The following is a 71912-nucleotide window of genomic DNA, read 5'->3' on the forward strand; positions in this document are numbered from 1 at the left end:
CTGGGTGATGACAAACGGGCTGTATTGCTCTATGGGAATCACATGGAATTTTGTGTGCACTGAAGTTAGAGCAGTGACACTACATGAAGCAATGGATATCCTGTAAACACACGTTAAATTCAAAGCCATTTCTTCTGGAACTGATTAATGTCCAACTAATACTCAGACATGGTACTCACCATGTGCTTGATACCTTCTGATTCTCTGAAGAACCCTGTTCTCCAATGTCTCAGTTGCCACCCTCCCCCTGACCCCTGAAACTCTCAGGATCGCTGTGCACACACTGAAGGAGAAGCAGTAGCCTTTGAGGAAGCTAAGACATGACCATGAGGGTAATGGAATGATGCAGAGTTCACCCCAGACATCCACGCTACCATGGCCACTTTATTACACACCTAATACAAAGATTTGGGTGAATGCTCTCAGTAAAAATTATGCTGCTTCAATGAACAGATCAGAGGTAGGGTTGTGGGGTGAGGTGGAGGTTACCTGTTCAAAAATATTTACCCAGAGGTTATTATGGGTCAAGCACTCTAGTTTGAGTAAAGCAGCTATTTTGCATAGAAGTAAACAAATCTTCTTAAGAGGTAGAAGAATTGTTCTGCGTGTTGGCTGGCAATTCCTGAAAGCTCTTGTAACATCACATCTTTCTCGGGTTTGCACCCACTTTATCTCTTTCCTTGAATGCGGGAGAGGGAAAGAGGGAGGAGAGAGAGAGAGAGGGAGAGGGGTGCGTAAAGGGAATCACCTTCCTATTCAGGAATTCGCTAATGTTTCCAGGTGAGGCCGCAAGAACTCAGGAGATGCACTACTTCTCCAGCTCTGTTATCTTTTCATAAGTTCTGTACAGTTGACTGGGCAGCTGGGTCTAGCACATAAGTCAGGGCTGAAGTACCACTGTAACTTTCTATTATTTATGTTTAAAGAAACAAATAGGTCTGAGTTAGGAAAGAAGCAGAGTCCGGGCGAGGGCGGGTCGGGGTGGGACCTGAACCAGGGCTTTCAGCCCGACCTCCGGCCAGGGCTTGCGCGCGGTCTCAGCCTCGGGACCAGGCCCGCGCCCCTTGCGCCGCCCACCGCTCGCCTCCACTCCCTGCCGGCACCCGCTCCACTCCCTGCCCACCCAGACGTGCCTCCCAGGCTCTACCTGGAGCGCCAGGGCCGGCAGCCGACCCGGGAGTCGACCGCTCAGCCCGGGTTCTCGACCCTGTGGGCTGCGTCTCCTCCTGGAACTGCAGCTGCTCCCACTAACCTTTGGAAGAGGGAAAAAGCTGTTCCAGACCTTTCTGTGCACCTCAAGTGTGAGAGGAAAGGGCACTCGCCTGTGTTAGAAGACCTAAACTTAGGCTACTTAAATAGAAAGGCTGGTCCGAGAACCCCGAACCCTCCCGCCCCCACTGGACCTCAGCCGCCGGCAGCGGTCCTTGGGAAGTGGCCACCAGAAGGGTCGGTGCATCGGGCCGGGGACATGGCTGGGGCGGCTCTAGGCGCAGAGCTCGCTATAGGTCCTCTCTCCCAGGATCGGATAGATGATTCATTTTTATATGTAACGTTTTACCCCACTCTATAGCTCTGGCTGGTTAATGTTCAACCCCGGGGCTTCGAGAGGCAGCTCGAGGGAAGCAGGCAGGGACGACCCGTGCAAGGTATATGGCCGCTCGGGAGCGAAGGCGCAGAAGCCCGAGAGAGGGTGAGGGCGATGTGGCGGCGGGCTCCTCCGGCCTGGGCCTCCCTAGGCCGACTCCGAGAGGGCAGAGAAGCGGGCGGATCCGCGGCCCGGGCCCAGCGCGCGTCCCTGGAGGCGCAGCCGGGAGGCCGCGCCCTGGCCAGGCCCCGACCGCCCACGACGCCGACGCCCAGGCCCGGAGCGGCGCGTGCAGGGGCGGCGGGCGCGCGGGCGCGAGGACCGGCGCTTCGGCCCAGCGGGCTCGGAGGGCGGGCTGCGGCGTCCCGGCCGCCGTGATCCGACGCTCGCCTGGGTCGGCAGGCTGCGGACGCCGCGGGAGGAGGGAGGTGGGCGCGTGGCGGCAGCTGCAGATTCGATTCCTGCTTTGTTGTCCGGAGGGACGTGCAAACACCAGCCCGGGGACCCGACAGGAGTCCCCGGAGTTCCGTAGGTTGCCCTCGGGGCCGCTGCTTCTCCGGGTGTCTCTGAAAATACCGTCAGGGTCATGCGAGGCAGCATGTCTTGCCACCGCCCTTCTCCCACGTCGCCGGCCAAAAATTGAACATTAAGATAAAGCAGCTGTTTTGGTCAATAGAAAGCGGTAGGACACGGTCGTGCCCAAGCCACAGTGCGGGTGGCCAGTGAGGCCCAAGGCGATGCCGCCCTCGGGGGCACGTTCACGTGGAGCGGCGGCACCGCGGGTCCTCCTAAGGGCTGGGCCGCGTGGCCCCGCGGAATCCAGGGGTCCAGAAGGCCCCGGTCCGCAGTCCAGGCTGCCATCCCCTGGCTCTGGGCAGTTGACAGGCCGGCGGGGCTGCACGGGGGGAAGAAGGCTCTGGGCTGGGGAAGGGAGTTTCGTGCCGGGAGCTGCAGCCCAGAATTTGCCGGAGGCTTCCCACCCCCCCGCCCCCGCCCGCCTCCGTCAGAAAAACTGACAAACAAGACCCTGCCTCCTCCGATAAGAGTGGCTCCTACGATTTCACGGATTTTAGGCGGGGGTGGAGGCGTTGAGGTTAGGAGAGCCCTGTGAATGAACATCGCCGGAGGCCCAGGGTCCGCAGAAGAAGGGTTTTATTTTACTTTCTTTTATTTAATATTATCTTATTTTCCAACAAAGTGACCTGTCGTTTGTGTCGCCTTGGGCTCTGCAGGCAAATCCCCTTCTGTGGCGCTGGGGACAGCCTGCAGGGTCTCTGCGTCTGCCCACAACAGCGCTCCCGTGCTCCCGTGCCCACACACAGCGGGGTGAATCAGTCAGACTCGCGGTCCATTCAACACAGGCGGCCGCGTAAAGTGACACTAGAAAAGGCCCTGCCAGTTCATCCGAGAGGACCAAGAAGGATGCCACCAAGCTTCAACTAGGTGCAGTAACCCCGCCCAGAGGAGCAGAGTTGAGGGGGCTGCTGACACTAGCAGAACGGGGGAAAGCACCCAAGAACTGGGTTGCCACCGGTCGGGGTTCCAAGTCACATTCCATATGCTCCTCCACTGACTTCTCGGGGACAGCGGAAACGGCTCTAGGTCTCATCTCCCCGAAGGCACTAGGATAAAGGTTCCTGCCCAGGACTGCGTGCGGGGGGGCGGGGGGGGAGGTGGGTCTGGGAATGGCGGGAGGCGGGGTGAGTAGGGTGGTCCCGCGCTGCTGTAAACTGGTGGCCGAGTCAGAAAGACTTTACTGTTTCTGGACGGAGGAAGCATTGGGAGAGGGACTCGGAGCTCTAAGGAAACCACACCACGCCTTAGTCCTGGTACAACAGGTCACAGCATCAGGGGATCATTTTCTAAGTTGATAGAAGACAAGCAAGCAAGTCAATAAACAAAAACCCCACTTTGGAGTGGATAAAGAAAACAGAAGAGGGAAAAGATAGGGGGAGAAAAAGACAGGGAAACAAGGGGTGGGGCGAACACCCTAAACATTTTTGCAGGAAAAACAGAATAGGAGAACTGGCTCTGGAAAGATCCATCAAAGTCAGGGGATGCAGACACACCCCCTGCTCAGGGAGGGCCCAGTGAGTCTGAACTTCTCTTAGCCCTTTTGAGAGAATTAAAAAAATGCAGTCCTCCACACAACCCCCTGAAAGTAAACACTTTTACCATATATTCATTAAATGTTAAAAATTTTTTTTCTTTTAGAAGTAGATGGTTCTTTTAGTCATTCTTTGGCTGAGTAACTTTGGTTTCCAATATCTCCTGTTTTCTACAACTGCCACTGAACCATTAACAACTCATTGTTACAACAGGAGTAGCAATGATTTTTAAAGGTAATTAAGTAGAATTAAATACATCTTTAATGGGATATTTTATTTCTTGCAGGCCTTCTGTAATCTTCAAACAAAATCTAAAATCAACATTTACATAAAATGCATAAAATAGCACAGAAGTGAATGGGCTTATGCATCCCACACACAATAAATTCTGTTTTCAATCTTTTCAGATAGAAAGTCAACAATGAGAAGGCCTCCTTTTGGGGGGTGGGGTGGGGCCGGTGATAAATAAACTTTTAAGATCAAAGTAAAAACCTGAAAAAGTAAATTAGTAATGTGTCTAAAATCGGGTTGCTACTTAACCCATTAAAAAAAAAATCTCATCTTCAATGATCATTTTCTCAAGTTCAGTTAAAATGCAACTGTCAGATTAGGGAGGCTGGGAGAAGAAGGATAGTTTTAAAAATTTCCTTCTGAAAATCTGCTATAAGAAATTTCTCCCGTTTACTTCCAGACCTCTCTTTCCTCAGACAGCCACGTTTCTGGCTTCCCCGCGTGCTTAGATTAACTGCAGCTTGCAAAGGGGTTTGATAAGACAATCAATCGGGACTCTATATTCATAAAGGCCTCTGATCTGATTACACCTTTTATTTTTCTCATTCCTCTCTCAAAAATTTAAGTCGGCGAGCCTGGAACTCCCAGCGTTGCAGCGCCTGTGAGAGGCCGGAGGCTGCGGAGCCCTGGCGACGGCGGCGAGGGCGCCCGTGGATTAGGATGTGGATTGCAGGACAGACCTTTGTTTGGTCACATTCTCAACGGGGCTTGGGGGGAGGGTCGTCCTCCTTCGAGATCGCGCCAGATTTTTATAGACTCGCCTTAAAAGAACTCGCCGCTCTTCATAGGGTTAATTTATGGGGCTTTCGAGGAATATTGGGACTTTTAAGACGCTCTTTATTTTTTTCCCATTAGTATTTTTTGGTTACACTCCTAAAGGGACTCCCGGGTTTCAGCACCTCGCAGGAAGAGGGTGGGAGTGGGAGAAAGAACGGGGCCAGGAGGAGAAGGGGAGGATTTGCCCCCTAATCAAACCGCCTACAGGGCCCAGGCTGCCCAACATATTTTTAAAAATTAAATTTCTAACCATGTTGTGGGCGGTAAAACTCAGATTTAGGAACTGGGAGGAAATTGAGACAAACGAGGGCTATATCTACCTTTCCCCAGGTTTCCACCCGTTTGAATTCAGTATTAGGGGAAGGAAGAGTTTGGGGCCTTAAGAAGTTTAAGTTTAAAAAACGAGGACAGATTGGAGAAAGGATTAGAGTAACAGGTGAGGGGGGCGGGGAGGAAAAGCCCTTGGACCGCGTATTGTCTGCGCGGGGTTCCAGCCCCCGCCCCGCGCCACCACCCCCCACCCCCAGTCTCTGGGGCACAGAGGTGGGCGGCGAGGGCTCAAGGCCTGGGATGCCTGGGCTCCCGGGGGCCCGACCTCCCGCTCGCCATCTTTGATCCCAAGCGGAGAAGGTTGGTGTTCATGCTATAGATTGCCTTAAAGGTTCCTTTAAGCACTTTAATACACAACTAGCTCAGAAATCATTAAGAGACCTAGAGAAGGAGAAAAAAATACCTCACACTCACCGGTAATAAGTGTTGACATGCAGCAAAAATCGATTGAGTGGAACCGAGGTGGTGGCAGTAGCGATGGCTGGAGGGGAGACCCGCGTGGGAGCGGGAGGGGCGAGGGGACCCACTCCACCGGCTCAGGAACTAGGCTTTTCTCACTTGAAGGGAAAAGGAGGTGCGGAAAGGGGCCGAAGGGCCAGCGAGGATGGGTGTGGGAAGGGGAGGTGAGGAGGGTAATTCTCCCTTCTGAAAGTCCTGGGAAAGAGCTGAGGTGGGAGAAAGGGCCTCTCATCAGCCCCGAGTCTCCGCCCACAGCCAGCACCACTCAAGTCGGGGAAGTGACAACTCTTCCCAAACCTCGACTTCCATTTTTGTTTCCTGCAGATTGATTGATTTCCTTGAAATTGAGTTCTGTTTCAGCAAGCAAACTAGGCCGAGATCCACCTCCTGCACCCAGCGCTCCCAAGTCGTTCTTGGGCCTGCAGACGCAAATCCTCCCAGCAGGTCTCGTTAGCGCTTCCAGGCCCCCATCCCCAAATCCCCTCTCCCACTCCCCTCCCTCGCCGCCCCTCCCCCCAAGCCCGGCCGAGGCTCTGGGAGGCCCGGACTGAAGAGCCCCGCGGCTCCAGAAGCCAAAGTCCGCCCGTGGGGACCGTTTTCCTCTCCACTGCTCTCAAGTGAACAACAAGGACGGAGGTGACCCTCGTCCAAAGGGCTTTTATCTGCCCTCCACAGCCGCGTGATCCCACCGCAGGTCCGAGGCAGAGCTTAAAAAGGAAAGAAAGAAAGTTAATGTGCATTAAGCACTGATCTTAAATAGGGGACATTATCTGCGATCTCTTTAAGTGGCAGCAGCAGTCCCATGCAGAACAAAGACTCAGTGTCTGAGCTCCAAAAGCTTATAGGTAAAGTTTCAGTCCGATAAAAGCAACTTAAGCGCAAAAACACAGGTTTTCTCGGCCCCAGAAAACTGGCGGCTACTTTTTGCTCCCGATTCCCCAGCCAGGGTGATGTTTGTCTTTGCCCACCGCGGGGGGGTGGGGGGGGTGACCCGAAGAGCAAAAGACCTCAGAACTACCCCTCACCCTCACGCCCAACACACCGACCTCCCTTGCGCCACGGTGATGACTTCTTTAGGACAAAGTCGTATTTGCTACTATTTGTTACAAAATTAATTTCACATTAAAAAAAAAAAGCTGAAAACCACCAACAAAGGAAGACTAGGTGCTTAACTTTCTTTTAAACCCTCACACCAAACTCATTCCCCGTTTAGATGTCAGAGGATGGGAGGGAGGGCCAGGGCTGTAACTCATCTTGATTTGCTTCATTCTCCGGCAGTTTGCAAACTATAATCCTGCATAATTTCAGGAACAAGCAGCTTTAGAATTAATGGGTCAATATTATTTAAAACAAAACACGGGGAGCATGACCTTTGCCTCAACTACATATTGCTCGACAAGACTCAGGAAACTCCACTCTAACCTCTCAACCCCTGGCCCTTTGAGAAACTAAAGGGCTGTGGTTATTAGAAATGGTCTTTGTTTCTTTTAATGTCTCAAAAGGATTTGGAAATAGTAATGTAATATAACATGAAGAATCTCTCTACTTAAGCCTGAGAGGTAAACGTGGAGGCCTAAATATTTTGAACTGAAGGTGTTTCCCTGTAAACTTATAGACGTATTCCTCTTGAGAGGAACGTATATAAACTGTAGATGTATACATACACACATACTTCTCCAGAACAATTTACTGGATGTGCAGGTTCCCCCTTCCCCAAAGGAGTAAACTTGAGAGTCATTCCAGCTAACATACTTTCTACATTTCTTTCTCCTTTTTTCTTTCCCTCTTATATTATTTGCTAGCAATAATGGAATCCTCTGGGTGTAAGCCAAAGAAAAATCTGGGAAACAAGACCAGACTCCGCAGCCCCCCCTTTTTTTTTCCTGAGAGTACCTCTTTTTTCTTTTTAGTTTCTGATGAATGACTATAATTTATTTCTACCAAATTTAAATAAGTACTGCTGCCTTGTGTATTTAACTAGGCAGGCAGAGGGAACTGGTTTTTTAAGGAAGCAGTGACTGAGAAACCCTGGCCAGGCAACAGAGGAGGGCAGAAAGAATCCAGACCAATTTGTATGCAGTATATTTTACTCCCATGAAATAAAACACATTTTTTTTCATATTTGCTGAAAAGTAAAACAATAATATTGTACGAAATGTTATACACAGGGTAGGTTGTACATAGCAGTTTCAGGAACATCATTGCATCCACCAGAGAGACTATTCTAAAACTGATATTCACACATTTTTTATAATAATAATATGTTAGAAACATACAGTGTGGCATTTAGTATATACATTCCTTTGCTCGCAAGCAAAAAATCCTAATCGCTTCTGTATAACATGCTTTATTTTAAAGCCTAACCTTTAAAAACACTGTTGTGATATTACTAACAACTGCTTTTTATAAAATTAATTTGACATTTCGATATATATACATCCTTTCAGTCATTTTAATGTTAACAACGCTAAACTTAAAAAATAACAAGCTTATAGTAATGTTAAAATGTCATATCCAGTCAAACATTTGTGTGTGTCCTTGCAACTGTTGGAAATACTTTTTAGTGAAAGATGTCAGACAATGAGGAAATTCCTTTGAAATCAAAGGAGCTCTCTTTAATTCAGTGGTTTCCCTTTTTCTCTATATCTTCTCTCTCTCTCTCTCTCCCTTTCTTTAGTGCCCGCGACCTTCTAGCGTAATTCCCAGTCTTTCAACAAGGGCAGAGCTGCCCTATCCGGCACGGTCCTAGGATCCCGGCGCAGTGCGCGGCTCACACGGGCCGGTCCACGGCGTACTGGCAAGCACTCAGGTTGGACGCCGGGTTTTGCACGCTGGCGTAGCCGAAGCTGGAGTGCTGCTTTGCTTTCAGTCTCAGGCTGGCCAGGCTCGAGTTACACGTGTCCCTATAAACGTACGGAGGAGTCGGCGGCGCGTAAGGACAGGCGGGCGTGGGCACCGCGGAATTCAGCGACGGGCTGCTCAGGTTGTTCAAGTTATTCAGGCTGTTGAGGCTGGAGCCCGGGACGCCGGTCACCGCTGAGGGTACCATGCTGGACGACATGCTCATGGACGAGATGGAGTTGGGTGGGGAGAACATGCTCTGGGATGACAGGGGGTTGACGTTCATAGAGTTGAAGAAAGGGAAGCTCTTGGTGGACAGGGAGGCCGACGTGAGGCCCTTGGCGGCCCAGTTGTTGTACGAATAGCCCGGGTACATGTCGTCGTAGGGCTGCATAAGCCCGTTGAACTGCGGCCCAAAGCCATTCTTGCACAGCTCGGCCTGCTGGTTGCGTTCCCGCTTTCTCCATTTGGCCCGGCGATTTTTGAACCAAACCTGGGGGTGGAGGGCAAGGGAGCAAACAGATGCCACAGATCGGATTAGTAAAACCTAGATCCGGGAAAGCACCAGCGACCACCCCCGCTCCAACACACACCCGCGCACCCTTCCCGCCACAGTTCCCCCCTCCGCCACTGCCCCGCGCCCCAAGCTTCCAGAGCCCCGTCCCAACGCAGGGGGCCAGGCCGGTTCAGGCCTGCGAGCCCGAGCTCTGAGTTGCGCCACAAACCCCAGCACACCGCCTGGCGGCCTGCGAGTGGCTTATTCACTAACCCACGTCCTCCTCAGGGTCCAAAAACACTTACTGCAAAATAAACTCAGAGCAGCGGGCTTTCCGCCCAACCCTTCCCCGGCCACCTTGCAAACTTGCTTGCATTCCAAAGCCACAGACTCAGTGATGAGGACAAGGGGCTGGGAGGCCCGCTCTCTCTCCCACAGCTCCTCCTCCCCTCTCGAATCTCCACCGCCGCCCCCTACTCCACGGAACGTGCGCCCTCAACAGGCGCCAGGCCACGACCCCCTTCCTCGCCTAGCAAAATAACCAAATAAAAAGTAAAAGACCACCTCCCCGACAGTTCATTAAACTCCGCGAGCGTGGCGTGTAAATCTCCGGGAACCCGGGACGAGTCGCTTTGCAGCCTTCCCCTCCCTTCGCTCCGCTCCTTCACACCCTCCGCCCACCCCAGGCCAGACCCGCGCGCCCGGCGCTGCTCCGGCCGGGCCCGGCCTAGTCGCTGGGCTTTGCGGGCGGCCGCCCGGCCCCGCCAGCCCCCACCCGTGTCCGGTGGCCCAGACGCAACCCCATTCTCAATCCACATCGGGTCCGCCCGTCGCCCCAGACGGCGGCTATTGTGTATTGGAGCGAGGCCTGACCCGAGATTTCCGAGCTGACACCGATGATGTTTCACATTACACATCTCAGCCAGGCCCAGCCACCTAATCTGCTTTTTTTTTTTTTCCCCTCCTTTTTCCCTTTCATTCTCGATTTCCTTTTTATCCCCCTTCCTCTTTGCACCCGACAGCTATAAAAAGGACGCCTCACTGCCCACTCGGCTGGACAAGCAGCGGGCCTGGAAGGGCGTAGTCCCAGGCAGCCAGAGCGCAGCGCTGCGGCGGCAGGGGCTTGGAAGGGACTGCTGAGAAGTCGGAGGGGGTGGGGGAGGGTTTTCTGAAGGATTCCGGAGACCCCATAGATTGTGTTTTCATTTTAATTACTTGCCATTTCTACCCTGGGCCGTCTAAACTTTGCCCAGGCGAGAAGAGTACGTGCGAGGCCCGATCCCCAGATGCGCGTGAGAGCTACGAAAAACTGACCTTGTGCAAAAAAACACGCGGTCCGGGCCTGAGCCGTAGCTCTGCGCTGTTAAACTAAAACCATTTCCAACTTCAGCCTGGCTCATTTATCCACTAGCACAGCCTCATTCCCTACACACATGCCACTCAGAGAGTGCCTTCAGTATCTCGGCTTTGGGAGTGCATTTTGGTCTTATTTCATCATTATTGCTATAGTGTTTTCTTCTGTTTTCTCAGCTCTAACTGGGGGCTCTTTTTCTATACAGAGCATTTTTTTTTTTTAAACAGCAAAGCCTCTGGCTCCTGCTATGTGTGTTTTCTGCTTCCAGAATCCTAACAAATTTGGAGTTTTCCACCGACCAGCACAAACCAGGATATTGGGTAATTTATTTAAGTTCATTTTTGCCAATCCATAAAGTACAGATTTGCTACAAAGGTAAGCCCTTTCTTTAATAAAACTATTATAATTGGGAGGAAGGGTGTGAGTAACAGTCTCCTGAGAAAAGATAAATAAACCAAACCGAAAAGTCTTTCTTCTTTTTTCTTTTCTTTCTAAGAGGACTGGCAGGGTAGCAGTTGTGTATTAAAACTGCTTCCACAGATCACAAAACCAGGGGATAGGGTGTGGAAGAGATCTGAATGGCAGAAAAACCGCAAAGACTGTGTAAGGAGGGAGAGCAGAGGAGAGAAAGGGCCGGGCTAGGCCTGGCGCGGAAGTTTTCCAGGGAGGGCAAACCCTTACGTGTCTCAGGCGGGTTTTCCATGTTAAAGGCGCTCAGGTTGGAGCCTGTCCTCGGCTCCTGGCCTGGGAGGGATCTTATTAGCGCTCGTCTGGTGAATACAAGCCGGGAACACAATGCTCTGTGCAGGGGAATGCACGCGGCCGCGTTTGGGAGCGCGCGGTGTGTCGGGGCGTTGAGCCGGAGCCGCTCCCGGCGCCTGCGCTAGGCCCGCGGCCAGTCTCGGAAGAGGGAGCTGTAACCTCGCAACTGGGGCCGCCGTAAGAGGCCATCTGCCTTTGCAAAGGCACCCACCCGAGCCCTCCTGGACAGCCCTGCCTTCCACACTCTCTCCCGGGCTACAGGGCCGGCAAACCCGCAACGCCCTCCCCGCTAGCCCTCCCAGCCTCCGTGCGGGCTCCTACCCGGACTCGGGCTTCCGTAAGGTTGGTCCACACGGCGATTTCTTCGCGCGTGGACATGTCCGGGTAGCGGTTCCTCTGGAAAGTGGCCTCCAGTTCCTGCAGCTGCTGGCTGGTGAAGTGAGTCCGCTGCCGCCGCTGCCTCTTCTTCTTGGACGGGTCTTCGGCGCCCACGTCCTCATTCTTTCCCTGCTGGCTCTTATCTTTCTCTGAAAATGAAACACACAGCGGTCCCCGTCAGCATGCCCACCTGCTACCCGCGAACGCCAACTGGACCAGGCGGCAGAGGCCGGGGAAGAGCTGGGCTGCCTGGCGGGGGAGGAGGGTGTGGAGCGGCCGCTCCGGGCCAGGGAAAGCGCTGCGTCTGCGGGGTGTGCAGACGTGAGTGTGGGTGTGCGCGCCCCACCGCCTCTCCTCCCCCAGCGCCGCACGTTTTATTTACACGTTTATCTCACTGCGACGGCACAGTCATTTTTATAGCCTGTGCTTTCAAGTATATTTATAAGCTTCTGCGTGGACACACCAAATCTCCCGGGACACCCACACGCGCGCGTTTTACAGAACCCCCTCGTAAAAAGCTCAGATTTCGATGCGGTTTCGGAAGGCTAGGAAAAGTAGGCTTCGGGATTCGGCGAGGCACCCAAGTTCCTCTGCCCTTTAGGAAAACCGCCTGTTCTTCTGAGGCGTAGTTTCACAAATATTTTTCTAACAAGTGGAGCTTCTTGGGAGCTGAAAGCCGAGAGCGGAACAGGGGCCGCATGGGGGCTGGGGGAGCGGCCTCTGAAGGTCCTCGAATGGAGATGCTGGGATTTTTGTGACCCAGAAAACAGAAAGGAGGCCAGGGTCGGCATAGGGAGGGTGGCAGAACTGCCCGCGTGAATCGCGCCACCCCAGCCGGGCGGTCCAGGCAGAGCGAAAGGGACGAGGGGTCAACACAACCCTGGCTCCGGAAGTTCTGGGGGGAGAGGGCTACAGGACCACTCCCACCACGCCTCCCCCAGGAGGGGCCGGCTTCCTCGGGGGAGAGAAGGGCCGAGCGGCGCGGGGCCACGCGGCGCCTTACCTGCGGCCTCGGGGCTGGAGGTGTCAGAGATGGTGTGCACCTCCAGCCTGTGCTTGGAAGAGTCCAGGGAGCGGGTCTGACCGGGAGCCAGGACCGAAGCCATGGCCAGCGGCTGGGGATGGTGACAGGAGGAGGACGAGGAGGCGGCCAACAGCTTGGTCCCTGCTGCTCGGGGCTCCAAGTGCAGCGGGCCTTTCATGCAGTTCATGGACGAAGGAGCGCGCCGCCCTACGAGTCCTGGGCTGCCGCCCGGCCGAAGCCCCGTCGCCGCCGCCGCCTGCTTCGCTTCCCGCTCTAGGCGCAGAGTTTCCTCGCGGTGGCCGCCGCGGGCAGAGCAGGGAACACAACCCCGGCAAAGTCCTCGAGCCGAGCCGCCCCCGTCCCCTTCGGAAGGCTCAAGCGAAAGGGTCCGGCGGCCGAAGTCAGAGGGCCAAAGGAGACATGGGGATGTGGGTAGGAGAGCACGGTTCGGAGCGTCTTTGGGGAGCAGGCTTCCAAGCTCCAAAGCGAAACAAGAGTGGGCAAAGACCCCTTTCTTCCCTCCCTCCCTCCCTCCCTCAAGTACCCCTCCAATAAGGAAGGCTAACGCCGCCGTTTGCGCTCTGCCCGCCCCCCGCGCGGCAGCCCTGACAGCGAAGTGTCAAGAGTGACAGGGACAGGTAGCTGATATTAGATCTCCTGCGGCGGCGGCAGCGGCAGCGGCGCGGGCCTCCGGGCGCACCCTCCGCGGTGCGCACACGCACACTCCCTCGGGCGGTCGAGCTCGAGCCCGGCCTCGCCGCAGCTCAGGTCCCAGCACCCAGGCGAGCGACGGACCAGCTCTGCGGCTCCAAGCTTCCCTGTTGGCTTAACATCTTAAAACCAGAGGCGGGCTTCCTGGTGCCGAGACGTCACTCGGCCGCGGCCCTCCCCAACCCTCCCCGCCTCCTCCCAGACCCTTCGCCGGCTGGAGTGACGTGACTCCGCACCAATCAGGAGCCCCCGAGCCGCAACCGAGGGACAGTCCTGTCTGCACCTATCAGCTGTGCGGGGCCGGGCTAATACCTCGCTCTGCCCGCCGAGTCTACACCCGGCGGCTCCCGGGAATTCTGCTCCGGCCCGGCCAAAGACGATCCGGCTTTTAGTTCTGGTGGGGAGGTGGAAAGATGCGGCTGGGAGTAAAAGGCTCGTCAGAAAGAAGCGGAAAGATCGAAGGCTGAGAGGTATAAGGATCAACAAGACACCCAGCCACCCTCCCCTCCTTCCTTTTGTGTCTCACTACATTCATTTCCTACCGAGAGGTGTTTTTCTCCCCCGTATGGAGAGGAGACATGCTACTTAAAACCAGAAAAATTTCAGAACACCAACAAATCATCTCTCCGATCTTAAATTTTCCAAACAGCCTGTCAAGTGAATGCTGCGGAGCTAATCTGAAGAAGCTTTACTTTAATTGCAAAGAAGACAGAGCCAAGAGAGGCTAATAAATTAGAAATCGAGAAGCAAATGGATCCGTCAAAAGAAAATTACCTTGACTTTAAACGAACAACTGTTTGGTGGTTCACTCTGGATTTATACAAGAATAAAAAGTCGACTCAGATCACGTTCTCTGTAATGCTTATTAGTCCCCAGACAGAAAACACACAATAGACTAGAAACCCTAACCCAGCATTTTCAAAATGCTGAAAGCTTATCCATTCTACTTAACGTTGATTAAGACACATATCCTAGAGCTTTCAAATTCCTTATACACTGTATTAAGCTCATCCTAACCCGGGAGAGCCACGCTTTAAATTCAACTGTTTACTTTGTTACCAGATTCAAACCCATAAAGCCTGTAGAACCAACAACCTTGAGCTAATTATATATAAAATATGCTTTAATGAATTTCCATACAATTAAGAATGTTGCCAAATAACCAATTCCAAGGATAATTTTTAAGTCATTTTCTATTCCTAGGAGCTCCAGGCTGTCTTGAATTGTTGGAGTCCAAGCAGGCAGAGGCAGTAGGTTGTGGGCAAACGCCTAGGAGAACGTTCAGCAAGGAAAAGCAAAGCCTTGTTCATTTATTTAAAACAAAAGGAAAAAACACCTTTGGGGACATCTAAATCTTTACAGCTCTATTTCCAAAGAAATTAAAGAAAGAAATTCAAGGATATCATTCAAAATAATTTGTGAAAGTCCTTTTGTCCTCCGGCTTAGGTCAGCTGGAGAGCACAAACTAATCTCCCCTGGGTTTCTGCATTGACGATTGCTTTATTGTGGAGTTAGTGGTATCATCCCTGAATGTGTATTTGTTTGACATTACAGTCAATGATTTGCAACGCCAGTATGAGGTATCTTCAGAAAACTCCCTCCTTGTCCTTGTTCCCAAGATTGGGAAACTTTTCAGTCTGAGGCAGAGTGGACGAAGCAGACTACAAATATGTTTGTAACCTATGTGTCTCTCCTTTGCCCTGCTCCCGCCTCCCCCCCCCACCATATCTGCAACTCCTCCCCCATCTTAAACAAGCTTGAGAACAGTCCAAGAACCAAATGAGAATTCTTCAGTCTCTCCCCAAATTATCATCCCACTTTAAGAAGAATTTAGCTACAAGGAGGAACTTTCTTCATAGGAAGCTTTAAATGAGCATTTCTGGTTTTAACCTTTTATTCCAGTTAACCCCAGTCCATGCATACACACACCTGCTTAGAGCAGAACACATCCTCATGTGACAGGTCTGCATTAGCTGAGGCTCATACATCCACCTATATTAGGTCCTGAAATCTTATCATTAAATTATACATATTACATAAGCAGCCTGTTGGTAAAGAAGGTTAAATTAATTTACATTCTGCTCATTATCTGGTGCTTAAATGATGCATTTTATCCCTGAGATTTGGTGGAGAATCTCCTTCTCAGACCCCCCAGTGTTTCACCGAAGACAATGCTCTTACATTTGTAGTGGTTTTTAATCTGATAAGACCCTAATTTGCTTAAGTCTTTTAAATAAGGGTTTTAAATGTTTCTCACCATTTTCTTATTGAATTTCCTCTAATTCCCCCAAGACCATAAAGTATATGTGTAAAGTAAATATTTCCTCCCATTGCACTGCCAGCTGATGACCTATAAGTAAGTCAATATGAATCCAGCCCTTTTCTGCCCAATGTGTTTACTAATCATATTCTAGTACCTTCTCTTAAACCTCAGCATAGCTGCAATCCCTACAATACCATACGCTCAAGCCTTCATATCACAAAGAAACTCCATCACATCAAAGAATGAAAGATCTCCTCCATAGTGAGCATATTTTTTTCCCTTGTCTCTTCAACATTCAAACCCTGGAGTTGAAATTTTTGGTGGAGGCTCTGAGTCGTTTTCAAAACTCCTTACTCAGGAGAGCTGAGAAGCTCCACAGAGCCATGTAGATTTCTAAGCCCATCTCTCATTAAACCCATGGAATTTTGATTCAAGCTCATTGGCTCTGTTGACTAACAGAACTTTCCTCAAGGCAAATACAGTATGAAGGACCTAAATCAGCCTCCAAAGTGGGTGAAAAATCCAAGGGCAAGTGACAGCTCCTCATAGTGCCAAAGTGTGGAAATGCTGGTGATCAGCCTGAAAGCCTGAAAAGATAAGGAATCTTAAACTATATCGATCCATTGCAAAGTCAAGTGGAGAATAAAGAAAGACAAATTACTTGAAGAACTCTGGTTAAGCAAAAACGAAATCATATATACATATGCATATATCTATCTATAGATAGAAATACACATACATAATATATTTGCCCCCCCCCCAAAAAAAACCCCAACTGAGACAGGGAGGTATTTCTTTGCATTTTTCTAGCCAGAGTTTCAACTCTCTCCTAATCTTCTAGTCACTTCACACACTCTGAGTTTGGGTGATACCCTTTCCAGCCCCAACAGGGTTCACTCCACTGGTGGTAGGAGTGCTCCAACATGAAAAGTCTAGATAAGGAAAAGCAAGTGTGTAGTGGGGAACGAAAAAACATTTTTCAGTTAAAACTCTAGTGGTGGTGGGCAATTTTTAGATTTAATCTACAAAAAACCGGTGGGTGCAAATGTATAGGCAATACAGATGACAAAGGAGCTGGAAGTAAGGGAATCTTAGGTATTCTGTCAGTTCAGAACTATTGCTACCCGCCAGCCCCCCACTCCTCTTTGACTGGTCCTAGAAATTACTATGACTTCGGCCTCCATCACAGAAATTGTCAATTCAGAAAAAAATCAGCATAGTCAGTTCAGGGAAGCTGGAGGTGCTGCACAGCTGCGGTGGGGAAAGGACAGGAAGCCCAGTGCGGGTTTGGGTTTTCCACTCAAAAGAAATCAGGGATCGTCTCAATCGGGTTTTCTTTCTTATTCTTTCAAAGAAAGACCCTTGAGGAGGGAAATGTGTGACACGGGGTCAGGCGTGTTTTGAGCTGGTATTTGCCACCGATTACCAGTCTTAAGGTCTTATTTAATTTCACACTCTTCAGGGTTAGTTGCACAAAGGCCCTCTGGCCATCGCGGCGAGATGGGTTGGGTAGCGCCGCCAAACTCTCGGCTGCGGCGGCCGGGATATGAACTGGGACCCAACCAAGTGACCCGTGACTTCTGGAAAAAAAAAAAAAAATCTGTCCTCAAAGCTCACCTGGAAGATGGTTCAATTAGATGTCTCCTTGCGCTGTCAGGCCGTAGAGGGGTGGTAGTCTTGTTCCCGTCCAGGTCAGCTCAAGGACGAGACCCGCCCGGACTCAGGTCGGAGGCACGTGACAGGCGTGAGTGTGTGTATGCGCGAGCGTGCGGTGTTAGGCGCAGAGGTCAGAGGGAGACCTTGCACCTTGCCCGGAGAAGCGGCTCTGCCTCCCCTCCTTCCCCTGCCTGGCTTTTCTCTGCACGCAAATCCTCCTCCCACCCCAGTCACGAAGCCGAAGCACCCAGAAATTAAAGGCTTTATTGTGGCTGATTTCCACCCACCCCCTCCCCATTCCCTAAATGGAATAAAAAAGTGCAGGTTTGTAAAAAGTGGCGGATTCTTTTCGGAATCAGAAGTCTGTAGAGATACTGAGCAACATCCACCCTCTCTGGGTCCCTGCAAATGGTACCCATATTTCCGTTCCCACACCATGGCTTCAGGTTTGGGATAGCTGGCTGGGTGGTTCTCTTCACTCCACACTGGCGGGTGGAGAGAGGAGCGAGAGATTCGAGGAGGCTCGGGGAGGTGGGAGGACTACTGCAATCACTAAACCCACGCGCTGTAATGCCTTTTCACATCAGCCTGGTAATGCTACAGGTTTATTAGGCGCTCATCTAATCGCCGAACTGCAACTAGTCATGGAAAAGTAAAATAAAGAGAGCGGTATATTTGTGTATAGGGGTAAGAGAGAGATAGAGGAATGAGATAAACATCAACATCTAGGTCCAGAGAGATAGAAATGACAAGGGACTAACTAAAATTACTTTAAAAAAAAAAAAGTGGATTGAAATGCTCCTCTTTCTCTTTTCTCTATTTTCCCTCTTCAGCTCTTGTCCCATCTCCCTTTCTATTTCTCTTGTTCCCCTTCTTTCTGTCTTCCCTCTCCCAGACATGCTGGTAGCTAACATTCAGCATTAGTTGTCATGGTGACCATAAATCACATAAATCCAAAAATACCCACCTATAATCTGAGATGAAGCTTTTATTTCCCTAGTGAAATAATATTTTAAAAGCTGTCAGTTGACAAAAAAAAAAAAAAAAAGGAACCCACCTCATTGTCGTAACCCAAGTAATATATTACTTCTAAAGGTTTAAATTAAAATGTCAGCCTGTTAAAAACATGCTGGGAGAATCTTGGGCACTCTTCATGTCAGATCCTCACAATGAAGTTGACTGCATCACTCCTGATCGCTCTTTAACACATATACTAATTTTGCCTGCTCTCTCTCCTTCTATTCATTTCTTCCCTCCCTTCCCAACTACCTTAGTCCTCACAGACTGTCTGCCTTAGGTTGTAAAAGAAAGGAGCGTCCATCAGGATCAGAAAGGAGCTCAATCCTTTGCCTGAGCCTTCTGAAGACCTTGTATGTTGGTCCTCTGTTATCAATCACTTCCCTAAATGAAAGATGGGTGTCTTGGGGTAAAAGGTGCTGGTCAGGGCCACAATGGGGGAGACTTTCTAGAGGAATGGAGAAGAGAGAAAAGCGGAGGGAAGGACTGGTGGGGGAAAGACGGAGTAGTGGAGAATTGAGCTGGGCGGCCAGGTTCTGTGATTAAGTCTAGCCCAGGAAAGGCATGTATAGTCTCCCACTCTTGCCTTTTTCTCCTGAGAGGAAACTTTCCCATTTGAAGACGCTGAGCGGGGGGTGGGAGAAAGGAGGGTGGCGGCCGCAGTTGGGCCTTTTGTCTTCTACCTTGGGCTTGTTGTCTTTTGCCTATCTTTGGATTACAGGGTATTCGCCTAGATGAAGAGCCATTAATTACCCATTCAGTCAATATTAGGAAGACGACAAAGCTTTTTACATAGGATTAAGAAGACATCAGATTGTTCCATTAGTATATTCCTGCTCACGAATGAGCTTTCGTTATACATTTCCTTCTCCCCCGAGTCGCTCTAACAACTGCTGCATATATTAACAGCGGGCGGTGCGGGATGACAGCCGAGCCAGCCTTGCGAAACTTTGAGCGCGCCCCGCGTCAGTACCGAGGGAAGCGACCTGTAAAGACTACTGTGCGGGCGGGCATCCGCTGGGACTGACTACTTTTGGACAATTTCCCCTCTTGGGAGGAAAAAAACCCCACACAGAAAGGAGAGGCAGCTTCTACCGATAAGCTGCAGATTTGGCGTGGGGTGGGGTGTGGGTAGAAAAAAAATGGAATTCTCCCCTTCCCCAGCTCCGCGCTTCCGGAGACCTCACGCCTCTGCGGCACGCCCCGGTCCCCTGCCCCCTCTTCGCACTAAGAGCCCTCCACCCTTCTAAACACCCCCCTTCTTTCTGACCACGCTCAGGCCCGAGGGCCGCCCCCCGCAGCACCATTCTGCCTTTTGCTAGAGGTGGTCTGGGCTGCTTTCGCGGTGCTCCTTGTGATCACGCATTAAAGTCGCTCTGTAACGGCGAAGGGAAACCAGGTGATTTGTTTTCGGAGGCGGGGGGGGGGGATACATTAGGAATCCACGGTGTATGTGCTCCGCAAGCATTTGGTGATTGAGTGAACAGGGCTCTGCGGCCGCCAAGGCGGGGCGGGGGGGCGGTTATCGCGGGTGCTCTGAAGAAGAGGGGCACCCGGCTGCTGCCGCAGGAGACGGTGTGTGTCGCGGCGGGGCCTTGGAGTCCCTGTCCCTAGGGAAGGAAGTCTGCGCGCACCAGAGGCCCGGGTCGAACACTTTCAGCCCAACTGCTCTGCCAAAACGATTTGAAAATTAATGGCATCGCTGGGGGAGGCCCGGCGAATGTACCCGCCCCAGGTCCGGTCGCGAAGCCAGGCGCGGGGACCGAGAGGCGGCAGCTCGGTCGATTACAGCTGTGAATCCAGAGCCACGGCCCCGAAACTTTAAAGGTATTGACAGGGGAGGATCATTCCATCCTCTTCCCGAAGGCGAAGACAACTTTTTGAGTTCCTCCAAACGGAGCCCCTTTCGGGACACCCAAAGCGAGGAAAAGCCAGGACCTCTGTTCTAGGGGGATGTTCTAAGCGGGCCTCTGCCCCTTCTGTCTGGGGGATGCTGTTTAACTTGTCAACTCTTCCTCTCTTCACCTGCCATACCTAGCCACCCCTCTCTCCACCCTCTCTCAAACCCCTGGCTTTAGGGGTTCTTCAGCCTACTCCCTCCCCCCTCCCGTTTCGGGGTTCTAGCCAGGCTGTGGGTATCAAGGCGATGCGGACTCGCTTGCGATGGGACGCAGAGGCCGGGCCTCCCAGAGGTCGACACTGTCCACTCTGAAAACGTTTTCAGCCTTCAACGAGGACACCGTGTTTTGGGGGGATGAGGAAGAATAGTGCCAATAATAGAATAGCATGGCCCTTTTCTAAAATCGCATGTCATTGTAAACACTTTTCTTTTTAAAAGCAAATAAAAACTATAAAAAAGTTAAGGAGAAAAAAATCATTTCTTTCTTTTTCTTTCTTTCTTTCTTTCCTTCTTTCTTTCTTTTCTTTTCTTTTTCTTTCTTTCGCAGGCTGTCGCTAGGAGTTTGCATATTCCATAAGTTGATTTACTTATATTCAGTAAAGGGGGCTCTGGCAACCTTCCTTCTATGGCTTTGCCCACTCGTGTGTGACATTTTTGGTCTAACCCCATTCCCTAAAAGCCAATAAAATCAAGATTTTCAGCATTTTTCCTATCACGTGTCTCTTCTTAATTAATGGCATTACACATGTTTGGGCAGCAATTTTCCTCTTCGGTCCAAAAAGTAGAAAACAGACTATTAGCTGTGTGGGGAAGAGCCTATCCCTGCACTAAAATAATCCGGGCCTGAACATAATGGTTAAGAAAACAATCGTTTGTTATTTCTAGCTCTTTATTTACCATTTACTAATTACCAAAAGCGAACGCCCAGGAGCGCCTGCCTGGACGGTGAGAGGAGCAGACAGGACTCGCCGGCTCTCCGCCGCCTCTTGCCCACCTAGCAAGCCCCCATCCCACCTCAGGCTTCCCCTCCAAGGGGTCCTAAGCTCTTGTGGAAGCCACCTGTCCTCAGAAACCATTCCTGGGGTCAAGAAAACACTGGGTTGGGGTGGGGGTGGGAGGAGACATTTTGCATCTCTCGGCTCCCAGCGCTGCGAGAAATGTCAACCTCGGCTGGGCCGCGGCCGGCCCGCGCTGTGCGAAGCGAGATTGGGGAGCTCCCCTAGCCTGGCCGGAGCCGGCGCTGAACACGCACAAAGCATTTTCCCCGGGAGTCATCGCTGCTCTTGATTTTTAACCATATCCCAAACATACTCTGGTGTAATAATTTATTTTTACGACCGATTATCAAACAGAAGAAGAATTTAACACAATCTTAATGACAGAAATCACCCGACGTTATCTCTACATGGCCCCATTTAACCCCATGGGGTTAATCCCGGACAAGTGAGCGTTTAACTGGCCCAGCAGGAGGACTTAGCGATATTGCGCAGTGTCGAGGCCGCTGTGCTCCACACCACTTTAGACGTTTTATTCCAACAAATGATGCTTTTCTCTCAGATTCACTGGGAAGCCCAGTGCGGGGCTTTTGTTTTCTTCTCGGTAATACGGTTTGTTTACTTGGCGGGGGTCCCAATTCGCTCCCCTCTAGCACACATTACATTTGTATCCTTACACTTTAATCCGGAAAGAGGGGGTTAGGGGCCGAGGACTGTGAGGGCTTTATCTCCTCACGTTATCAAAGGTCAACAACCTCCTAAGGATAGGCACTTATTTATTAAGGGGCCTGGAAAACACGGAGAAGAGACGAACGGTAAATTTGAGTTTTTCATGTATTCCAAAGGAAAGGTTGTCCTCTCATCCCCTCTCTGTCTCTCTGTCTCTCTCTGTCTCTCTCTCTCACACACACACACACCTAAAAGACACGTTTCAATTCAACAAGATCTGTGCGTAGGAGACGTTTTAAGTTTTACACAAGCCTGCACACTTTGAGCAGCAATATCCCTTGCCTCGTCCAGAATGAAACCAATCAACCACACCACCAAAACCCGAGATCCCGCAACCAGCACAACAGGTAGGTTCGTGTCGACAGGGGCACCCACTCCATTCCACCCTCGGCTGCTGCGCGCAGTTGCTGCCCTCAGGCTCTGCAGGGCTGCTGTCAGCTCCTCCACCTCGCCGCCGGGGCGAACCTACGCCAGCCCGAGCCTCGCGTGCTGGCCTTCCGCGGTAAACCCCGCGCCCACAAGCCTGGGAGGGGCGCGGCCAAGGGCCGTCGGTACGGGGTGGGCCCTGCCGCTGCTGCATGCAGTGGGACGTGGTGAGCGACAGAGGTCGCTGTTGGACCACTTTTCCACGCCAGCTAGCGGCACAGAGAGGTAGGTTGGGGGTGTGCGCAGATCAGGCCACACATCAGGAGATCATCAGGAGAGAGCGAGAGGGAGAGGGAGAGGTGATGGGTCTCAGGAGTGCAGTATAATTTGGGGAAAGGAATTAACGTTCCTTGCACGGATGCTTCCCGTCCCAACCAGAGGCCAAGTTCCGAGCAGGCGCGCCCCGTCTGGCGGCCTCGCCTGCGTGCGCCTCACCCGAGCCCCAGAGGACCGGAGGCTGGTGCCCAGCGCGCGGCCTGCGCCTCGTTCTCGACCTTACCATTGGCGCCGGGATGCTGCCTCGGGAAGAGCTTGCTGCTGGCCGCCTCCTTCCGGCTCTCGGGAGAGTCCGTGAACTCGACCTTTTTGATTTCGGAGTCTTTGGGGAAGAGGCATTCAACGGCCGCCGGCTGCACGCCTGGGCCACGCGCGCCCGCCCCACGTGCCGGGAGAGAGACGGCCCGGATGGCGGCGGAAAGTAGCGGCGGTCGAGGAGGGTGGGAGAGGGAGGCAGGACGGAGGAGAAAGAGGGACAAAGAGCAAAGACCCAGTTAGAGGAAAGAGCGGAGGACACTCCCGTCTCCCGGACCCTCTGGCAACCCGGCGCAGGGCGGCGTTCTCTCTCCGCGCCTCCCCGGCTGCCAGCAGCTCCCGCCGGGAGGCGGAGGCCCGGGGCTTCGACACGCGGCGACAGGCTCCCTCCCTATCCACAGCCCCCCACTGGGAGAGGCCACCGGCGTCCTGGTTCTGATTTCCTTCCTGCTCTGGCCGGCCCCTCCGGGAAGCGCCCCTCGCGCGGCCTCGCCACGGGATCAGTGCCCTCTCGCCGCCCTCGCGTGTCGCGGTCTCCCGTCGGGTGACCCTGGCGGAAGAAACGACTCTTACCTAATTGCACACACGCCGACACTAGTTTTCGGCAGTTGGTCTCCATTCCCCGTTATCTGCAAAACGGAAGAGAAGGAGGGCTGTGAGAAGCGGCGGCGGGCGAGCGCGCAGGGCTCAAAGCAGGCTACCTGTGGGGCAGACGACTTCGACACTAGCTATTAGGCGCCTAGTCTGTGCTAGGTTTCAGGCGTTTTTCTGGAACCTGACAGCCTCTGGCAGCCCAGCCTCATTCCCACCCTTGCCCCCGGTCCAGGACATCTGAATGTTTACCAAAGAGGGGCGGGGGAATGTCCCTCCAGAGTTGCAGCGAATGGGTCCAGGGGCTCTTGGCCGATCAAGTCACCGTGTTCTGGGAACCTAGGCTGTGGAACTACTCACAGGGGAGTCTGTGTCAGGGGTTAAAAGCCCGTCTGAACACGAGGACAACCTTAGCAGATACAAAATTTGGGGATGAGTGAAGAGGACTTTCTCCTTGGGGAGCTGTGCGTGAAGGCCAACACAGTGCTTGTCCGTTAGTTGAAGCCTAGTAAACATTTATAGAGTGCCAGAGTCAACTTGTTTCTGTCCTAGACAACAGTTCCCCTCGATTTTCTGTAATTCTGAAACGAACAGGACTCCCTAGGCCTAGGGTGCTCCAGGAGCGAGCTGGCTTCGGGCCTCTCATCCATCAGGAGCCACTTTTCCATATTTAGCCACACTTTCCCCGGGAGATACTCACCCGGCCATTTATTTACCCTAAAGTATGATTTAAGATCGCAGAGCAGGGGAACGGGGTGGAGTGACTGAGATTGAGGAGAGCGTGGCAAACGTCCCCGGAGGGTTTACTGCCCGCCAAGGACAGAGAAATAGCTCTGAGAGACCGGCTCCTCCAGTTCTCCCCCTTCGCCCCGGCAAACCAGATCTTCTCCAAATTTCCAACCACAACGCAGCGAGCCAAGCGTTTAACGTGCGCCCCCTTCTCCGCCACGAGCAAACCGGGAGAGGTGGGTGGCGAGGGGCTCTGTCGGGGTGGGTGGAAGACCCGCGGCTGCTTTAAAGACGGAAGAAAAGAAAGCTCCTCAGGCCCCTTGGATCTCGGCGCCTGCCTCGCTCCACGCAACCCAGGGTACGCCGGCGGCGGGAGGGCCCACCTCACTCAGGTCCAGGGCTGGGGCTGGGGGGCGGGCGATACCCGGCTGCGCAAGGGGCGGAGGCTGGGCAGGGAGCTGGGGGGTCTGGCTCTGGCGGAGTCGCATTTCCCGGCTCCTCGGCCTCTCCTGGAAGGAGCCGGGGCCCAGGGGCCTCCGGCCAAGGTCGCTGCCTAGAGGAGGGGCTGCCCCGCGCGGCGGCGTGGGGCTCCAGGGGTGGGGACCGCCAGGCGGTTCCCCCACCCGCTAGTGTGGACGCGGGCGGGGGCGCTGCCGATGCTTGCGGGCCCGGGGGCCCAGAAGTGGCAGTTTGGCGGCTCCAGATTTAGTGATTCTGCAGTAAAATCACAGGATTAGTCCCTGATTGAGATGTCTGTTCATGAGATATTACAAAATTCATTATCACAGCTTTCTACTAACTCGATATGAAGTAACACAGATGGGATTTTATTAGTCCAGACTTCAAATGTTTACTTATGATAATTTCAGGGGAAATTTGCATGTCATCATCATTTCGATAATCTTTTTTTTTTTTTTTTTAACTTCTGAATTGGCTGCATTATTAGCCGGTAGCCAGAGCTTTGCAGATGGTAACTGCAAATAGTTTTTATTTTTTTAAATAGTAAAATATACAAGAGAAAAAGATCGGGTAGCTCAGTGTAAAGTCAGTCAATTATTACACATTCTCTCCCCACTCCCAAGCTTCAGTGCTGAAGACCAAACAAAGCAATACAAAACAAATCTTCAAGAACTCCTCTCTAAAGACTGAAAAGAAGGTCAAGGCATGTTCCTTAGCTCACTCCTACATGTCCTTATGACTTGGGGATTTATTTTGCAGTCAAAATGAGTCTTGAAACCTGCTTTTTTTTTTTTTTTTCCTGCATATAATGACCAGGCTTACTAGATGAATTGAGTCTAAATAACTGGGGAAGGTAATTTTTAGAAAGAGACCTCCAATTCCTGCCTGCTGATCCTTAAACTTGCCCTGTCAAGGCAAGTCTTAGAAGACAAATTTGGCTGCCGGATTTACAGACTGGCTTCAATGGCTAATCTCACAAATTAAGATGAGCAACTTTTCCCGTTGGGAAGTTGTTCTCACCCCAAAAGTTCATGTCCTGCTTGGAATGTATATGCCAGGCAATCTTGTTTTGGCCAACTTGAGTTTTCTATTGTGAGCTCACTAAAAAGCACGACACAGCTAATGGGAGCACCCTGAACCACACTGGCTAAGGCAGGCAGGCAAGCCCTAAGGAATAAAACAATTTACTTAAAAATAATTTCTGCTGATTGCCATAAGATGAAATTGCAGGAATGAAATATAGTCCTTATAATTCCACATCCTTTCACATTTCCCCCCTTTCCATTCAAGTTGTTACCCTATAACGAAGTCTTTAATGGAAAGTTTAAAAATAAACATGGCAAGAACATATGTTTTCAATGAACTAAATTAGTGAGATTAGTCAGTAAATTAATTTGCAGTGGGTAATCATTTAAGGAAATTAAAATACTGCTTAACACAGTTCTGTATTTTAGCAGTTTAAGCCTTCTTTTAAACCAATTAATATCGATGCTTCAGGAACACTTGAGGACAAACATGCTCAACTTGAGGAACAAAGCACCTGAATAATTTAAGTGTAGTTTTTCTGAGGTAGAGCAAAACATTCCATAAATGAAGTAGCTATTTCATTTTTAGGGAAGGTTTGATTATTGAAACCTTGTATGCTTATTTTGTTACATCAACAAAAATCCTCAATCTATATTGCTTAAGTGCTTTGTTTCCTTGACATAACTGGTATTTGAATTTTTAGATGGATTTCCTCCAAAATGATATTAAAAGCATCTTTAATTCTTATTAATAGCCTAAAAAGAATGCAAGGAAATCTCTCAAAATCAAATTTTTCATAAAATATTTTAGAATGTATGAATTCCTATATTATTTTAATCCATGATAGCAAATTTCTTAAAAAATTTAGTTTAGTAAGACATGCTACTTGCACAAAAAAAAAAGAGTAAAAATCACACTACCCTATGATGGTTTGATTTCTAAATTGCTTAGGAAAGTAAAATCATTAAATTGTAATAAAAAGAGATACATACTTCTCAGATTTAGAATCATAATTTTTTTCTTGCTGGACGGTTGGAAAACAGTCCTCTCCCCTGCACCCATTTAAAATGTATCTCCCGAAGTGCAAGATTGGAATTGACTGGTAATCAATTTAAAGGATTTATAATCCGAAGTAATTGTGTGAGCTTGGCATTCAGGCCTGGCTCCCAGGTAATTCGCTTGGGCCTGAGAGGTCACTAACTGCCAGTTAAGATGGAATCTTTTTCCAATTGGTAACAATGGGAAGGGGGCTAATCTTCCAGTAGCTGAAACTTTGTACAGAGCCCTTTATCTTGAGAATGCTAATCCTCAGTTTGAGGATTTGTCCCTGTAGTGTTGGCACCAAGATTTAAGGGAAGATACCTCCTTTTAAATGCCAGCCATGGTCTCGCTTCCCACTCGACTTCAGCACCCCGTAGATTGTTAGCGTCTGTGACCGGGGACCAAAGGAACAGGGCTTTGCGAGGTCTGTTTGCCAACTGCGTTACCTCGGGGGAAAGGCAGCCCCAAGAGCCACAAATCACCTACGGTGAAGATTCTCCAAAGTGGAACAAATTTCCAAACTCGCATTATCTCACATCCCTGCGGGAGAGACGGCCTCCACTTACCGGCTACCGGGAGAGAGCTGCTGTCTCCGCGTCCCGCCGCGTCCCGGAGAGATTCCCAGCGAACCGAGGCACGGGCTGCACCGCAAACGCCCGAAAGCCGGGCCGAGAGGGCTGCGAGGCTCCGGAGGGCGCCGAGTTCCGAGGGGGTCCAAGGGCGCGCAGTGGCTTCCGGAATCTAGCCGTCACTGGCCGTTTCTTTCTGCTCTTCTCCAGCTTTCTCGCTTGCTCTCGCACTCTCTCTCCCCTCCCTCGCTCTCATCCCTCTCTCTTCCCTCAGCTCCGACTCCGTGTGGGGAGTGACGTGACGTCAGCAGAGATTCCACCAAACTCCACTGCACAGTGGCGGGCTGGCGGGCGGGCGGGCAGCCGAGCCGGCAGCGCGGCGGGCGATCAAGGGGCGAGCGCAGCGCTTGGGCGAGCGCGGGGGGAGCCAACAGGGGCGACGGGAAACGGGGCAGGGGAGGGAGGTGGAGGCCGGCGGGCCTCGGAGTCGGGAGCTGGAGAAGGAGCCGGGAGAGCGAAACAAGGAGAGGGAGCCGGGCAGGGCGCTTAGACAGGAGCAGACAGAGCCGCAGGCGCAAGCACTCCCACTGTGGAAAGGAGCACGAGAAGGGAGGATGGGAAGGAGGAGAAGAAAAAGGGATCTGCGCCAAAGCGGGAGCTCTAATAAATCAGAGGGGGAGGGCAAGGGCGTCGGGGAGACGGAAACGTACTCCTGAGGGGGGGCAAACCCAGACGGCTAGGGAGGAAGGGATGGAGAAAGTGGCCCAAAGAATGGAACAAAGGACAGTGTACATGGGTTTGTCTGGGGGCAAGGCTTGTGGGGTGTGAGTTTGAATGTGCCTCTGTGTGACCTTCTTTCAGGCCTGCAGGGTTGAGGAAAGAGGTCCTAGAAACCAGGGATTGCGGGGGAGACAGGAGGCTGGAGAGAAGGCAGGCGGGGTGGAGTGAGAGAGGATGACTGAGGAGAAATCTGGAAAAGTGGGGATGAGCGGGGGGTCGGTGGGGTGACTGGGTTTGGGAAGAGGGTGGGAGAGAGACAGCGAGAAGGGAGCGAGCAAGGCTAGTCAGCCGGGGAAGGCCGGGATGCCCGGCCCAGCACCGCCGGCCGGGACACCGGGCCCGAGGTCAAGGCGGGTGGACCAGGAGCGCAGCACCCGCTGTCGGCGCGCAGGTGGGCATGGCCGCGCACTGACCAGTGTGCACGAAGGGATTGCGCTGGACGAGGCTCGGGTGTTCACTGGGTCTAGAATTTCCTCTGCTGTACCTACACTCAACAAGTTCACTCCGGGTCACGGCTATCTCATTTTTTAAAATGACGAGGTTAAGGTTCCTGGCGAGCATGGTATTAAATTGCAAGGGATGATGGTGGGGGGGGGGGGAGGAAGCTCCCCTCAAATCAACATTTGCTCCTAAAAATCGAAGAACATGTGAAGTTAGAGGGGTCATCCCCCCGCCCAACCCCGAAAAGTGTGCCCTACTTTTAAACCCTGATTTTCCGATTTCCAGCAAGAGCTTGTGTTTTGGTAGTGAGAGGATATTTTTGCTCTGTCCTGCCTTTGAGTAGAAGGACTTTTAAATACGATTCGCCTGGAAGACCAGGTGCGAAGGCTTCTGCCAGGCATATTGGACAAAGTTCTTTTAATCTCAAGGGTGTCCTGTTAATGTATGTTTTTGGAAAGTGTTGGAAAACAGCCATAACTCCCAGTTCCGTATTCCCACCAATATTATTTCCCGCATAGGAGCAAAACTCAGCCAGGCCTGCCATTAGAGAGTCCCCCCTTTTGGTCCTCAAGAGAGGATAAAATGCCCTCTAAAAGTTGTATTGCTCTTCCTAAATCAGTATACCAAATCTCATAATTTTAAGAAAATATAATGACATTGAGGGAACGTGTGTGAAATGTATACATTTTTGAAAGCCTGGCATTTAAAATAACCCAGGTCACCATATAGGTGCTGGGCTTTTCCTACATTTGGGGGCTGTCTGGAACATGTTATGTGTTTTCTTGAATTACTCCGTGTTTTGAATTCATTTGAGTTAGCAGTAAAAACAGGCAAACAAACTTGCTCAATTTGTTTTGAGTGCTAAATCCCTTCACTTTGAAATAGCTAACAGTCGACAGATGGACTCATTTTATGGAACGGGTTAGCCTCTTCAGCCACGAAGAAAACTGACGAGAGGTCTACATTTTTAAGCCATTTCTAACCTCCACGTAACATCCGTGAAAACTCAAACTTTCTCTCTTTACCGGTGGAAATTCAAGACAGTTTTATTTAAGGGGAGAGAAATGAGGGGGAAATGCCCACGTGCTGTTTTTACTTTTATTTCTCCTCTGTCTCTGAGAATTTCTATTTCTGGTTTCTGAAATCTTGCTGAGGCAAGAAAATCAAATTTCTTCAAGTCCCACGACTGAAGTCTAAGGTCACAGCATACCACATAATGTGGTCCAAGAAAAACATTTTTGTCTCTGCCCATCAAAGATTTTTGCTGCCTCCTTAGCCCCCTGAGTTATGGGTTAAATGTCTCCCTCCTTTTCTTTTCATTTTATAGAGATTAAGAGACGCTCGGAGCAGAACAGCCTCGCCTGCATCTGGAGGCGAGGATGGGGCATCTCACGGAAAAGTGGGAAAAGAGTGAGAAAACCGGAGACGGGAAGATTCAGAGACGCACAGAGAGACAAGGGAAAGAGAAAGGGACTGCGCTGCAGAGACGCGCAGATAAGCGCGTGCCTCCTCCTCACCCGTTTCAGGATTCAGAGGTTTGCAAACCAGGGCTGGGATGGAGGGGCTCCGGGAAGCTCACATTCCCCTCGTCCCCCTTCTGTCTGGAGTCTCGCCCGCCAGGGGCTGGCTAACCCCAGTCCCGGCCGCCGCAGACACCGCGCGGAGCTTTTGGGTCCTCGCCTCGCCCAGCGCCAGTGCAGCTGAAGTGAGCAGCTGGTGGGAAATGCAAATGGCTCCTGGAGAAATAGAAGATACAGAATGATTCTCATTCCCTCCTCGAGTGTGTGGAAGGAGCTGGACATACGTTTCACGCTCCTAATCCTTCTTTTACATTTTTAGTCATACTCCTATTAAACAACTAATTAATGCCCAGAACCACCAGGGAATACATTAGGCATGCAGCGGAGAGGCAGGGTGCTGGGGGGGGCTACAAACCACCGAGCTGATTTAAGACGTGGATTTCAGGTTTTTCCCTCGTCAGAACAGAAATGGAAGAGTGGGCCGTGGCGATTGTATTTAGATTCCGATTACTTCAAATTAGAAGGGGGTGGAGGGAGCGTCCAACCAAAGCAAGCAATTCCCTGCCTTGCAGATGTAAACAAGATTGTAGCATCAAAGGTACCAGCTCCTTAAGGGCCAGATCTCCTGGCTGGGAGCCGGGTGTGGGGAGACACTGGCCTTATGTATCAGTGAATTTCAAGGATGTTACACTTTTACATAAACAACTCCGGAGCCGATCGCCTGGTGAGACTCACTGTTGTAGAATATCTTAAAAAAATTTTTTTCCCAGAAGTATATATTCTTTTTACTTTTCCAAAATTTTGAACTATGTCTAAAGATAATAACCTTCCAGTAAACCAGTGCACTGGCCCATTTCCCCCAGCCATTCCTTCTGTCTTTTTGATTATTGGATTTAATGTGTGTGGGACACAGAGAATTAAACATAGCACACCGCCCCTCCAAATACATTAGCATAGGAAGAGTGGTGCTGGCTACATGGGTTCAGAAGATTTTTGTGAGATTCTGAATTATGCCCCTCCCTCTAATGTTTTGAAGCCAGTGACAGAACTGTTAGAATAGAATCGAATTGTGAAGCTCAGAGAGGACATAGCAGTTTGTGATCAAAGCTTGGCAAAACCGAGGACAAATGCGGGGCGGCGACATCTGCTACCTCACTCTCACCCAAGAGTTAGGATTTGGGAAAGGTACAGTATTATTTTCAAGCCCGCCTGTGACTGGCTGCGTGCTACCATTTACTTTCTTCCCTCTGGATTATGATTTCAACCCTGGCAAGCAATTTCCCCAGCTCCTTATCTGACAACAAGAGAGTATGTAAATACCAATGGCTAGAGATGTTTAACTGCCTCAGACATTATTGATTTGTTGGCTGTTCTAAATTTTCTTCCCAGTCCAGGTCTTGTTTCCGAATTGTCTATTGAGGAGGTTTGAGGCGTCCCTCCGATGCTACAATACAATAATTTTTTAAAAAGGCATTTAAGATGAACCAATTGATTTGCATATAAATTAAAATTACTATGCGTTGCCTATTCTGGTGTTTTATAATCATTTCGAAATTAGTACTTAACCACTTGAGCTAAAAGAATATATAAATGTCTGTATTGACTCACTAATGAATTACCTAATTAAAACGTCGCCTCGTGATGTTGGGCTCTGGAAAGCTTGTTAAATCAAGACATATTAGGGAGAGATGAATATTGGAAGGGTAACAGACCAAGGTCTGGAACTCAGAACGGAGTTTCCGGTGATCCCAAGCTTTAATTTTGGAGGACTGGCCCTTTGCTGTTGTTAATGATTTTGTGCTTGTTTGTAAATAAACGAAGTGGAAGAAGCGCTCCGGAGGCCGCGATCTCTCTGGCCCTTTGCTCTGGCAGGACCTTCCAGCTCTGACCTAGAAGCGCTCAATCCTGGGAGAAGCTGGGCCAGCCCGGGAGGTGTGTGGCCCCGCGGGCGGCCTGGCCAGCCTGCTCTTCTCCTCCTGCCTCGCCGGCTGGCTGGTGAACCGAAGCAGCGCTCTCTCCGCCTGATCCGAGAGCTGGAAGTAGAGCCGACATTTAATAGATATGCTAACTGAGCACTTACCTTCATCCTGAGAATAGGAATAAAAGGTAGCTCTTCTTAAGAGAGGCGGTGCAAAGGCACGCTAGGAGTTCAGAAAAGGCTAGCAGCGGGAAATCTGTAGCCTGGGGGCTCGCCAACATCCCCTTTCATTTCAAGCACTTATTGATTTGCTGTTGTCATCTTTGGCGATGCAGAAGGACACTTGAAAGAATTTCTGATGGGGCTCTGATCTGAGGAAGGAGGTGACCTGCCCAGGCTCTCACCAAATTCTTAATTACTACATCAACTGCTTTTTTTTTTTTTTTAAATCCCCCATCCCACCTCCTTCCCCCGTGGCAACTGAGTTTGCTTATTCTGAACTTCTTAATTATTCAGGAACTTCCTTACCTCTCATTGGCTTCCCTTCTGCAGCGGTTTTCTATTCGAATCTTCCCCCCCGCCCCCCATGGTAGGGTCTGTATATTGATCCCTCTGACCTTTGGCACATCTGGGCCTTCCACAATCTCTCAATCTTTTTAGATTTGAGGTTGGAAGGCTCCACCCTCTCCACTATGTGCACACACTCAGAGATACGAAAACTTACACAGACTGTCCTCAAACCCAGGGGATCTAACAGATGTTCCCTTTTCAGTTGTCTCTTGAAATCTGAAATGCCTGCCTGATTTGAACTTGGATACCACTCTCTCTCTCTCTCTTACTCATTCCTCTTTCAAAGCTGTTTGAACAATTGTGCACATGTGCTGGCAACATCTCCACCTACAATCTTTACCAAACTGTAAATAAAGAGGAACTCATGCAGTAGATTGGTAGACAGATTGCCTTAGGAATCAGAATCCCCGATTTCAGGATTCCTCAATCAACTCTGGTTATCACCTACATTGAATCATTCCAAGCAGGAGACCCACAGGAACCTGCACTGTGGAGCAGCCGGTAAAGCCACAGTAAAAAGAATAATTTTAGGATCATTTCATTAGAATGCAAATTATGTTTCTGGGTTCTGTTTGTAACCACCTAGTTTCAGTATATGCAGAATTAGGAAAAATATGTCAACATGGTTATTGGCAATAAAGAGGAGGAATACCTTGGGCTCATCAGTGAAAAGAAGACCCAGAAAGTCTACAACTTTCAGTCGTTAATTTCATTTATAATAGTGGGAATAAATAAGACACAAACTCCCTTGTACATTTTATGTACATTAGTCAATCTGAGTTCCCATTAAAAGTAGCTATACAGAATTTCTTTTAATTTCTGATAGCAACTTTAGAAAGTAAAGCCATAGCAACATGGTGAACTGGGGGTAAATCCCTTGAGTTGACTGTTTCTGTAAGCTCAGGGGTATAATATTGTTTGAGTGTGGTCTTTCTAGACTATCTACTACGGTTTATTAGTTCTTACCAGACTTCACATCATTGTTTGAATCTACCTTCATTGTAGGGCAAGTTCAGTTACTATGCTGATTTTGAAATAGACTTTTCTGCCAGTATAATCTTGATTTTCAAATAACAGAAATCTTTAGTTTAATATACAGAGCTCTCAGTTTTCACTTCCTTCAGAACTTCCATTTTGATTGTTGCAAGTAATAATAATTTGTATGACTATATGTACTCCTTTTGCTTTTTTTGTGGAGTGGGTTGTGTCCACTATCACCAACACCACCACAGACAACAAAATATAAAAAGTAAGATCTTTTTTGTATAATAAATCGTACTTGAAATGCATCTGACTTAATATCATCCTACAACTGTAACTTGTAAACTTTCTTGGACTTTCTAGCAAGTGTTTGCAGCAATAGGAACAGCTTTTCTCACAGACGACATTCTCTTTGATGGGTTCTCATTTCTGGAGGAGGGGCCTTTAGAGCAATGAAGGAGGAAGGGGACATTGGAGGTTGTCAGCCATTTCAGCAGAAACATGCCTGAGTTCAGTGAAGTGACTGATGCAGTGGTCAGATCTCCCACGCTGACTTTCTCTTAAATTGGAACACTGAGTTCCTCACTGTGGGCTCCTGAAGCACTTGGTGTATGTGTAGATTCCTACCCCTCATCGTGGTCTTCACCATGTTGCTTTATAGGTCTCTGGTTCAATGATGTTTTGTGGTTGTAGCTCTCGTACTTATTATCACAATCTCAACATTTAGGCTCTGATGCGTTTATGTGAAAGCTGCTCTGTTAGTAAGCTCTAGCATACAGAAGAGATGGGACAAGTGAGGACTCACCAGAACTCAAATTCAGATATGTTTAAATAGCATTGACTGTGTAGAAAGTCTGGCAATGCTTCTGGCTCCCCAGCTCTCTGCTCTAAACTTCACGTGGACCCTGAGAAAAAGCCTCTGGCTAATGAGGCCTGATAAATTCTGAGTTTAAGAAATAATAGCATTTGTATTGAGAACAAAGTGAAGTCAGGAAACCTGTTACATACCAAATGGGCCTGATCATTTGAATTGGTAATAATGGTAATAGCTAATATTTATAGAGTGATTAGTTTATTTTGCCATTGTATTGATCATCACATTTATTTTTCATACTAATATTGTAAGGTAGGTACTGCCATTTTGCAAATGAAGACAGTGAGGTTTGGAGTGATTGTGTCATTGGCCCAAGGTCACCCACCTGGTAATAGCAAGAGCTTCTAAGCACTGGAGTGCAGAGTGAGTAGGAAACTACTTCAGATCGTGTAGGCAGTAAGTGGCACAGTGGGAATTTGAATCTAGATTTTGTCTATCTACAGAGTCCCCAATATTAGCTAGTACACTGAACTGGTGGCAACCATACTGGAGGGTCAGAAGCCTCTGAGGGAAAGAAATATAGAACTTCCATGTAGAACATGTCAAAAAACAAAAGGAAACTGCAGAGACAAGAAAAGCAAATATATCACCCGCGGGATGGAGAAAGTCAGAAATGTCTGAAGTTCTAGAGAGAAGGAAAAGAGAATTGACTGAATAAGAGACAGTAGGAAAGCCAAGCTCCAGTATTTGTCCTGGGCAGGTCATTCCAGGAAAGAGAAAGAGAAGTTCAGGAATATCTGTGAACAGTAGGAAAATTAATGCTCAGATGGTCAGGTTGGCCTGAGCCTAATAAGATCTAGAAATCTAGTTTATAAGAACCCTTTCCCAGAGATTCCAAGGGAGGATAAAATAACTAAATTGAGGTTTGAGTAGTTTTATCCTAGAACCAAAGACAGATGCAAGTAAGGACTGAGTAATAAGAACATCCATGTTGCAGGAACATGCAAGTTGAGTGGGGAATGAAATCTAGAAAAACCTGTTAGGAATCTGGTTATTGGGCTAAACCTTGCCAGGCTCAAAGGAGAAATGAGATTTTACCTATCATCACCTACCTCTGTCTAGTTTACACCCTAGTATCTCCATTACTATAGTGAAGTCATTTGAAATTTTAAGTGAGATGACTTCCTGTGCTGAAGAAGAAACCTTGTGTGGAGGGGTGTCAGGAGACAAATGAAGGGGAGAGATAATGATCCCAAGGACACAGTTTGTGAGAACAATGCTGGACTAGTTGTTGGTAGAATGTTAACCAGGAGAAAAAGCCAGGGAGCCTTCCACCAGGTCCATTTCATCACTTCAGGCCAGTTACTGATCCCAAAGGTTATTCCCAATTCAAGCTTGTCCCTTTGTCAAAAATGAGCCAACATTGGCTCCATTTGGGCCTTTTCCAGATGGGATAGATAAATATAAGTGTATGTATGAATTCCCAATTTTATGAAGCACAGGAGAAGAAAAAATAGAAGAATCAACCCAGTTCCCTGTTTTCTGGCAAAAATTCTCTTACTCCTTTGTGATATGTGTAGAGTAAGGAAACATGAAGAGAATGTTCATACAAAGAAAAGTGGTATGAGTTCATTTCAAGGGGGATCTCAACTTGTGCTGTTACAGGAATCCAGACCATCTCCTGTAAATGCCATGGTATTTTTGAAAGAAAAGTTTGAGGGCACACAGTCTTATTTTCCATCTCTATCCTGTGGGTCTCAGTATTTTTTTTTCCTAAACAGGGAAGAGAAATTAGGATCCAAAGAAAGTAAGAACTAGAAAGGATCTAGAGGATGCCCTCCTCCCTCAGTCTATGTTTAAATTACTCCCAGAAAGATAGCCAGTTATCCTTTTCAGCAAAGAGCCCCTTAAGGTCCCTTGGTAATGCATTTGGATGCTTCATAATTTCACGTATACACTGTATATCTGTCTGAAGGAATGATGTCATGTCAAATAGCTCCAATGAATAGAGGGCATTTTCCCCATACTCTTCCAAATTTTCCTATGTCTTTTACCCTCAAAAAACTATATGAAACTATATGAAAATATTATTAGCTTCATTTAACAGTTGGATAACTGTGTTATAGGGACTTTTAGAGAGGTACCCCTGGTTATGCAGCATGGTGTTGGAAGAATGAAATTAAAGTCAGAAAATTCTACGTTCAAGTCTTTCCTAGCAGACACGTCACTTCTTGGGGCTAGTTATGATTTTTCTGTCTGAGTAATGTACACGTTTGATTGTAACTCTATTTGTCCTTCTGTTTGTCTGCCTGTGAGTAATTTGTCTTTTAATCCATCAATTTATCTATCTCCTTGCTGTTTTTTTAATTCACCATAAGTTAACCAATGTTGATAAAATTTCACCCTTACCATGAGTGCTACTTGAGCGGATTGAGATGGTTGTCATATTTTTCAAATATCACATGTAATTAACAGTGCTGCCACTGTTTAAGTGCCATGATTTTGTTCTTATCTGGGAATTGTACACATACCACACTTTCTGTCACGAGGGGCCCGCCTACACTTATTAGCATGTTTGATATTTATGCTGTCCCTTGGGAAGATGTTGATCATTTTGTTCATGTCACTCGTGACGTTATAACAACTGCCTTTTTGTTTAGATGTGTGTTTTCTCACAACTATATTTAGTTTTCTTTCCCAAGCCTGACTTCAAGATATTGAAATCACTGATTCACTTAAAAATGTTTAAATTTCCTGAAAGAAAGTGTTGGAGTAATCGTGGGATGAGTATGATTTTCGATGCATTGTCCTTATCTGGATATAAATGTTCTTTCTTTTTTGAAATCCACATATTCCAAAATTTGGGGAGAAGTTCTTTTTCCTGAATGTAATTTATAAATCAAAAGCAATAAGATTCTTATTCATTTTCTTTTTTGATATTTGCTCTCCTTATTCTCCCCTGAATTATTTCTTCTTTACTCTCAGATCTGCATTCACTGAAAGCATTTTGTATTATCTTCCTCTCACAGGAGAGCAGCTGTGAATTGTACAGGTTAAAGCTGCATCCTGTCAGTTCTTTATTCTTTTTGCCACAGTTGAAAACTCATACTTCTTTTCCCAAAGCATTAATGTCATTCTACTGGTTTCTGATTTACAGAAATCAAGTAGGGTCTACAAAGGTCAATGAAAATGAAAATAATGCTTTTTGTCTTGACACGTTTATTTATTGCTTTCTTATATTTTAGAAAGAGTATGTAAATCATATACCCTTTCCTCCTCCTCCACCATTTCCAAATCCACAAGAATATGTGGAATGGAGAGAAGAAAATCAAGAAAGGAAAAGGAATGACTTGACTCAACTAAAATGAGAAGAAAGCAGAGGCAGAATCTAGGATTGCGGTTCAACAAGATGATTCAGTTAATTTGGTAGATTCATTTTGCGGTAATTTGTTAAACTGAGTTCTGGATGATGGAAATGTGTTTCTCGATCTCTAATGGGCATAAACTGAGTTTAAAAAGGCTAACCAAATCTTTTAATTATATGCAAATAATCACAGAAAAAGGAAAAAAGGAGAGATGGTTAAACAGATGTGGTAGGGGGCCGGGTTGGGGGGATGATGAGAGAATATTAGAGCCGACTGGTTTGCAGATTGACTTTAGGAGACTGTTTTTTGAGTATTTTGTTTCCCATATTAAATTTAAATAGTATTGCATTTTTTAATCGAAAATTTACTTCTAATTGCAGATGAAGGTAACTTCTCACTTCCTTAACCATTTTGTTACACATTATTTGTGTTGTAAGGAATATTATGATTTAGTTTAAATGTTGTTATCTTAGTTTTTTTCCTTTAAACATATGTTTTGGAGGTTTGAAAAAAGTAGGAAAGTACATTATTTCCAGGCCCTTCCAAAGATTATTTCACTGAAAGGCTATAGTCCAATCGCTGAGCTAGTCCCAACCTCAGAGACCAGCTTCAAGGCTGCTCTCACTTTGCTTTACTACCAAACCAGCAAACCTGAATCTTACACTGGTAGGGATATTTAGGACAGTTCTTCAAAGGAGCATATGTCCCAGAAGTTCCAAGTTTGAAGGTCACATAGCCCATGTAGAATGAAGAGTCTTCTAGGATAGAGGAGCTTGAGGAGGGATGCTGGGATAGAAGCAGTGGAGCCCTTCAAGGTTCCTTCTCCTCTGTTATCATGTGCGGGAATCTTTGCTGCCCCCCTAGGAATGTGCTTCTGTATTCTGTTTATTATTGATTGGGTCATTGGCCTATGTGGGCCTGGCTATGGCCCATAGAGAGTGAAAGGCAAAGACATGATATGTGGAGTCAAAGAGTTGGCAGAAAACAACCAAAACCAACATTTCTTTGTAAAATTTTAAAAAATATATTAATTATCTCTAAAATAGGATGAATTACTGATCTGGATAAAATTCTTGGATTTTAATTGATTCATGGTGTCTGATTTCCTACCTCAGGTGATAAGCAGATATCTGAAAACTGTGAAACTGACGTTATTCTGGATCTTCAAAACAACTGATAACCAAGGTGACTGTGTTATAATAGCCACATTTTTTTTTCCCAGTACTATTAGGTTTTAGTTGATAAGCATTACTGTTGAGCTGAAAAATATCTCACTGTTTTGGAAGTCATTGACTGTGGTTTTCATTACTATTCTGAACTATGCATTTTTTTGAGTTTTCTTATTCTTGCCAGAATTTTTTCCCTTTATGTTTGAGTTCATACGTATGTTAAAAAACACTAATGACAAATAAGCTGTCATAAAACACTTAAGAAAGCTAAATCAGATCTCTCTATCCTACTTAGAAGTAAAACAATTAAACTTTATGATAAAGTTTTGTTTCATTTAATTTTTAACCCTTTTAAATTAAAAAACAGTTTAAAATAGTCACATAATTATGAACATATTCTCCCTGTCTGTACTCTGTATTCTATATATAGAGAAATGAATATGTGTTTAAATATTCCCAATAGGAGGTCCATGTAAAGCATTATGATTTTAAATAGGCCACCATGTATAAATGTGTGTATAAATATTTATGCACATATATACATACATTATATGTCAACATTTCCTGTAAGTCCTATCTGCTTATAATTTTGACAACAAAAACAAAGAATAAGATGAATAATAATCAAAATGGGAAAATGCTTTGACTCAGTTAAAGAACTCAAATATAAATTCTTTTATATCACTTAAAATTTATTTGTAAAAGATGTTACCTCATTCCTTAACGAGCTCATGTAGTCCTTGTTTAAGATCTAGCACAAAATTTAACTGCATACTCATTCAGTATAGGATAATGCTTTATATTTTAGCAAAGCATTGTGATGTATTGATGAATTGTCAAAGAACAAGCAATCCAGTTTATACTCTCCCTGCCACTCCTACCCCTAATCTCTTCATTCATAGAGGTAATTTTCCAATAATAGTAATAGCTATTTAGAATATATTTAATAAAGGATTGACTCTTAGTTTAAATAAGAGTAAAGTCCCCATGGTAAGATTCTTATAAGGGAGCTTTTATTTTTCTTCCCCAAGAACACCTTGGCACAGTTACACATAATTAAAAAAGTATATGACTTTAATCTGAAGCTGGCTTTTCTTTGGAATACTGTTGGTGAGAGTTAATGAAAACCTCCTTGTCTCAGGCCAATTAAAAAAAATAAGTGACATGGTCTTAGTAGCATAAAATGATATGTTGAAATATTTTTAGATGATGTATCATGTGGTAGGTTCAATCACTAGAGTGTTTTGGGCCCTGGGAAGGTAAAAATAATCCCCTTTCATTCATCCTAATACTCAGTGTCAAAAGAGCTGGCTAATTATTGTATTGTATTGAAACTACAAGAAATTTGGAACTTATAAAAATTTTTATTTCTCCCTAAGAACATTAACTGTTCTGGATTATATTCAGTATCTTTTGCTACTTGCTTTTAAATTTTATTTATATGAAAAGAAATTGGAAATCGGATTTGTTGTCCTCTGTCATAATGAAGAGAAGATTCCCAAGTGATTTGGCTACAGCTTGCTAAGCAGGTTATCTTGTAAAAACCAGAACGACAACAACAAAAAACACCAGGTAGAATGACAGGGCCCATTAGTGAAAGTCAAAATTAAAGAATATTTTAAAAGAAAGGCTGTTTTATTTTTTTTCAAGTATAAATGTAGTAACCTGGGTCAGGCTCCTAAGTGCTGCCTACTTGAGCTACTCGTGCTGCTTCAGCTTAATTTTTGCAATAAGGAAGAAATAAATAGGTAGATAAGCAGGTAGAGACAAATGAGTGAATCCAATTGATAGCTCTGAGAGCTCACTCAAATTAGTCAAAATTTCTATATTCCTATCAATTGTTTATATTTTTATTGTCTTAAAAATAGCTTTAATATTAATGCAGTGTCGAGGGAGGAGACCTTCAAGATGGCGAAGGAGTAAGACGTGGATATCACCTTCCTCCCCACAAATGCATCAGAAATGCATCTACATGTGGAACAACTCCTACAGAACACCTACTGAAAGCTGGCAGAAGACCTCAGACTTTCCAAAATGCAAGAAACTCCCCACGTACCGGGCCATGTGGCTGACAGAGTATTGGTGTCAGGCCTGTGCCTCTGAGGTGGGAGAGCTGAGTTCAGGACATTCATCCACTAGAGACCTTCTGGCTCCACGTAATATCAAACTGCAAAAGCTCTCCCAGAGATCTCCAACTCCAATGATAAGACCCAGCTCCACTCAACGACCAGCAAGCTACAGTGCTGGATACCTTATGCCAAACAGCTAGCAAGACAGGAACACAAACCCACCCATTAGCAGAGAGGCTGCCTAAAATAATAATAAGGTCACAGATATCCCAAAACATACTACTGGATGTAGTCCTGCACATCAGAAAGACAAGATCCAGTCTCATCCACCAGAACACAGGCACCAGTCCCCTCCACCAGGAAGCCTACACAACCCACTGAACCATCCTTAGCCACTGAGGGCAGACACCAAAAACAACGGGAACTATGAACCTGCAGCCTGTGAAAAGGAGACCCCAAACACAGTAAGTTAAGCAAAATGAGAAGACAGAAAAACACAGCAGATTAAGGAGCAAGGTAAAAACCCACCAGACCAAACAAATGAAGAGGAAATAGGAAGTCTACCTGAAAAAGAATTCAGTGTAATGATAGTAAAGATGATCCAAAATCTTGGAAATAGAATGGAGAAAATACAAGAAACGTTTAACAGGAACTAGAAGACCTAAAGAGCAAACAAACAGTGATGAACAACACAATAAATGAAATTAAAAATTCTCTAGAAGGAATCAATAGCAGAATAACCAAGGCAGAAGAACGGAAGTGACCTGGAAGATAGAAGAGTGGAAGTAACTACTGCAGAGCAGAATAAAGAAAAAAGAATGAACTAACAAACCATTGTAAAGCAATTATACTCCAATAAAGATGTTAAAAAAAAAAAGAAAAAAGAATGAAAAGAATTGAGGACAGTCTCAGAGACTTCTGGGACAACATTAAATGCACCAACATTTGAATTATAGGGGTCCCAGAAGAAGAAAAGAGAACGAAAGGGGCTGAGAACATACTTGAAGAGATTATAGTTGAAAACTTCCCTAATATGGGAAAGGAAATATTCAGTCAAGTCCAGGAAGCACAGAGAGTCCCATTCAGGATAAATCCAAGGAGAAACATGCCAAGACACATATTAAGCAAACTATCAAAAATTAAATACAAAGAAAAAATATTAAAAGCAGCAAGGGAAAAACAACAAATAACATACAAGGGAATCCCCCTAAGGTTAACAGCTGATCTTTCAGCAGAAACTCTGCAAGCCAGAAGGGAGTGGCACGACATATTTAAAGTGATGAAAGGGAAAAACCTACAACCAAGATTACTCTACCCAGCAAGGATCTCATTCAGATTCGACAGAGAAACTAAAAACTTTACAGACAAGCAAAAGCTAAGAGAATTCAACACCACCAAACCAGCTTTACAACAAATGCTAAAGGAACTTCTCTAGGCAGGAAACACAAGAGAAGGAAAAGACCTACAATAACAAACCCAAAACATTAAGAAAATGGTAATAGGAACATACATATCGATAACTACTTAAAATGTAAATGGATTAAATGCTCCAACCAAAAGACATAGACCAGTTGAATGGATACAAAAACAAGACCCGTATATATGCTGTCTACAAGAGACCCACTTCAGACCTGGGGACACATACAGACTGAAAGTGAGGGGATGGAAAAAGATATTCCGTGAAAAGAGAAATCAAAAGAAAGCTGGAGTAGCAATTCTCATATCAGACAAAACAGACTTTAAAATAAAGACTATTATAAGAGACAAAGGACACTACATAATGATCAAGGGATCAATCCAAGAAGAAGATATAACAATTGTAAATATTTATGCAGGGACTTCCCTGGTGGTGCAGTGGTTAAGAATCTGCCTGCCAATGCAGGGGACATGGGTTCGAGCCCTGGTCTGGGAAGATCCCACATGCTGCGGAGCAACTAAGCCCATGCACCATAATTACTGAGCCTGCACTCTAGAGCCCGTGAGCCACAACTACTGAAGCCCGCACACCTAGCGCCTGTGCTCCGCAACAAGAGAAACCACTGCAATGAGAAGCCCGCACACCGCAACGAAGAGTAGCCCCCGCTCGCCGCAACTAGAGAAAGCCCGTGTGCAGCAACGAAGACCCAACACAGCCAAAAATAAATAAATAAAATAAATTAAAAAAAAAATTATGCACCCAACATAGGAGCACCTCAATACATAAGGCAAATGCTAACAGCCATAAAAGGGGAAATCGACAGTAACATAATAATAGTAGGGAACTTTAACACCCCACTTCACCAATGGACAGATCATCCAAAATGAAAATAAATAAGGAAACACAAGCTTTAAATGACACATTAAACAAGATGGACTTAATTGATATTTATAGGACATTCCATCTAAAAACAACAGAATACACTTTCTTCTCAAGTGCTCATGGAACTTTCTCCAAGATAGATCATATCTTGGGTCACAAATCAAGCCTTGGTAAATTTAAGAATATTGAAATCATATCAGGTATCTTTTCTGATCACAATGCTATGAGACTAGATATCAATTACAGGAAAAATCTGTAAAAAATACAAACACATGGAGACTAAACAATACACTACTAAATAACCAAGCGATCACTGAAGAAATCAAAGAGGAAATCAAAAAATACCTAGAAACAAATGACAATGAAAACACGATGACACAAACCTATGGGATGCAGCAAAAGCAGTTCTAAGAGGGAAGTTTATAGCAATACAAGCCTACCTCAAGAAACAAGAAAAATCTCATATAAACAATCTAACCTTACACCTGAAGGAACTAGAGAAAGAAGAACAAACAACACCCAAAGTTAGTAGAAGGAAAGAAATCATCAAGATCAGAGCAGAAATAAGTGAAAGAGAAACAAAGAAAACAATAGCAAAGATCAATAAAACTAAAAGCTGGTTCTTAGAGAAGATAAAGAAAATTGATAAACCATTAGCCAGACTCATCAAGAAAAAAAAGGGAGAAGACTCAAATCAATAGAATTAGAAATGAAAAAGGAGAAGTAACAACTGACATGGCAGAAATACAAAGGATTATGAGAAATTACTACAAGCAACTATATGCCAATAAAATGGACAACCTGGAAGAAATGGACAAATTCTTAGAAGAGCACAACCTTCCAAGATAGACCAATCACAAGCACTGAAATTGAGACTGTGATTAAAAATCTTCCAAAAACAAAAACCCAGGACCAGATGGCTTCATAGGCGAATTCTATCAAACATTTAGAGAAGAGCTAACACCTATCCTTCTCAAAATCTTCCAAAATATAGCCGAGGGAGGAACACTCCCCAACTCATTCTACGAGGCCACCATCACCCTGATACCAAAACCAGACAAAGACGTCACAAAGAAAGAAAAGTACAGACCAATATCACTGATGAACATAGATGCAAAAATCCTCAACAAAATACTAGCAAACAGCACATTAAAAGGATTCTACACCATGATCAAGTGAGGTTTATCCCAGGAATGCAAGGATTCTTCAATATACACAAATCAATCAATGTGATACACCATATTAACAAATCGAAGGAGAAAAACCATATGATCATCTCAATAGATGCAGAGAAAGCATTCAACAAAATTCAACACCCATTTATGATAAAAACCCTCAAGAAGATGGGCATAGAGGGAACTTACCACAACATAGTAAAGGCCACATATGACAAACCCACAGCCAACATCGTTCTCGATGGTGAAAAACTGAAACCATTTCCTCCAAAATCCGGAACAAGACAAGGTTGTCTACTCTCACCACTATTATTCAGCTTAGTTTTGGGAGTTTTAGCCACAGCAATCAGGGAAGAAAAAGAAATAAAAGTAATACAAATCAGAAACGAAGAAGTAAAACTGTCACTGTTTGCAGATGACATGATACTATACATAGAGAGTCCTAAGGATGCCACCAGAAAACTACTAGAGCTAATCAATGAATTTGGTAAAGTAGCAGGATACAATATTAATGCACAGAAATCTCTTGCATTCCTATACATTAATGATGAAAAATCTGAAAGAGAAATTAAGGAAACACTCCCATTCACCATTGTAACAAAAAGTATAAAATACCTAGGAATAAACCTACCTAAGGACACAAAAAACCTATATGCAGAAAACTATAAGACACTGATGAAGGAAATTAAAGATGATACAAACAGATGGAGAGATATACGATGTTCTTGGATTGGAAGAATCAACATTGTGAAAATGACTATACTACCCAAAGCAATCTACAGATTCAAGGCAATCCCTATGAAATTACCAATGGCATTTTTCACAGAACTAGAACAAAAAATTTCACAATTTGTATGGAAACACAAAAGACCCCGAATAGCCAAAGCAATCTGGAGAAAGAAAAATGGAGCTGGAGGAATCAGGCTCCCTGACTTCAGACTATACTACAAAGCTACAGTAATCAAGACAATATGGTACTGGCACAAAAACAGAAATATAGATCAATGGAACAGGATAGAAAGCCCAGAGATAAACCCACACACATATGGTCGCCTTATTTTTGATAAAGGAGGCAAAAATATACAATGGAGAAAAGGCAGCCTCTTCGATAAGTGGTGCTGGGAAAACTGGACAGCTACATGTAAAAGAATGAAATTAGAACACTCCCTAACACCACACACAAAAATAAACTCAAAATGGATTAAAGACCTAAATGTAAGGCCAGACACTATCAAACTCTTAGAGGAAAACCTAGGCAGAACACTCTATGACATAAATAACAGCAAGATCCTTTTTGACCCACCTCCTAGAGAAATGGAAATAAAAACAAAAATAAACAAATGGGACCTAATGAAACTTAAAAGCTTTTGCACAATAAAGGAAACCATAAACAAGACGAAAAGACAACCCTCAGAATGGGAGAAAATATTTGCAAATGAAGCAAATGACAAAGGATTAATCTCCAAAATTTACAAGCAGCACATGAAGCTCAATATCAAAAAAACAAACAACCCAATCCATAAATGGGCAGAAGACCTAAATAGACATTTCTCCAAAGAAGATATACAGATTGCCAACAAACACATGAAAGGATACTCAACATCACTAATCATTAGAGAAATGCAAATCAAAACTACAATGAGGTATCACCTCATACCAGTCAGAATGGCCATCATCAAAAATTCTACAAACAAGAAATGCTGGAAAGGGTGTGGAGAAAAGGGAACCCTCTCGCACTGTTGGTGGGAATGTAAATTGATACAGCCACTATGGAGAACAGTATGGAGGTTTATTAAAATACTAAAAATAGAACTACCATATGACCCAGCAATTCCACTACAGGTATATACCCTGAGAAAACCATAATTCAAAAAGAGTCATGTACCCTAATGTTCATTTCAACTCTATTTACAAGAGCAAGGACATGGAAGCAACCTAAGGATCCATCGTCGGATGAACAGATAAAGAAGATGTGGTATATATATACAGTGGAATATTACTCAGCCATAAAAAGAAATGAAATTGAGTTATTTGTAGTGAGGTGGATGGACCTAGAATCTGTCATACAGAGTGAAGTAAGTCAGAAAGAGAAAAACAAATACCATATGCTAACACATATATATAGAATCTAAAGAAAAAAAATGGTTCTGAAGAACCTAGGGGCAGGACAGGAATAAAGATTCATACGTAGAGAATGGACTTGAGGATATGGGGAGGGGGAAGGGCAAACTGGGCCAAAGTGAGAGAGTGGCATGGACATGTATCCAGTACCAAATGTAAAATAGATAGCTAGTGGGAAGCAGCCGCATAGCACAGGGAGATCAGCTTGGTGCTTTGTGACCCCCTAGAGGGGTGGGATAGGAAAGGTGGGAGGGAGACGCAAGAGGGAGGAGATATGGGGATATATGCATATGTATAGCTGATTCACTTTGTTATAAAGCAGAAACCAACACACCATTGTAAAGCAATTATACTCTAATAAACGTGTTAAAAAAAATAAATAATAGAAAAAAAATGAATGCAATGTCAAAATAAAAAATAATCAAAATAAACCACATACTTCCCTGGCTGTTTAGTCAAAGCTTTAAAGATCTTATTCAACACATTCTTTAATTTTACCAATAATCTTGAGGAATAAGCAATGAATGTAACTATTTCCATTATAAAGATGAAAAACCATGAAATTAGCTAAATTTCTAAATGATTACCTAGACTACTTGCATGATTATTGCTGCACAGTTCATGTATATAAGCTTTGGGAGGCCATGGGCTACATATTATTAATCTCTGTGTTCCTAGCACAATTCCTTGATAACAACAATTGCTATTGTGGAATGGAAGAGTAAACGAATCAAACTAACAATCTGTCCTTGTGATGAAAATAATCAAGACTGAAAAGGACCTATCTGGCACTTTCGATAATAATAACTGAATTGGACCAAATTGTTGGCAGCCTTGTTCATTTAAAAAATTTTTTTTAATTTAAGTTTTATGTTTCACTCAAGTCAAATTGCCCATCTTGGGTCTGTTATATGGATACACAAATACGTCTTATCTATTGGTTAACGGGACAAGCAGCTCTTTACCAGGCAATAGTGTGAGACTCTTTTGTGCTCTTTTCTTTAACATTATTTTGCAGTTAAATATTTCATTAATTTAGACTAACACTTCTCTCATTCTCAAGACTGAAGTAATAAGCTTTCTTTTTCATATATGTATGTTTTGGATGATGATCATAGCTCATATGTAATGAGTATATTATACTCAGTAATTTATTATGTTGGTACCATTATTGTTCCCATTTTGAACATGAGAAAATTAAGACAAAGAAGGACAGTAACTTTCCCAAGTTCTCACAAAAACGGAGAGTGAGCAAATAGTTATAAGCTGGGATGCAAACCCAGACCTGCCTGACTCCAGAGTTCAAATGTAAACACTCACTTCAACTGCCTCTGTCAATGAAGAGTATGATTTTAGCACGTGTACTTTTTGGAAACTTCATAATTATAGTTAGGAGCCATAGGAGTATTTTCTTGGATGACAGCTGTGGGGAAGGCTTGGGCATGAAAAAAATCATCAAATATTAACAAAACACAAATTATTTCAGAAAACATTCATTATGCATCTTGATATCTTGGGGGCATAGGAAGTGGTCACAATACGTAAATTAGGGGAAGGTGAATGTGACAATGGAATAGGTTTCTCATTCTTAAGAATATGCCCTGTCATTATTTTATTTAAACCACCCCTAGTAGCAGATTAGAATGAGAGTCCAGCTTTCAGCCTGGCTTTGGTGAGAAACAGAAGAGTCTATGTACCTTTGCTTCAGTCTTTCCACGCATGTCCCAAATGTCTAATGAGATTCCTCTCCTGAGTCTGGAGAGGGGGCCCAGTTTCATTTCAAGGGACTTCAGAATCAACTTCTCTGCTCCCACTCTGATCTTCTGTCATCTTTTTGTTTATATCCAAATATTCTTTGACATACATTCTACAGTTAGTGACAAAATGATTGCAAATCTGCCTCAGGCAACATTTTGGTATGAATAAATTCAGTTTAACCAGTAAACAACTGTAAATGATAAGTTCCTTGCCTGGAAGGGTTACCAACAAGAGGGAAAAGAAAAGTACAGGAAAGCAGGTGAAAAGTGAACTTCAAACACTTTACAACTTTGTTTAAGGTCCGACCTGTTTACTTTCTCCTGGGCAGGGCAAACAGAAGGAAACAACACATGCGAGGCAGCTGCCACAAAATGTCTTCCATACCTTCTCTAGTTGGGGCCTCACCATTTTCCAGTGGAATATGCGTTCTTATGGTTTTTCCCATTTTCCCCATGAGCAAACAGGTTCTGGAAGGTTAAGTGAATTGTTCAAGATCTCACGGAGTTGGGATCAATCTCAAATTGAACTGAATGAAGAACTCATACACTTTCTTTTCCAGCACAATGTTCCCCTAGCACAGAACAAAATCAGGTGTCCCTAGTGGCAACTAGGCAGTTCTGCTTCAGTTTAGTTAAGCCGGGTTTCTTTCTTCTTTTCCTCCTCTTTCTTTTTCTTCTTTTCCACAGGACAGACTTTGTATGAAACAGTTTAATTTTGTGGGGGCTTGTTAATTTTAGCATCACAGAGAGATTCTGGGGATTGTTTTAGTTAACGTAATAGTTTATTTATCGATGTACTTATTTATCAATATACCCTTCCTTTTCCTGGCAGAAAGAAGGCATTCAACAGCATTTGTTGACTGGAAGACTAGCTGTGATAACATTACTTTTGTCTGTTTTCTAACTGTAGGCATGCTGGGCTTTAAGATATGCGTGGAATTTTCTGTAGAATCATAAGATATTGAGGTTGGAAGAGTGCTCGAAGAACATTTGAGCAATGCCTCATTTATAGATAAGAAAACTGAGGCCCTGAAAGGATAAGAGAATCATCCAAGATCACATGCATGCTTATCAACATTGTTGGGACAGGTACCCAGTGCTCTTTTCTGGCATGCTCCCTAAAGCATCACTATACAACCTCTCATTTTAGCATTTTTCTTGATGAGGTGAGTTCTAAAACAGTGTACAACTCCATTATATTTTTCCACTTACCCTTCAGATGGAGTATAGTTGAATGGTGGTCCCCTAAAATATATATCCACATCCTAATCTCTGGAATCTGTGAATGTCAATTGATTTGGAAAAATGGTCTTTGAAGCTGTAATTAAGTTAAAGATCTTGAGATGATGAAATCATCCTGGATTAGCTCGATAGACCCTAAGGCAGAAGGAGACTTGAGACTGGCTGAAGAGAAGACAGAGGAGAAGACAAGGTGAAGATGGAGACAGAGATTGGGGTGGTGTGGCCACAAGCCAAGGAAGCCAGGAAGTGCAGACAACCACTAGAAGCTGGTAGAGGCAAGGAAAGATTCTTCCTAAAGTCTCTGGAGAAGATGCAGCCCTGCCAACACCTTGATATCTGACTTCTGGCCTCCCAAACTATGAGAGAATAAATTTCTGTGTTCCGCCACCCAGTCTGTGAGAATTTCTTATAGCAGCCACAGGAAATACATGGGGGGAAGAACTGATATTCTAGCACTGATGTTAGATAAATAACATCATAGAATGGATGTCTTTTCTATCATTCCTGACTTCACACACACTAAGGGAGGTGGATGTCTGCTAATGGGAGTGGACAGTTGAAGAGCTTCAGGGACAGATGATTGTTTCTGTGTGATACAGACAGGCAATAACAACCTTTTGGCAAATAACAGGGATTTTATTTAAAAAAAAAAAATCCCCCAAAGAAAGGCTGGGAACATCAGGTCAAATAAAGTAATGGAGTGAGCGAGGGAGAGACCATTCCCTGTTTTGTGCTCACCCTCTTTCAGACCTTGGTGCCCTCACACCGCTTCCTGGATACCTGCGAGCTCTTCTCACCAGGCCACTCCCCTTGCCTTGTGCTAATCCTTCTCCAACCTCTGTCTCATTTCCTCAGGGCTCTGTTCTTAGGCCTAACTCCCACCTCCAAATTAATTTGTTGCAAGGAGATAAGACTGATTATAACTCATTGTTACTCTGTTTTAATAACATTTCCCTATTACCACTGATCTTGGATCTTTATCTGAGGAGAAAAGTCCATGGGGATTTCTTGCAGGTTCCACACCAGCTTAAGGGGGAGACATTTGGAGAAAGAGGAACGTTCCTCCTGTCCTTCCTGTCATACTTCATCAAGGCCAGCTGGTTCACGAGCAGCACTATGTGTAGGTATTTTCCTACAGCCCCAGATGTATTGGGAGAAGAAACCCTAAATATAGAAGAAAAGAAACTCTTCCATCGTGGCTGGACTTTCTCATGAATTCGCTAAGTTATATAATGTGGCTTTGCTTCCTGTCAAACCTTCTACTTGGACATGATTTTCTTTTCTTTCGTTCAATTACTTAATCTTTCTGTGCCTCGGTTTCCTCATCTGGAAAGTGGAGATAATAATGGTACTTTCCTCATAAGCTTGTTGTGAGGATGAACTGAGTTAATCTGGGTAAAGCTTGTAGAGCAGTGCCTGCCACACAGTGAGAACTCAATAAATGTCAGCCATTATTATTTATTAGAGAGAAATGCCTCTGGTTCCTGACTTCTATGAGGAAGGATCACACCTATGTACTCCCAACCTTTTGACCAGTTTCTTACTTCTCTTGGTGATGTGTTTGCCTAGTGACAACCATTATTCCAATTTCCTTGATTGTGGGGAGCTAGTCTATTAAAGTCCATGAGCATGAGGGGATGTGGTGTCTTTCTTTTTCACTCTCCACTCAGAGAAGTGGAGAGTGACTTGGGTAAGCGGGTCTGCCTCATGGTCTCAAACTTTTCCTCAGGCGGGCTTTTCTGAAGGCTAGGCTGAGGGTCAGGAGTGAACAAGTCAGTTTTGGTTCTCACAGTAAGCTAAGTCCTCTAACCTAGTCTGTATCGGTAATAAAGTTGATATTTTTGTTTATTAGTTGACTCTTTTGTCTTCTTATTTGTTGAAGTCCCTTGAAAACACCAACATGGCTATTGTTAGGGAAAACTTAAGCCAGAATGGATGGAATCTTGCTTAAGGAAAAAAAAAATCTGTGTCTAAGTAGGTGCCTCAAATGCTTCCCAGTGTTTGAAGGCAGAGTGCAAGGTTGAGGACCCATGCTCCCCTCTACCTCCAATTCACCCACTGAACTAACTTGTTCTCTTGTCTTTCTAAAGCTTTATAAATCAATCAGCAACGAAAGAACATCAGAAGTCACTTCTTCAAACCCACGTGCTCCCCTGACAGATGCCTTTAAGGATGCACCAACAACTCCATACTGCAGAATGAGAAAAATCCTGCAGTGGAGGGATCATAAACAGAAGATTTTTATTCTTGAGCAAGCAAAATGAAAATTCAGCAAACAAATTGAAGAATCAAGATAAAGACCTCAAAGATGAAATGGGGACGCGAACTAGATAAAAATGAACATAAAACAAAATCCTCTCAACACTCAGGCAATTACACTGGTCCTGTGGTGAGTCAGAGTGAGCAAAATACTCCTTTAGAGGAAAGTGTTCCTGCTTGTAGGAATACGAACATCTTGCATCTACATATTACTTTATACTGCACAAAGTGCCCTCACATCTGTTTCCTTATATGAGTTTTATACAAACTCTATGGTGTTTGTAGAGGATTACAACAGATGTGAAAAAAAAAAGGACACTCTGGGAGGTAAAAAAAATCATCTGACTTACAGCTGATCAGATGACGGGTGTCTGATCCAGTAACAGATGACAGTTCTCTGTCTTTTATCACATTACCGTTTCTACCACTTCGGGTAATAGTTGGAGTAATACTTAAGCTACTTGTTTTTTTTTAGTGTTTTGGAGACTATGATTCTGCCAACTCTTATGACATTGAAAAAAAATATTTCTTTGTTTACACATGAATTCTGGAAACACATGAATTTTTCCACCAGTGCCTGAATTCAGAGGACTTCCCTTTATTGGTTTATAAATGGGAGATTTGGATTTGCTCATTTTTAAATAGTGGTTCAGAATAAGAGGACTGTCTGTTTAATTATACTCAAGGGTGTTATAAAGAATGGTTCCACTGTTAAGGGTAGAAGATGTATGACTAGAAAGAGAAAAATTGAAGGCCGAAAATGAGTTAGCTGTGAGTTTTGTCACAGAAACAATCTTGTTTTTAGGATTAACTAGAGTCCTCAGATGTAGGTTAATAAAGAAATTAACGTGGTACTTAAATCACAAATATACATGTATTTTAGAAAGTAGTGGTCAATTCTTACCATGATGGGACTTGTCCTTACTGTTGGTAAATGGATGTCACCAGCAGGTTGTGCTGGAACTTCACCTATCAAGGTATCAAGACATGTTTCCCCCACTTACTATTTGACAAATATCTTCCGCTTGCTTGCTCCTGAGGGCGAAGTTCCAGAGGATACTGTATTCCGTGCTTGTGGCAGTATCTGACAGAGTTTTCAGAATCTATGCTTGGTAAAGCCATCTGACAGTCTATCGCCCTTCTCCCCAGGTCTTTCTTCATTTCTGGATTTCTTTTTCTTAGCTTTCTGGTCTCCAGTAGGGAGTTCTGCCCACCTACTACTGTAGCTGGCTTTGGGGGCTTGTTTCCTGGTCTCATTCCTATAAGCTCTATTTCCTAGAGCTGAGTTCCCTTCCCTACCTCCTTCATATTGCATTTGGATATCTCCTCTAGTCAATGATATGGTATGTAATTGACTCTGAAAATTAACATTATAGCAACTCCTGAAGCATTTCTTTGTTCCATCAGCTCAGCTGAGATGCCTCCTGATCACTACTTTTCTGGCCTTAAGTTTTTGTTGCTTTTGGATGGTTGCTCTTTTGCCACATTTGGTGAAATGAACTGCTCATTTTCTGCTGAAATGGAAGTTGCTGTTCCTTCTCTGGGTCATCCCCTGCCCAAGTCTACTTGTTTCCTTCTTCTAGATGCAATCACCTATACTCAAACATGCTCCTTTGCTTTTGTGGTATCTTTCATTTAGGTCATTTTTTAGAGTAACCTCAATGATAAGAAATAGTGGGATATTACCTTAATAATAGCTTGCAATCAAGGGTATTGATAAGACTTTGTAATAGTGAATAAATATAGTAACTGTTTTTTTTGAATTTTTGAATTTTACTTTATTTTTTTATACAGCAGGTTCTCATTAGTTATCTATTTTATACATATTAGTGTATATATGTGAATTCCAATCTCCCAATTCATCCCACCACCACCACCGCCACCCCCCCGTCACTTCCCCCCTTGGTGTCCATACATTTTTTATCTACATCTGTGTCTCAATTTCTACCCTGAAAACCAGTTCATCTGTACCATCTTTCTAGGTTCCACATTTATGCGTTAATATACGATACTTGTTTTTCTCTTTCTGACTTACTTCATTTGGTATGACAGTCTCTAGATCCATCCACATCTCTACAAGTGACCCAATTTTGTTCCTTTTTATGGCTGAGTAATATTCCATTGTATATATGTGCCACATCTTCTTTATCCATTCGTCTGTCGATGGGCATTTACGTTGTTTCCATAACCTAGCTATTGTAAATAGTGCTGCAATGAACATTGGGGTGCATGTGTCTTTTTGAATTATGGTTTTCTCTGGGTATATGTCCAGTAGTGGGATTGCTGGGTCATATGGTAGCTCTATTTTTAGTTTTTTAAGGAACCTCCATACTGTTCTCTGTAGTGACTGTATCAATTTATATTCCCACCAACAGTGCAAGGGGGGGGGCAGTTCCCTTTTCTCCACACCCCCTCCAGCATTTGTTGTTTGTAGATTTTCTGATGATGCCCATTCTAACTGGTGTGAGGTGATACCTTGTTGTAGTTTTGATTTGCATTTCTCTAATAATTAGTGATGTTGAGCAGCTTTTCATGTGCTTCTTGGCTATCTGTATGTCTTCTTTGGAGAAATGTCTATTTAGGTCTTCTGCCCATTTTTGGATTGGGTTTTTTTTTTTTAATATTGAGCTGCATGAGCTGTTTATATATTTTGGAGATTAATCCCTTGTCCATTGATTTGTTTGCAAATATTTTCTCCCATTCTGAGGGTTGTCTTTTCATCTTGTTTGTAGTTTCCTTTGCTGTGCAAAAGCTTTTAAGTTTCATTAGGTCCCATTTGTTTATTATTGTTTTTATTTCCATTATGCTAGGAGGTGGATCAAAAATCTCTTGCTGTGATTTATGTCAAAGAATGTTCTTCCTATGTTTTCCAGTAAGAGTTTTATAATGTCTGGCCTTACAATTAGCTCTCTAATCCATTTTGAGTTTATTTATGTGTATGGTGTTAGGGAGTGTTCTAATTTCATTCTTTTACGTGTAGCTGTACAGTTTCCCCAACACCACTTATTGAAGAGACTCTTTTTTCTCCATTGTATATCCTTGCCTTCTTTGTCATAGATTAGTTGACCATAGGTGCATGGGTCTATCTCTGGCTTTCTATCCTGTTCCATTGATCTATGTTTCTGTTTTTGTGCCAGTACCATACTGTCTTGATTACTGTAGCTTTGTAGTATAGTCTGAAGTCAGGGAGTCTGATTCCTCCAGCTCCATTTTTTCTCCTCAGGACTGCTTTGGCTATTCGGGGTCTTTTGTGTCTCCATACAAATTTTAAGATTTTTTTGTTCTAGTTCTGTAAAAAATGCCATTGGTAATTTCATAGGGATTGCATTGAATCTGTAGATTACTTTGGGTAGTATAGTCATTTTCACAATATTGATTCTTCCAATCCAAGAACATGGTATATCTCTCCATCTGTTTGTATCATCTTTAATTTCCTTCATCAGTGTCTTATGGTTTTCTGCATACAGGTCCTTTGTCTCCCTAGGTAGGTTTATTCCTAGGTATTTTATTCTTTTTGTTGCAATGGTAAATGGGAGTGTTTCCTTAATTTCTCTTTCGGATCTTTCATCATTAATGTATAGGAATGCAAGAGATTTCTGTGCATTAATTTTGTATCCTGCTACTTTACCAAATTCATTGATTAGCTCTAGTAGTTTTCTGGTGACATCTTTAGGATTCTCTATGTATAGTATCATGTCATCTGCAAACAGTGACAGTTTTACTTCTTCTTTTCCAATTTGTATTCCTTTTATTTCTTTTTCTTCTGTGATTGCTGTGGCTAGGACTTCCAAAACTATGTTGAATAATAGTGGTGAGAGTGGACATCCTTGTCTTGTTCCTGATCTTAGAGGAAATGCTTTCAGTTTTTCACCATTGAGAATGATGTTTGCTGTGCATTTGTCATATATGGCCTTTATTATGTTGAGGTAGCTTCCCTCTATGCCCACTTTCTGGAGAGTTTTTATCATAAATGGGTGTTGAATTTTGTCAAAAGCTTTTTTGCATCTACTGAGATGATCATATGGTTTTTATTTTTCAATTTGTTAATATGGTGTATCACATGGATTGATTTGCTTATATTGAAAAATCCTTGCATCCCTGGGATAAAGCCCACTTGATCATGGTGTATGATCCTTTTAAAGTGTTATTGGATTCTCTTTGCTAGTATTTTGTTGAAGGTTTTTGCATCTATATTCATCAGTGATATTGGTGTGTAATTTTCTTTTTTTTTTTAGTATCTTTGTCTGGTTTTGGTATCAGGGTGATGGTGGCCTCGTTGAATGAGTTTGGGAGTGTTCCTTCCTCTGCAATTGTTTGGAAGATTTTGAGAAGGATGGGTGTTAGCGCTTCTCTAAATGTTTGATAGAATTTGCCTGTGAAGCCATCTGGTCCTGGACTTTGGTTTGTTGGAAGATTTTTAATCACAGTTTCAATTTGATTACTTGTGATTGGTCTGTTCATATTTTCTATTTCTTCCTGGTTCAGTCTTGGAAGGTTATACCTTTCTAAGAATTTGTCCATTTCTTCTAGGTTGTCCCTCTTATTGACATAGAGTTGCTTGTAGTAACCTCTTAGGATGTTTTGTATTTCTGTGGTGTGTGTTGTAACTTTTCCTTTTTCATTTCTAATTTTATTGATTTGAGTCTGCTCCCTCTTTTTCTTGATGAGTCTGGCTAATGGTTTATCAATTTTGTTTATCTTCTCTAAGAACCAGCTTTTACTTTTATTGATCTTTGCTATTGTTTTCTTTGTTTCTCTTTCATTTATTTCTGCTCTGATCTTGATGATTTCTTTCCTTCTACTAACCTTGGGTTTTGTTTGTTCTTCTTTCTCTAGTTCCTTTAAGGTGAGATTGTTTATATGAGATTTTTCTTGTTTCTTGAGGTAGGCTTGTATTGCTATAAACTTCCCTCTTAGAACTGCTTTTGCTGCATCCCATAGGTTTTGGATCATGGTGTTTTCATTGTCATTTGTCTCTAGGTATTTTTTGATTTCCCCTTCTATTTCTTCAGTGATCTCTTGGTTATTTAGTAACGTATTGTTTAGCCTCCATGTGTTTGTGTTTTTTACGGTTTTTTCCCTGTAATTGATTTCTAATCTCATAGCATTGTGGTCAGAAAAGATGCTTGATATGATTTCAATTTTCTTAAATTTACTGAGGCTTGATTTGTGACCCAAGATGTGATCTATCCTGGAGAACGTTCCGTGTGCACTTGAGAAGAAAGTGGAATCTGCTATTTTCGGATGGAATCTCCTATAAATATCAATTAAATCTATCTGGTCTATTGTGTCATTTAAAGCTTGTGTTTCCTTATTAATTTTGTTTGGATGATCTGCCCATTGGTGTAAGTGAGGTGTTAAAGTCCCCCACTATTACTGTGTTACTATCGATTTCCTCTTTTAGAGCTGTTAGCAGTTGCCTTATGTATATAGCTGGTGCTCCTATGTTGGGTGCATATATATTTATCATTGTTATATCTTCTTTTTGGATTGATCCCTTGATCATTACATAGTGTCCTTCCTTGTCTCTTGTAACATTCCTTATTTTAAAGTCTATTTTATCTGATATGAGTATTGCTACTCCAGCTTTCTTTTGATTTCCATTTGCACAGAATATCCTTTTCCATCCCCTCACTTTCAGTCTGTGTGTGTCCCTAGGTCTGAAGTGGGTCTCTTGTAGACAGCATATATATGGGTCTTCTTTTTGTATACATTCAGTGAGCCTCTGTCTTTTGGTTGGAGCATTTAATCCTTTCACGTTTAAGGTGATTATCGATATGTATATTCCTATGACCATTTTCTTACTTGTTATGTGTTTGTTTTTGTAGGTCCTTTTCTTCTCTTGTGTTTCCCACTTAGAGAAGTTCCTTTAGCATTTGTTGTAGAGCTGGTTTGATGGTGCTGAATTCTCTTAGCTTATGCTTGTCTGTAAAGCTTTTGATTTCTCCATCGAATCTGAATGAGATCATTGCCGGGTAGAGTAATCTTGGTTGTAGGTTTTTCCCTTTCATCACTTTAAATATGTCATGCCACTCCCTTCTGGCTTTAGAGTTTCTGCTGAGAAATCAGCTGTTAACCTTATGGGAGTTCCCTTGTATATTATTTGTTGTTTTCCCCTTGTTGCTTTCAATAATTTTTCTTTGTCTTTAATTTTTTGTCAGTTTGATTACAATGTGTCTTAGCATGTTTCTCCTTGGGTTTATCCTGCCTGGGACTCTCTGCGCTTCCTGGACTTGGGTGGCTATTTCGTTTCCCATGTTAGGGAAGTTTTCGACTATAATCTCTTCAAAAATTTTCTCAAGTCCTTTCTCTCTCTCTTCTCCTTCTGGGATCCGTATAATGTGAATGTTGTTGCACTTAATGTTGTCCCAGAGGTCTCTTAGGCTGTCTTCATTTCTTTTCATTCTTTTTTCTTTATTCTGTTCTGGAGAAGTGAATTTCACCATTCTGTCTTCCAGGTCACTTATCCGTTCTTCTGCCTCAGTTATTCTGCTATTGATTCCTTCTAGTGTAGTTTTCATTTCAGTTATTGTATTGTTCATCTCTGTTTTTTTGTCCTTTAATTCTTCTAGGTGTTTGTTCTTTAATTCTTCTAGGTCTTTGTTAAACATTTCTTGCATCTTCTTGATCTTTGCCTCTATTCTTTTCCTGAGGTCCTGGATCATCTTCACTATCATTATTCTGAATTCTTTTTCTGGAAGGTTGCCTATCTCCACTTCATTTAGTTGTTTTTCTGGGGTTTTTTCTTCTTCCTTCATCTGGTACATAGCCCTCTGCCTTTTCATCTTGTGTATCTTTCTGTGAATGTGGTTTTTGTTCCACAGGCTGCAGGATTATAGTTCTTCTTCCTTCTGCTGTCTGCCCTCTGGTGGATGAGGCTATCTAAGAGGCTTGTGGAAGTTTCCTGATGGGAGGGAGTGGTGGCGGGTAGAGCTCGCTGTTGCTCTGGTGGTCAGAGCTCAGTAAAATTTTAATCCACTTGTCTGCTGATAGGTGGGGCTGGGTTCCCTCCCTGTTGATTGTTTGGCCTGAGGCGACCAAACGCTGGACCCTACCCAGGCTGTTTGTTGGGGCTAATGGCGGACTCTGGGAGGGCTCACGCCAAGGAGTATTTCCCAGAACTTCTGCTGCCAGTGTCCTTGTCCTCATGGTGAGCCACACCCTCCCCCCCTCCGCCTCTGCAGGAGACCCTCCAACACTAGCAGGTAGGTCTGGTTCAGTCTCCTATGGGGTCACTGCTCCTTCCCCTGGGTCCCGATGGGCACACTACTTTGTTTGTGTCCTCCAAGAGTGGAGTCTCTGTTTCCCCCAGTCCTTTTGAAGTCCTGCAATCAAATCCCGCTAGCCTTCAAAGTCGGATTCTCTGGGAATTCCTCCTCCCATTGCCGGACCCTCAGGTTGGGAAGCCTGATGTGGGGCTCAGAACCTTCACTCCAGTGGGTGGACTTCTGTGGTATAAGTGTTCTCCAGTTTGTGAGTCACCCACCCAGCAGGTATGGGATTTGATTTTACTCTGATTGCGCCCCTCCTACCATCTCACTGTGACTTCTCCTTTGTCTTTGGACGTGGGGTATCCTTTTTGGTGAGTTCCAGTGTCTTCCTGTCAATGATTGTTCGGCAGTTAGTTGTGAGTCTGGCACTCTCGCAAGAGAAAGTGAGAGCACGTCCTTCTACTCCACCATCTTCCCCCAAAATATAGTAACTTCTTAACTGGTGCATTTGGTAGAGACATCACAGTTGTATATGGAGACCAAATAAACAAATAGTACTAAAGAAAGAAAAATCAGTGAAGGGAAACTACTGTAAAAGTGTGGTTATTTCAGAGATTAAACTCAAGTTCTATGCAAGCATTGATTCTTTGGAACTTAGCAATTCAGTTCTTGAAAACAATCTTGGAAGATGATTTTGCTATTGGAGCTGAGATGTTTAGGTGTCCTTCAGTATTATTTTCCACTTCTTCTTCAGTAATAGAATTCTTGAATTTTAGCTGGGCAAATGGCTGCCCAAAATAAAAACTATAATTCCCAGCTTCTCTTGAAGTTAGGTTTGCCACATGACTAAATTCTGGTCAATGGGATGTAAATGTTAGTAATGTGAATCATTTCTGGGAAGTTTTGCTAAAGGAAGAGGATATATTGTTCTCCTTATGTTTTTACCTTCCAGATGGCTGGGATACAGAAGTGATGGCTGAGATAGAGCAGTTATCTTGGTCCATGAGGTAAGGTTAGGGCTTGAGGCCATTCTCTTCCTAGTAAGATAAAAGCAGTTTGGTTCCTTGAGAACTTAGGGAGCTATATCAACATTGTCCTCTGTACTTGAGATTTGCCTTGATAGAAAAATAAACTTTTCTTGTTTAAGCTACTATTATTTTGAGATTTCTCTCATTTGCAGCCAGTCATAATATTAACTATGATGCTTACAAATGTGTAGTGGGTTGAATTGTATCCCCTCAAAAATATACCCTAGTCCTATCCCCAGTTCCTGTGAATGTGACCTTCTTTGTAAATAGGGTTTTTGTAGATATAATTAAGGATCTTGAGATGAGATCATTTTGGATTAGATTGAGCCCTAAATCCCATGATGTGTCCTTATAAGAGAAAGGAGAGAGAGACTTGAGACACAGAGAGACACAGGGAAGAGGGCTAGGTACAGAGAGAGGCAGAGAATGGGGTTATTATGCTGCCACAAGACAAGGAAAGCCAGGAGCCACTGGAAGCTGGAAGAGGCAAGGAAGAATTTTCCCCTAGAGTTTGCTGACAGGGTGAGAAGATGCATTTCTGTTGTTTTAAGTTGCCAAGTTTGTAAGATTTGTTATGACAACCCTGAGAAATTAATACAAAGGATAACGATTTTTAAAAAAAATTTAAATTAAATTTTATTTTTTTGAGGGACCACTGGTTTATAACATTATATGTTTCATGTAACACTTATTTTTTTTAAATGAACAAATTGGAGATTCATCTAAGTCATAAAAAGAAATTTAAACACAGACCTGATGATTTCTTCTTGGACATTGTGTTTATGCCAGACTTGAAAGATTAAAACCATTACTCTGTCATTTAGAAAAAAGTCATTTTCTCCCAGAGTATGTTTATCTTACTGGGATTCTTCTTATTCGCACATGAGAAATCCATTGTACTTAAATATAGGTATAAGTGTCTCTTTGAAGATTTATCAGCTGGCTAATGTTCATCAATGAAAATCAAATTAACAACTTTTGATTAAAATGATACTGCCTTTCCTGAGCAAATGGATGAAGTGTGTCACTCTCTTCAGAAGGAACTCAGGTTCTATAGCAACAAAAAATAGCAGTTAGGATTGGTAGTAAAACAGAATGGCTACAAACACCATTTATCAGTTTTGTAGGATGGCAAACACTATATTAAGAATCAGTTATTAAAAGAAACAGGATAGCTGAATATTGGCATGCCAATAAGTATATTGAACTGATTTCCCACTGGTAGGGATGAACTTTAGGTGCTTTGTGTGTGTGTGATTTATGTGCTTTATTTTCATAAACACTTTATTATTTCACCAACTAGAGACCCACTAGTTTGTGAGCATTCTACTCTCAAAATGTCACCTGGAGAGTAAGGGAAGAGGATCTGTTCCCTTGTTAACTGGGATGCATTGGATCTCGTGCATCTCCCTCTTCTCCTTTCCCACTACCTGAATGACTTCCTATGATATTTAGTACCTATGAGAATATAATACATATTTTTTTCAGGTGTACAGCAAATTGATTCAGTTATAAGTATATATATATATATATATATATATGTATATATATATATATATATATACACACACACACTCATATATATATATATGTTCTTTTTCAGATTCTTTTCCCTTATAGGTTATTACAAAACATTGAGTAGAGTTCCCTGTGCTAGGTCCTTGTTGGTTATCTTTTTTATGTATAGTAGTGTGTATATGTTAATCCCAAACTCCTAATTTATCCCTCCCCTTCTTTCCCCTTTGGTAACACAACATTGTAAATCAACTATACTTCAACAAAAAAATAAAACTGCAAACAAACAAAAAGTTGTACAAGAACAGCAGCACTATAGGAAATATCCCCAGACTGGAAATTACCCAAATGCCCATTAACAGTAGATTGGATAAACAAATTGCACATTCACATAACAAAACGATGTGGCAATGGGAATAAATGATCTATAACTACATATAACAACGTATGTGAAAACAGTTGAAAAACATGATGCCTAATAAATGGAGATAGTCACACTCACACACACAAAGAATACAATACACATTTTTTAACATAACCTTAAGGATCTAATGATATGGCCCCTGCCTCTCAGCTTGGCCCCTCTCTCCCACCGCAGGTTGCACCATCCACAGGCATGTTTTTTCAGTTCCCTGAACGAGGCTGACTCTCTCACGTGCTGTTCCCTCTGCCTGGAACACTCTTTCCCCAGATCTTTGTCTGGTGAACTCCTATTTATCCTTCAAGTCTCAGCTTATGTATAATGCCCTCAGATAGGCTTTTACTTTGTTGCAATTATCATAATTTTTAATAGTTTGGTTTACTTTTTAAATAGTCTGTTTCCTTGTTAAATGTTTGCTTTTTGCTTCATAATCTCCTTAAAGGAAGGGATTGTAGCTCTTGTTCTGTACTCTTTACCTCACCTCTGTAATGTAGCCCAGTACTTGGGACAGAGCAGGCACTTAGCAAATGTTTGTTGAATGAATGAATGAAAACAACATTTTTAGTGAGGTTACTGGATATACCTTAATAGCTCAAATTGCAACTTTAGACAAATGAAGGAAATAAATACAGTTATAATAAGAAAAAAAAAAATCTAGGTTGATGGTAAAAGAAGAACAATGTTTCTCACTTCTGGCTGGTCATTAAAATCACCTAAGAAGCTTTTATAAAATGATGATGTCCAGACCTCATTCCAGAAGTTCTGATTTATTTGGTCTGAGATGTGGCCTGAACATTAGTCTTTTTGTAAATTCTGATTCTGATATGTGGCCAAGGACAGAAAAACCACTGGTGCAGATTCTGGGTGGTAACTAATAATAGAATATAATGTTTTCCTCTGATATCTTCTTTCATTTTATTGGTATTAATAATTTCATTCTAAGTATTCTGAACAAAGATGGCAGTGATTGGAAGGAAGAAAGATAAAAATATAAATCATGATATTTGGTAAGTTATCTTGACGTAAATATCCACAGCATATTTTGTGTAGTGAAATATAAATATGCCTTGCCATAAATCGAATTAGATTGAATTAACAGCATTATACATTGGATTAAAAAAGAGTAACTTTGGTGACTGTTCTTGCAAGCAGTGATGTAAGCCTAAACTCTGGGAAAACGGAAAGTGTGTCAGAAAGGTCTACCTTATCTTTTGTCACTTTTTCAAGAGACTGATGTCAATTGGAGACAGAAAATCCACATTTCTATCTTCCCATAAGTAGAGCCTAAGGCATTCCTACACAGTAAGATGTTACCATGCAGGAATGTCCTAGCTCTAACTATACAAATGTTCTGGAGGAACAAACACCACGGTTAAGTAGGACATATGCTGTGCTGAGAAAAGAGCAGTGTGCCCTGGTGGAGAAACACGAAAAATGAGGACTCTTCTGAACGCTCTTTAGAGTTCAGCCTAAGGGGCCCTTTCTCCCACGTTCCCACTGAAGCTTGTCCACACCTCCACTATAGCAATTAGCTAATTGCATTGTACTTGTTTGTATGTCTTGCCACAGCCTGTAAGCTCTTTGAGGTCAGAATGACACTTTTTATTTACTTTGGTATTTCCAATATTTTCCATCCTTCCTGGCACACAGTGGCCACTCATTTGCAATTTCTGAATAAACGGACTTTTGAGTCTGATAGACTTGACTTGTGTTAGCATCCTGGCTCAGTCATAACTGTGACTTTGGGAAATTTCCTTTATCTCTTGGGATGGTTATTTCTTCATCTGTTAATTAGAGATAACATTTCAAATTTGTTACAAGAGTACTTGTTTTGGCCAGGTAGGGTAGATTGAATCATTGGCCTAATTTCTTCACCTCTCCCTAGACCCACACCCTTTGCTCTGTAATCTTGCAGTTAGTTTCTCTCTACTTGGACTCAGTCATGTGTCTGGCTTTGGTCTATGCGGTATTAGCTGATGTGGCATAAGCAGGGGCTGGAAAGGCGCTTATGCTACTGTGTTGCCATCTTGCACCTGTGCCACTGATATGAAAAGAACTTCCCCTGGGAATCTGCTGCTCCTTCAGTCTGAGTTCCATGATTAATACATGGATCCAGGCAGAGCTGACTGGACCCCAGCCCGCGGCAAGGAGCTAAGCCCAGGCAGACCCACAGCTACAGGCAGAGTCACCTTCACAGCCCCAGCCTGAAGTGAAGCTGCCACCACCACCTGGCAAAGCTTTGAGTCAAAATTAAATGCTACTTGTCATATGCCACTGAGATCCTACAGTTGTGTTATGCAGGAATACTTAACTAATATACCAAGGTTTCCCAGAAAGTAGACAAACTGAGGCAAAAGTTTAAGTGCCGGTCCTTTTAAATAAAGAGACATAAGAAAGGAGCTCAGTCTTAGGGAAACAGGAGTGAGGGGACAGAAGAGGAAAGAAGGAGGAAGCACAAATAACACACTTATAAGAGGTGGCTGATACCATGCTGTAGTTAATGGTAGTTATTATTATTAATATCGTATGGGGAACTGATCGAAATCTTTCAAAGATAATTCATGGAAAAGCAGGTCTTTACGTTTTGCTATTTTCAAAAGTGAAAATTTTGATTTGGGACCTTGGGAAAGTGAGCACTGGCTGCTTTTTCTCACTTCTTTTACTTTTAGGTATTCCAGTTCTTCGCCTTGCAACATCTTTAACACACTCTCTGACTTTGTAGATATATTTCTACATAAGGTCACTGGAGGTTCTGCAAGCATTTCATAAGTGAAATAAAAGCTTGATGTTTAGGGACTTCCCCGGTGGTCCAGTGGTAAAGAATCCGCCTTCCAAGGCAGGGGACGTGGGTTCGATCCCTGGTCGGGGAATTAAGATCCCACATGCCGCGGGGCAACTAAGTCCTTGCTCCACAACTACTGAGCTTGCACGCCTCAATGAGAGAGCCTGCGTGCCGCAAACTACAGAGCCCATGGGCTCTGGAGCCCATGCGCCACAACTAGAGAGAGAAAACCCACACGCCACAACTAGAGAGAAGCCCGAGTGCTGCAACGAGAAAGAGCCTGCGCTCCTCAATGAAGACCCTGAGCGCTGCAACTAAGAACAGAAGCAGGAAAAAAAAAAAAAAAAGCCTGATGTTTACATTGTACTATAACTGTGAAATGAAATAATTGACAAATAAAGAAAATAAGACTTTGGGTGATGTTGGAAACCTAATGCTTTCTTTCTTATCTTTGTACTATAATTTAGGAGAGGTGAGATTTAGGCTAGTGGTCTGAGGTGATGAACTGTATAGACACTAGTTTTGATGAATTTATGACCAGATCTTTAGCAGAGTCATAATAACCAGGAATGTGATAATAAAACTAGGAAGAAGCAAAAAGAAAATATTTGTGGTAAAGAACAAATTGATAAGCACAGCTTTTTAGACTGAATATTCCTGCTGCTAAGGTAGATCTAATTTAGAGTTTCTTTCTCACCATAGGGGATTTGTATAAAGAAGGTACTTGAAATACTAAAATCTGAATACATGTGGTTGAAGACAAAGATGTCTACTTCTGGGAAAAATTAACAGCATTGCTGTGGGGCTAACTAAAAACCAGAAGTTACATAAGACTAGAGTAAATGGGAGAAAATGAAGACATTTAAGAGCCAGATGGATCTTTGACCTGTGTTGCTGGTCACACACCAGTTTCTTAAAAAGCCCCAACACACTAAACTTGCCAGCAGTTATTGAAAAAGAAATGTGGTACAAGAGTGTTACATCTTGTATATCAAAGGATAATGATAATACTTATTTACTGACATTTATGGATAATATAATCCTTAGAGCACTTAAATTAAATGTTAAAGTTAATCCTCTTTACACAGTAAACCTCATCAGAATTTGGATGAGAGGACTCAGGGATAAAGCAAAGTCTTGGACACTAAATATCATTTTCAAGAATTTCTTAAAAATGAATAACCTAAAAAAGGGAAATGAAACTTTCCATAGGACACATGCTTTTGGAGCTTATTTTGAATAGAAATTCTTTATTAGCAGCTACATAAGGAAGGTATATAAAGAGGACTTCTTTTTTCTGCAATCTATAGATATTCACATTTATTTGAATTCTTTTTTTTCCTTCATAGATCTTAAAATGTGTTTTTCTTTTATGTTTATTCTGACTCACCAATAATGTTATTAATAATTTAAGCCCTGGTAAAGCATGGGTTCCAGAGCCCTGAGAAGGTAGCTTGTAAACAGTTGGTACTTAGAGGTAGCTGGCTGATTAAATGTTAGTATAAGGTGGTGGGGAGTGAATGATCCTGAGGTCAGCAATACCCCCCCCCCCCGTGAAAACGTCCTACTGATGGGAACAAAACCCGACCCCTTCTCTCCCCTGCCAGCCCGCAGTGGTCCCGGCGGGGGGCAGGGAGTGGGCAGCGCTGCTGAGGCTGGGCTTCCGGGACCTGCATCTAGGTGTGTGGAGTGACTGTCCCAGGTTGCAGGGCATGACGCCAGGGACACTGGGGTTAAGGGCGGAATGGGAAGTAAAGGAACTGGTAAAGCTGTCAGCTAAGGCAGATGGCAGGGAAGGAAAACGCAGAGCTGGAGAGAACTGGTGGGTGTGGACCTGATAACAGCAAAACTGAATGAGCAGGTTTGAAAGGTAGGGGCCTGAAAAAAGCTTTTAGAGGCTGTGACCTTGGCTGAACCTGCCTCAGACGGTCAAGCAGGAGTGTAGGCGCCGTGCTGGAGCCTTCCTCGAGCCTTCCTCTCTCTTGATTAGCCAAAAGGCTTGAAAGAGAAGGATGATGATGGTCCATCAGGAGGGCTCTCCAGGCTTACGAATCCGCAGCACTGTTCATTTATAGACCATCACACACTTGCCTTGGGAGCAACTTTCTTTCAGTAGAGCAGAAACAAGTGCTTTGAAATAAGGGTGAAAGAAGAGATTGTGAAAGTTTTCACATTCAAAAGCTAAAGTTCGTGATTTTTATGCGTTTTCTTTTTCCCCCAAGCCACCGCACGTGCCTTTAAATGCTTTCTCTGCGGGGAAGAAGAACCTGCAGTCTGGTGGCCCCTGGTTCTTGCTGGTTAGGAGAGGGGCACAACCAGAGAAGCAAGGCTGGAGACGGTCAACGCAACCATGACCGCGACTGTGACCACAGCGACCACTGTGGACACGGCCAAGGCCAGTGCTACTGTTAGAAACACGGCCCTCGTCCGCAGGAATCTACTCCTGCTTTTCAAAATGTATATGTGTTCCAGGGAGTTTCATTTCAGAACAGAAATATACTGATGCGAAGCTAAGATGGTAAATACTTTAGTAATGTGTTACATCACCTGAAATTTATTTCATTCCTTTTGAGTCGTTTTTGAGGCCGAGATGGGTGCAGGGGTGACACTCCAAACACTCAACAGACTGTATGGCGTGGGCCTGGCCGTCGGGAGAGATCGCTGCAGTGTGTCAGCAGGGCCCGGGAGCTAGCTCCCTGCTCTGCCAGGCGCTACCTCTGCAGCTGCAGGATGGGTATGGCAGGGGTGGGGTGGGCAGGAGGGCCTGGGGTCAGTGTCAGGGGCGCCCAGGGCAGGGAGATGACACTGCTGGGGCTCTGGGCATCAACTATTTACCAATCAGTATAGAAGTGTTTCCATTTTGTACCCACGGGTTGGCCCTGTGAGCTGGGTATTAGTCGTTCCTTATGGAGGCTTACTTGCCTCCTTATGGCTTACTTGCTCGTCCTCAGCCTGTGTCACTTTAATGAACTCCGTCAGCTCGCCAGCATTGCGCTCTGCTGGACTGTTTATGTCCCCATTTCCACAACACGGGCTGTGTTTGTTGGCTTCTGATTAGTATTTCCCCCATGCCTGTGCTCAAAACGTGTTCATATGAAGATATTTACTCAAAGGGTGGCCTGCACAGCTCTCGGTTTCTTACTTTGTTCTATGGTTTTGGGCTTGGTCACGTTAACTCCTTGTATTGTACAGAGGATTGAAAATCTAACATACCCCAAATGTTTTGAGATCTTCAGATGGTTGTTAGGAGCCAAACATAAAGAGAAACTTTTTCAAATTCAGATCCTTCTGACAACCTCCAGCTCCCCACAAATGGCTTGTGCGAGGAGCTGAGAGAGTGCTAACTGCCAACATGTGTTTTTGTTGAAACGTATTTGCTAATGTAAACAACTTATGCCTGCCTGTGGCACCCGGCACTGTCACGTGAGGCTTGCATGCTACTTGGAGAATGCTCCTCTCACAAAGATTAATACATGTAAATCTGTGACTCATATTTCTGTGCTCACATGTGTCTCATGCAATTAAAGAGAAAGGCAACTCATTTACATTAGGCCAGCATTCGGAAAACTTCAACATTTGATCGCTAGAAGCAGAAGGAAAAAAAATCAATGAAAAATAGGGGGAAAATTCAGAAAAGGTGAATTAAATGATAGGGTTTTTTTCCCCTACATCTTTTAGTTTGAATTTATTTACTGTGACTTTTTTTTTTTTTTTAATGCAGAGTATGTTTTTCAAGTAGCTTAGCCTTGAATGTTGGGAAATGAAATGGCTTAGGAGCCATTCTGGATGTTTAACTAGATAGATCATAGCTCTTGGACTAACAAAATATTATAAGGCAATGGTTCTCAAACTTGAACATGTGCCAGAATCACCTGGGAGCTTCTTAAGACACAGCTTGCTGGGCCTCCTCTGCAGAGGTTTTGCTTTAGTAGATCTGGGGTAGGGTCTGAGGCTCTGCATCTCTAACTAGTCCCCAGATAATGCTGCTGCTGGTCTCTGGGGCTACGCTTTGACAACCATGGAAAGGCAGAGGTTATCAAGCTCTAATGCATAGCAGAATCACCTGGAGAGATTCGAAGCAAAACTCAAGCTGGGGCTCCATCCCCAGGCCTTCTGATTTGATTAGTCTAGGGCTGGTCCTAGGGAAATGGTAATTTTTAAAAACTCTCCAGGAGATGACAATGTTCAGCTGGTGCTGGAAACCACAGCCTAAAGATTAATCACTAGCATGGGATTTGTTATGGGATGATTTTTGCCTGAATAGTCAATGATTTTGAATCTAGGAATAATGTTTGCACTCTGCTATAACCAGTTAAACTTTTTTTGAGCAACTATAAAATTTGGTGGAAGCCAGACTTATTTAAAAAATAAGAGTTACATTCATATCACAATTAGCAGGTACTTTAAAATAATGACAGTTTCCTCCTAATTCAGGTGTGAGGAGGAGAGAAGGGTTGAGACTGGGGTCTTACCCCCTTTTCTCTACATCACCCCCTTCCACCTCACCCTCATCTCCAGTTTCTGAGCCTTCTTCCTTTTTTTCAAACTTTTGTTCAAAGGTCAGTTGGCTGACTGCTGGACTGTCCTCCATGTAGTAGGTGGTGTAAACAGGAAAAGCTCTAAGAATGGCCACAAGAGAGCTCAATGGCACCCCCTAGGGGTGGGGTGATTTATTTTACAGGGTACTGCTCTGGGAGTCAAATGACCAGAGTTCAGATTCTTACTACTATCTCAGCCTAACGGATCTGTGATCGTAGGAAAATCATTTAATCCTGTTAAACTTCACTTTTCTTAACAACAAAATAGGGATAACATCTACCTCTTGTGAGTTTGTTTCAAGGCTTAAATAAAATGGCAGGGATAGGACGTTGATCTCCTTGTTGGCCACTGACACCAGAGCTCCCAAGACAATTTGAACCCACAGAAGGCACTTGATGAGTGTTGGTCAAATTAAAACAAACTTCGTGAACTGTAAAGTACTGAGTCAAAAGAACTACCCTGAGGGAGCATGCTTTCTAGCCTCAAGCTCTCTCTGTACTTCCCGTGCACTTTGGCTTACATCCTTCTTTGGCCTGTATTCAGCTCAACAGGCATTGAGTGTTTACAATCAGATGATGGAAACAAAAGTTGATTTAAATGCATTCTTTCTCATTGGAGTAAACATCTGATTATTATCACATTTCATTTCTCGAATATTCTTTCAATAAAGAATGCAAAATATAGCCTGTTGACACTGTTCCTTTTCCAGAACTTCAGAGGTAATTCTTTCTTTCGGTTAGGAAAGAGTTGTTAGCGGAGGTTAGGAATCAAAGTCCTGAGTTTGATTTATTCCTCACAGTACTGTGGTACCTCATGCTTTATAAATAACCTTTATTAACTTAACATTGGCACGCCTCAGGTTACTGGTGATAATTAGGCCAACATAACATCTTTCTCTCTTCTAATAATAATTTTTCTGTTTTGTTATAAACTTGGACTGATAGAGTAGAACCAGTCTCACTGAATGAATTGGGGTGGGAGTTAAGCATGTCTCATTTGTCAAATTAGATGATTGTGAGAACGGAAGTGAGCCAGATTTGGCTGTAAGAGCAGTAGACTTCATATGCTTGGCAAAGAACATCATTGACTATTTCGGTTGAATAAGTTTTACCATGGCATATAAAGTTGCTTGGTTAATGAATACTTGTTCAATATTATCAGAGCCAAGAGGATGGACATATGCATACATGTAAAATATAGGAAAAATCTTACTTATAATCTTACTTTATAAATTATTTTGTAGGGTAGGTTATGTGTTGATGCCTTTGTGCAAAGCTGACATGTTGATCCTACCCCTTTATTTTTTCTGAATAGTCAGTATCAAATGAGAAATGATTATACCATAGCTACTTAAATTTTTCACACAAAGTATTTATTTTTGAAAAGACAGAGCATTTCTATTATCATATAGGTAATGTTATGACATGATATTTTCTTGTATTGGTACAAACAAAACCCTCCCAAAACAACTTTGAAAGGAAATCCAAGATTTACAAAATGATTAGAAAGTTCTAGCTTTCCCAAAGCAGGAAGTCTCAGAGAAAGCTCCTTTCCTCTATCCTCACATCCCCCTACCCCTCCTTCCCACCCCCCCTCCTCCCACCCCAGCCTGGATTTCACAGGCAACAGCTTTTTTTGCAGTTGTAAAGTTAGCCTTCAAATATAAACCAAGGTCCTGGGCTCCATTACTGTTTCTGGCCAGAAAACTAGAGTCAGTGTTATCTCTAAGTTTGTGAAATTCAGAAAAAAACAGCTCTGTGGTGGCAGGGCTAGAATTTTATAGCCCGGGTAAGGAATGCCATTGAAGTTGTCAGACTCATAAACTTAAAATGTTTAGATCTTTTGGAGGGAGGCAGCATGGTGTGATGGTGGAAGTAAAGAGAACCAAGTCTACAGGACAATGTTTTGTTCCTAAGACTCTCAAATATTTTTACAGCTTTAGATCGTGTCTTCTGGCCTCAGTTTCTCCACCCACATAATGAAATAATTGTGAGAATTAGCATACCTTTGCTTAAGGTCTCAGCTTAGATGCTACTTTCTCTTGGGAAGCCTTATTTGAACCTCTGATTTTCGGTTTGCTGCCTAATTTTTGAAAAACCACCCCCTGACACCCTTCCTGAAACTCGCTGATGACTTACCACACGGTTCTATGTTCGCCTGTTTACTTCCTTTTCTACTCCACTTCTTCAGCCCCCCCCCTCCATCCCCCATCCCTTCAGATTATAAACTCTGGTCTAAAACTGGACTTTTGCTGTTATCGTTGCAGTGCCTAGCCCTGTGTCTAGGTAGTGGGACACTCAGTGAAAGTTGATTAACAGAATAAAAGAAAGAAAGAACAGATAATCTTCTTAGTGCCCAAGGACAAGTCTATATAATGTATTTGTTACAAGATTAAACAATTTTTTTTTTTTTGCATGTGTATATATGTGTGGCTGGCAAGTGAAAATAGTCTCATTAGCAGGGCTCCAAAAGAAAAGAGAAGGTCATGTTGGCGAATAATTCTTAACAGCCAGAATGATTCATGGAGGTATGTGAGCCTGGCACACACTCACGGCTGGAGTGAGGGGCAGGGCACAGCTGCTGTGGGAAGCTTTCTCCCTGCTGGATGGACAGCCTTTATCCACGAAAGGAGGGGAGGTCTCTTCTGTCCTACATTCATGTAGGACACACCATATGACTGTGAAGGGACTGGAAAACCCACACTACTTCAAGTTAGCTGAGTTAGCCAGTCAATAATGCTAATGTTTATTGAGCATTTATTATATCCAGATACTTTTCTATGCACTTAAATGATTGATTCAGTTCATCTCAGAATAGAGATTATTATATTCCTCTTTTAGAGATTTTTTAAGACACAAAGAAGTGAGGTAAATTGCCTCATCTAACCA

General features: G+C 44.2%; 1 protein-coding gene across 2 annotated transcripts; it reads right to left on the reverse strand.

The window, feature by feature from the left end:
- Positions 1-7619: 7619 nt before the first annotated feature.
- On the reverse strand, positions 7620-27294 carry PITX2 (paired like homeodomain 2). Of its 2 annotated transcripts, XM_036854006.1 has the most exons (5): positions 27046-27294; positions 23207-23262; positions 22602-22739; positions 11325-11530; positions 7620-8884 (listed from the first exon to the last, which is right to left on the reverse strand). In XM_036854006.1, the coding sequence occupies exons 2-5, from the start codon at positions 23250-23252 to the stop codon at positions 8321-8323; spliced, it is 954 nt and encodes a 317-aa protein (XP_036709901.1). In that variant the 5' UTR covers positions 23253-23262; positions 27046-27294; the 3' UTR covers positions 7620-8320. The 2 variants fall into 2 exon arrangements, with proteins under 2 accessions (XP_036709901.1, XP_036709900.1); XM_036854005.1 differs by lacking the exons at positions 22602-22739; positions 23207-23262; positions 27046-27294 and adding an exon at positions 12385-13255.
- Positions 27295-71912: the final 44618 nt, after the last annotated feature.

The sequence above is a fragment of the Balaenoptera musculus genome, chromosome 5 (assembly GCF_009873245.2).
Source record: "Balaenoptera musculus isolate JJ_BM4_2016_0621 chromosome 5, mBalMus1.pri.v3, whole genome shotgun sequence".
Lineage (NCBI taxonomy): Eukaryota > Metazoa > Chordata > Mammalia > Artiodactyla > Balaenopteridae > Balaenoptera > Balaenoptera musculus.

Bases quoted from the DNA above. Each gene is read 5' to 3' on its own strand.
- PITX2 (XM_036854005.1), bottom strand. From the start codon at position 12,592: ATGAACTGCATGAAAGGCCCGCTGCACTTGGAGCCCCGAGCAGCAGGG. The intron at 11,531-12,384 runs GTAAGGCGCCGC...TTTCATTTTCAG, and splicing joins CTCCAGCCCCGAGGCCGCAG to AGAAAGATAAGAGCCAGCAG. The intron at 8,885-11,324 runs GTAGGAGCCCGC...CTCCACCCCCAG, and splicing joins TTACGGAAGCCCGAGTCCGG to GTTTGGTTCAAAAATCGCCG.